We start from the raw sequence: 71853 nt of genomic DNA, 5'->3' as shown, positions 1-71853 counted from the left end.
GTCTACAATACCATTCATTTGTAGATTTGTTGAACAATTTGACGTTGGCATGTTGTTTAGATCATGGCTCTTTGGATACCAGTTGCAAAGTACCGTTTCCTATTAGGCTTTGTTATGAATCAGTGAAAAATCATTTTGTATGTTGTTTTGTTACAGTTTTATGTGATGTAGTTATGTAGTCCTGTGAGTCCAAAGGTACCAGAAACTATGATGTCTCTCTGAATCATGGGCAGGATTAGGAGTCATGATAAACAGAGCAAGGATCTGCAGTGCATGCACTTCACTGCTAGCATTGCACTGCACTTAGTGTTCACATGGCATTATTTTATCTGATTTATTTGTGTCCTCATAACAGCAGTGGTTTGCATGTGCTACACACTCCTGGAATATGTTGGGTTAAGGTTGTTGTGTTGAGTCAGTATGAGTTTGCATGAGTATGTTGGGTTAGTGTTGCTGTGATGTGCCAGTATGAGTTTGCATGAGTATGTTGGGTTAGTGTTGCTGTGATGTGCCAGTATGAGTTTGCATGAGTATGTTGGGTTAGTGTTGCTGTGATGTGCCAGTATGAGTTTGCATGAGTATGTTGGGTTAGTGTTGCTGTGATGTGCCAGTATGAGTTTGCATGAGTATGTTGGGTTAGTGTTGCTGTGATGTGCCAGTATGAGTTTGAATGAGTATGTTGGGTTAGTGTTGCTGTGATGTGCCAGTATGAGTTTGCATGAGTATGTTGGGTTAGTGTTGCTGTGATGTGCCAGTATGAGTTTGCATGAGTATGTTGGGTTAGTGTTGCTGTGATGTGCCAGTATGAGTTTGAATGAGTATGTTGGGTTAGTGTTGCTGTGATGTGCCAGTATGAGTTTGCATACCCATATATAGCAGTGTGAAGATATATATATATATATATATATATATATATATATATATATATATATATATATATATATATATATATATATATATATATATATATATATATTCCTTATCGTCTCATAATCTTGCCTTTGAGCATAATAATCATTAATCATGTGACTATCAGAAATTACTTAAAGATTTAGATCTAAAACACTAAAACATGCTAAAAGGAAAACAACCTTAAAGATTAAATTATTTTTTTATCGGGCATCACAGTTTAGGAATATTGCTGGGACCTTTTATAAGTTCTGTTGAAGAAATGCTTTCCCGATAAGCAACATTCATGATCCCAAACAAAATTTAACTCTTCATTTAAGTTCAAGCATGCTCTGGTAATAGAGAATGCAATAAACGGTTCTGGAAGGTTCTCTTTAAAAAGTTTAAACTGACAGAGTTTGCTCGGCTTTGCTTGTGCTTGCGGCTTTTAGAGACACAGGACGGTATTTTCTGTGTCCCTTGGAAGCTCTAATTTTCTGAAATCCACCACCTCCTCTCACTGCAAAATGAAGCACCCCCTGTGGGATGCCTCTCTACTGGACTGCAGTACTGGATTTTAACTGTACTGGTGGTACTCTACTGTGTACTGGAAGTACTCTACTGGACTGCAGTCTATTGGTGGTGCTCTACTGGAAATGCTCTACTGGACTAGTGGATGTAGAGGGGGTGGGGGTGTAGTGGGATGAGCATAGCTGGCTCATATCTGACTTGTCTTGGTGTTAGGGTTGGGGTTAGGGTTAGGGTTTAGGGTTAGGGTTAGAGATAGGGTTAGGGTTAGAGTTAGGGTTAGGGTTAGGGTTTAGGGTTAGGGTTAGAGATAGGGTTAGGGTTAGGATAGGGTTAGGATAGGGTTAGGGTTAGGGTTAGAGATAGGGTTAGGGTTAGAGATAGGGTTAGGGTTAGGGTTAGGATAGGGTTAGGGTTAACAATGGTCACTTAATTAAAAAGTAAAAACACTTCATGAGTTTATTGACTGTGCCCATAAACTTTCCTTTAATATTATAAGCTTTGACAATGCATGGTTGTTTGAGGTAGCATCAAATTTGTCCTCTAAGACAGCTTTATGTAGTAGATAACAAATAATCAGTGCAATGCTAATCAGATATTTCTAATTGTAACCTTAATCGGGAATCAGGTGACATCATTTCACACTTATGCAGCCAGTAGCTGAGTCTCAGTGCAGTAAATCATTTTAATATGCATTTAATTTGTGTTCCCACTTGGTCTGTCTCACACACTCATTCCTTGAAACTTGTTTGAAACACTTCTTAGTCTGGCCTGAAGCTTTGGCACATACTGAACAGCTGTGAAAATCATTTTATAGGTATTTCACAATATGCAGGCAAAAAAAAAAAAGTGTACTTAGGTATCCGTGTGCCTCAGTGTCTGTGTACACCAGCAGTTTATTTGGATACTGACCAGGAAGGCAGAGAAAGGTGAGAAGCCTCTACCTGGGTGTGGAAGGTCAAAGGTCACTATGACTAGGAGCCAAGGTCTTGCATGACAGCCTCAGGAAATAAGTTGGTGGGGAAGAGAAAAAAATAAACCAGAAGGAAACAGACAAGCAAAAGACTGTAACTCATTAAATTCTGATTGTTTCATAATAATTATTGGAATTATTGGAATATCATTTAGAAATAATCCAGTATGTAACTGTAGGATCTTAGAGATCCCATAGTGTTCTCAGTATGCATCATTATATTAAAATTATATAAACAATGAAAATGTAAAAAATGTAGTGCAGAAGTTACTGTCAAATCTTTGCAAGACAACGGCTGTCCATGTATGTTTTTTTCTGTGTTCTAGGCCTAGTCTTGTCTTTATGTAATACTAAAGGGTACTGAGCAGCCCACCTCCATGTTCCATCCTATATGCTGAAAAGTCCCAAATTAGAAAAAACTTCAAATTATGTGTCAGGCAAAGCCAGAGATAATTACACTGTATCTAAAAAAAGAAGGTTATTTGTTCTATTAAATATTCCAAAGTCTGTGATCTATAAGGGGTACACCCATGCATGTAAAGGCACTAAAATTTATACACCTCACCTCTGCTACTTTTCTTATTTGGAATAGTCCATGGATTGTTGAATGGTTCTAGATTTTTCTTTCAAATGTTTAGGCTTCCATGGTTCATGGTGCATGTTCGTATGATGCTGACCATAACATAAAACCACTAATTCTTTAGTTGGAGAGCCAGCAGTAAATCACAGGTTTAAAGGATATTCCTGCTGTTTGAAAATTACAGAAATAGTTATTTGCTCTGTTTCAGTGCTATAAAACCAAGTACACGTTCCATACTTAAAGAAAACGTTTGAGCATTTTGTAAGCAGTTTGTGACTATCTCTGGGAATAGGCATTAAAATGAGTACAAATGACATGGGTTTGTTGGTCAGATAACTGATGGGTGTGTCTGTGTTCTGGCTGGCCATGTTAGTTATGTGCTAATGCACGAAGCAGCTGTTAAATGAGGGATTTCCTCTCAGGTCTGTGCATCTGGCCCCAGCCCTGCACTCAGAAGCCCCGTGAGGTGTGGAATTGTAATACGAGTAACAGCCTTGGACTTGCAGCCAGCAACACTGGCCACTCAGACTGAAGGTCAGACTCTCGAGACCACGGCCAGAATAGCCTGAATATTTGGTTCTTAGATCTGTTACACTAATGAAAGAAAGCATAAACTAAATGGAGTAAATGGAGGTCCACAGTGGGAATGTAAAAAGCAGGAAAAGGTCTGAAGTGGATGCGTGATAATGGTTTTATCATTTAGGTACAAATGTTTGCAAATGCAGCATTACCATGTTTGCATAAATCTTGATTAAGACAAACAACTTCTGTGGCTGAACAGCCAGCTTCCATTTTGGGTGTCCATCTGTCCAATAAATCACTGTCTCCCATCTTTGTGCATTTTTAAATGTACCATTAAATAATTCTTACACATATGGGTTTTCCCTCCACTCAGCACTAGTTCATCTTGGTGACGGTCTCCTCCTCTCACCTCCATCAGCTCCAACACAACAGCGAATAAGTGGACACAGCAGCGGTGATGAAAGGACATGGGAGGAGGATTGGAAGTCGATGGAGAGGTTCTGTGATCCCTGTCTGGTGCACACTACAGCTGGCTCAGCAATCACCCTGGGGGGGACAGCCTAGTGTCTCAGGCAAGGTGACCTTGATGTCCAGCAGACTTTATTAATGTCCTTGTCTCTAGAGGGAGCATGTTTATAGACCTCAGAGATTCCCAGAAAGTAGAAGAGAGCAAATAATATACTGGAGTCCTAAGGGCCTAATATTAAGCTAAATGTCATTTTTATCTCTATGGAAATGGGGTCCAAATAGAAGTGCACAAAATATGTTATTTTCATGAAATAACCTGGTTTCACTTAGTTGTTTTCATAATGCAAACACCAGTTGCTGGCAAAAATAATTAAATAATAAAAATGATTAATAATTAAATATTTATCCAATCCACAGCTTCCTATGAACATATAAATGAATAACTGGGGAGATGCTTGGCTGAACTGAGCTGTTAAGTTCAGGCTGAGCTGATTTAAAGTCAACTTAGTTTAGGTTTCTTTGTTTAATATTCAGTTCTGTGAAAGTAGGATGCTGTATCTTGATTTTCATTATCCAGTTTATCACAAAACCATGTTAGAATAACATTCAATCTATAAGGCTTCAAGTTCTTATTTTACAAGTTCAACAAATCTAGACAAAAATAGCAAGTACAGCATTGTGTATCTGGTTCTGGTTATATATGTAGATGGGTTACTGAATTTCCAAAATTAAGTTATAATTTTGTTTTTAAAATGGGACAAGACAAGTTTTTGTGTCCTGATGCAATTAAACCCCTGAGTTATTTAGGGAATGGGGGAAAACAAGTCATTTGTTAGTGTGATTGTTCCCAGAGTTGTATCCAACACTTATTTCCACTAATGCTATTTTCAGACATTTCTGGATGTTGCAAGGCCCATATTTCCATTGGTTTTAGAGATTTTCTCTTTCTCTTTTTATGTGAGTTATTACAGTGATCAGCATATATATGGGGAACAGCATCTGTATGGAACAGATGGGTAATGTCTTGCTGGGCATATCTGGTACTTTGTAAATGCCTATGGGGGAACGTTCACTTCACTCCGGAGTGTTGTTAAGTGATTTAGGGAAAAGGGAGACTGAAGCCTGAGGTTGGAGAGCTAATAGCAGATGGCTTCCAATAATCTCTGTGGAAACTGATACAGGTGCCAAGAGCCAAGTAAGATGTAGAATTCATAAAAATACAGCACTGAGGTCATGTCTTATTCCATGCTATGTTCAATTAGAAATCAGGGGACATTTAAGCCCAAAACTGAAGAACCCACTTCTTGAGTAATACCTGTATTAGTAACCCATAGTAGTACCAGTTGACCTTGAGTATAACATGAAATGGTATATTTAGGTCTGTTGAACATGAAATGGTATATTTAGGGTCTGTGGAAAGTGCCACTTGTGAACTACATGCATAACATGTCTGTTTTCATATTATTTGAAGCCAATTTAAGACCTTTATGTCTCAAGAGGATTGGTATCAATGAATTTAAATCAATGTTAAGTTAAAAACAAAGCAACAGCCTTAACCTACAACAGTTGTAACTGTACACCACAGATTAATAGAATAAATACAAGGAGGTGAAAGTAAAATTACTCTTAATTAGTCTTACATTTATAGCTCATTGTAAAATATATTAAAACATAAAATGTAAGTGTACAAAGCTCAACATCTAAAATTGACTTCACAAAAATATCAATTGCAAACATCGTGAGAAATGCGTCTGTGTTGAAGAGAGGATGAACAGTACATTAGGATTACATGGAACACAATTACAAGGAACACAATTACATGCTTGTTGTGACTCCTAACAGGAATGTATAATAAAGGCAAACACTTGCAGAATAATAACCGAAATGTTACTGACTGACTAACAAATAACACAAGAATGTGCCAATGTTAGGGATTCTATGCCTCTACAGCTTGTCTTTTTAGCATAGTTAGCTAGATAGCATATTTGGCAGCGTTGTCTTTCCCACCATGCTCTATGGCCCAGCATGTCTTAGAGAACACATGGCGTTTGGTGATATGGCTTGTGGTTAAAAAGGGGAAGGTCTTGTGTTACACTTGTTTCACCCATTTTCAGAAGCAAACTGAGAGGAGGGGGAGAGTGTACAAAGTGTAGTAACAAGGGGAGTTCACACGACGCCTTTGTAAATGCGAGGCGTGCTACCTTGCATGCTCTAAAAAGCAAAACTCACTAATGAGGGGGTGCGCAGTGCCAAGTAGGTACATTCCAGACAGCAAGAATATAGGCAAACTACACTGAGAGATAATAAAAAAAGGAAAAGTAAACGGACTTGGGCTGTCTGTCACGCTCAGATATGGTAATCTTTGTTTTGAATTGCGTAGTTCAAAATTACATTTACATTTACATTTATGGCATTTAGAAGACACTTTTCCAGAGCAACTTACAAAAGTGCTTTGTCATTTATTCATAGAATATATCCTAGTACATTACAGTAGGTTAGAGTCCAACATACCAATGAACTAGAATACTGTAGAAATACAGGGATGAATGCTGATAACTAAAGTACAAAATACATAAGGTCTATCTTAAACAATGATAAACACAATAAACAATAAGTGCTAGAGTTTGTTAAACAACATAAACAGCGCCCTACAATGAGTACTAATTTAATCAGTCAATATGGGAGCAGGGTCAGTTGTCCTTTAAATATTCTGCAAATAGATGGGTCTTCAGTCTGCGTTTGAAGACTGCAAGGGACTCTGCTGTCCGGACAGCAAGTGGGAGTTCATTCCACCATCTTGGAACCAGGACAGAAAATAGTCTCAATGATTGTTGTCCATGAGACCTGAAGCAAGGTATTTCAAGCCGAGCCGTACTTGAGGTTTGAAGTACTCGAGGTACGGATCGGGCTTTGACCATTGACATCATGTATGAAGGGGCTGGTCCATTTTTGGCTTTGTAGGCAAGCATCAAGGTTTTAAATCTGATGCGTGCAGCTATAGGTAGCCAATGAAGGAAGCGCAGCAGTGGAGTAACGTGTGAACTTCGGAAGATTGAAGATCAGTCGTGCTGCTGCATTCTGGACAAGTTGTAGAGGTTTGATGACTCTTAGAGGAAGACCAACAAGTAGCAAGTTGCAGTAGTCTTTGAGATCACAAGAGACTGCACAAGCACTTGGGTAGCTTCCTGTGAAAGAAAGGGTTGAATCCTTCGTATGTTACAAAGGAGGAATCTGCAAGACTGGGTTAGATTAGAAACATGATTTGAGAACGACAACTGGTTGTCCAAAGTTAGGCCCAGGCTACGGACAGCTTCAGATAGTGATACAAGGGAGTTCTCAAAGGAAACTGTGAGGTCATTGTAAGGGTTGGGAGTACCTGGGATGAACAAAAACTCGGTTTTACTGGGGTTGAGCTTCAAGTGGTGGGCTGTCATCCAATCCATGACGTGATGTCAGTAAAGCATGCTGAGATACGTTTCGAGACCTGCGTGTCAGAGGGTGGAAAAGAAAGAAATAATTGAGTGTCATCAGCATAGCAGTGGTAGGAGAAATCATGAGACGATATTACATCACCAAGAGATTGAGTATACAAAGAGAAGAGAAGGGGGCCTAATACTGAGCCTTGTGGAACACCAGTGGCGAGTCTACGTGGTTTGGATGTGGATCCTCTCCCTGCCACCTGATAGGACCGTCCCTCCAGATAGGACTGAAACCATCTCCAAGCAGAGCCAGTCACACCAAGCCTGGAGAGAACAGAGAGAAGAATCTTGTGGTTCACTGTTTCAAAGGTTGCCGAAAGGTCTAGAAGAATCAAAACAGATGACAGCTTTAGCAGCATGAAGTTTTTCCGTCATTGCTATGAGGGCTGTTAGAATGTACCAGTTTATAGTCAGACTGATTGGGCTCATGCAACTGGTTCTGGGTGAGGAAAAGAGACAATTGATTATAAACTGCTCGTTCCAAACGGAATAAGTCCAATAACTTACCCATTTAGTTTACGTTAGCTAACATTAGCTAGCTATAACTAGGTTAGTAGCGGTTAGCTGACTTGCTAAGCTTCGTGGCTCAAGTCATACTAGGCTAAAACTACTCCACGTAGTTGCATTACGGAGATTTATAGTTAGAATTTCTTATGAAAGTGAATTTGACGTAGTGTTAGATAACAATACTAGCAACAATTGAACATTTGCATTTATCTAGCTATTGTCATTAATAGAGTTCATTTACCTAGCTAGATAACTAGCTATGTCTCCCATAATGATCCAGCATCTTTCCAAACACTTGACCGGTTAATACTTTGTCAGTTTATTTCAGGTTTTTAGTGTACAGACTTAGCACTAGAAATTCACTTAAGTCAGCCATACAGAAGAGAAGGTAATGATATTGCATACATTTTAAGGCTAGACACATATAACCTAAACACATATGATTAACCTAGGTTACCAAATACATATTAGACCACTAAAGCAAATGCATTATCTTAGCTAAGACATTGGTTATTAGCAAAAGGAAGCACTGTTAACTAGCTAACATTAGTTATGCTAGCTAGCTAGGTGATGATTAGCATTTAATCGGATAAATAATCAATTTGGAAAACAGTGGGAGAAAGAGTTAAAAACAGAGAGCGCAAAATGCGGATTGTTGGTAGGTATGCCTGTGCATTCAGGCATCAAAAATATTTTAAATAGTTTATCTTATTTCAGGTTTTAACTTGTGATCATAAGTGTTCTCATGACGGTGTTTGTCATGACTCATGACAAAGACTATTTTAGTTAATATAATGTGTAGTCTTCCATACGGTAGAGCTGACTGTAATCTTTATTTTGACTGAGTGTGATATGTAGTTATTACTTCATGTCTACAAATGATTATTTCAACCCTCTTTATAAGAGCAAAATAACTCATTAACTCTGTTAAATGTGTTTAATTCTTCAAAGATTAAGAAAACAAAGAAACTACTATTGTGTACTTCTTGTGTCTTTTCTCCTTTAATGCCATAACTAAATCACCCGCAGTGTTTCCAGAGCTCCTGAGGGTTTACCCTCAATCTGGGTGAACACTTGTACAACGATTATGTTAGCTGCTTCTGAAATAAGACGTCAGATAGGGTGTTAATCTAACATTTAACTGTTTTTTTTTGTAATGGTATAACAGCATTCTTCATTGTTTTTCAGCCTTAGAGACAGACACATTCCAACATGTAATAGTTCCAGAAATTTTATATTAATGGAATTTAGCTGATGCTTTTATCCAAAGCAATTTACAAGTATGATTGAGTATAACTTGAGCATCTGAGGGCCTTGTTCAGGGGCCCTACAGTGGCAACTTGGTAGTGTTGTCAAGTACCTTACAAGTCCCGTATCTTAACCACTGAGCTACCACTGCCACTAGAACAGGAGTTTGAAATATTCAAGGGATAGCATGTTTGCACTTCTGTCCAGATCATTTTTTAAATAAAACATTTACATTAGTAAATTTCGTATTTAATCTGTGTAATTGAATCTCAGATTAGTTTTTTTCTTGAATTATGAATATTCTGTGGTCAAATGGGGACATCTAGTGGGACTCTCAAACTGATGCTAAATGTTTGAGCTGTGCAGATACTGTGCAGTTCAAATCATACACAGACATGGTCATAGTGATCATGAACAGGGAAAAAACTGTATGTTAAAATTTGAATTTCCTGGACTGAGCACTCACAGGTGTGTGTGTGTGTTCTTAGTTTTTAAAGTCAGGGAGGCTGTGTTATGATCTTGATTAAAGCCTATTTTCTAGGGCATTACAATTCTGGTTGTACTTTCATGGGCATTTACTGAATCTCTGTTATGGTTGAACATTTAGCAGATGACAAGACTAATATGACCAGTTGGCTAAATGCTTATGCTCTTAACGTCTTGACATGCATACTTAAAAAAAAAATCCACAAACTTAAAGGCAATATTTTATGCTTTTGCCTTTATTACCTTGAGTGAGACAACTTCAATGTCCCAAGCAGAAAGAAACTGGTACTGCTATACAATACTAATATGCGACATGAGACTGTTGGTTCGTTGTTTTGCTTGGTGCAAGTTTAGGCGTAATTACTGTAGGCACGAATATTAATGAATTTATGGTAATACACCTGACAGTAATATCACATTAAGACCGCAACTTTGTGAGGGGTCTCAGCACTGTAAAGCAGTCTAAGTATTTTAGCATGTTAATTTAAGTCTTGATGTTCAAGTGTGATTGTTGAATGCTGTTAAATGTTGGTCACAGCCTCAATGCCCTGATCCGGGGGAAGATCTGTGCTGGTGTTTTTTGGGTAAGTGTGTTTTGTTGTATTTTGTTCGTTAATGTTTGCCTTTTGATATATCTGTATCCGTAAGGTAAATTGTTTTAAGATATTACAGATGGTGATGAGCAATAGATGTGATTTATCCTCTTCTTTTGAATTTTTTGTTTGTTTTAAAGGCACATTGGGTTTAAGTTGGCATTGAGTGCCATGTTTGGAGAAGTTATAGTCTGTGTTACTGCTTAGTGTACCATTTAACATGACTTTACTTTAAATGTTTTAATATTAGATAAGCTGAAAAATTCACTTAGCATCAATGCAACTGTACAACACTTTCAAACCGCATATGGAATGCTAAAGCTCTTTATTTACTTGATCAGTGTAAAATGTCCTTTCGTAAAAATTGGTGCGATTGGCGACCACGCTGTTTAGTTTTATGTCGAGTTGTTCATGAATAGAATGCTACAGCTGTCCCCTTTTAAATTCTGTGGTTGTTATTGGGGCATAAATAACTATATTTTCTTTGAGTGACGATCGTTCACACTTATCGATCGCTTGCGGGAGAAGGGGTTATCAAATTTAATGTATAAGCATTTAGCCATCGACACTGGAGTGTTTGACAGCTTTTCCAACAAATAGTGCTCCATCCATCAGCTGAAAAATATGACGGCTCACTTGCTTTGAATGGTCGCCTACTGAGTGAAGGAGGGCAATGCACGAAGCAATAGGCTCCTGTTGTGCTCTAGCAAGATAAGCCGTAGCACTACAGAGCTCATGCATGTTATTGTTTGGTGAAACTGATTAATAGGTGATGGATAATCTGACACCTAGTGGTAATTCAGGGATGCTCTAGTTTCGAGATCAGTGTACTATGCTTCCCACTGAAGATTTATCCATTTCAGCTCGCTTATTTTTTGTGTGCGTCACACATCTTGTATGGAATAATTCTCAAATATGTACTGCACTTAGAAAAATACAGCTCTGGGAAAAAAATAGAGAAGACTCCAATTTTCTGCTAAATTAACATCTGTACATGTATTGCAGCCATTTTTTTTTTCAATTGTCTATTGAATTCAAACACAGGCACAGCTAACACATTAGGTACTTATTAGTCAAGTCAAATGTATTATAGCACTTTATACAACAATTCACAAAGCAGCTTAACACATGTACGAGTCCAAGGGTGACTGTGGCAAAGAAACCCTCCCTAGAGCATGAAGAAGAAGAAGCCTTGAGGCAGCAAGACTCAAGAGGGCCCATCCTCCTTTGACCATAGAGGACCACCATTAAATTGCATTTCTCAGGGTTGATTTAGAATATTGTGAGGCAGCATGTACATCATTGTATAGTGAATTAATCACACACATGCAATGTGCAGGAACAGACTTGAACTAAATCACACAGAACAATTATACAGTATATACAGGGGATTTTTGTCGCACAGTCCGTGGCTCACAATAGTCATCCTCTTCGATGTTGAAGCTCACAGACTTTCTTTCTGGAGGCAAGGCATCCTTCAAAATATTATTGCCCATGTCTTGCGTGTTTTCGTTTCTTCTGTAGCAACAGTATTATAAGAGCCCTGCCTGCAGAATCAAGGCCAAGGATCCTCAAACAGCAAATGGTAAAATGATGTTTGAAATGTTCTTGGCTTGTGTAACATATAATTTAAGAATATAGATATGATTGCCTGCTAAATTCTTCACTGTGCATCTTTATGTTCTTCCATCAGTTTGTTTTGCTGAGATTAAGTGCAAGGTGCCACCTCTGTAGTCCACACTGGTAGAGACTGGTCCATCAATCCTGTCCCAGGAGTTGAAAATCCATATTGTTCCATTTGATTGACACTTAAACACATCTGACCCTGTATATGTTGTCCCCTCGACAGTGCAACTGAGCAAAGAGGGAGCCGCGATGAGATGAAGATATTGTCTCCAGCATTCAATACCAGACCTTCAACTGACACTGGTAGGTCCCTGCAACTTGCCACTTGAGCCCCTTAATGATAACCGATGCATCTGCTTGAATGAGATCCTAAGAGTTTGTCTATCAAGGCAAAACAGAAGTTAGGACATTTTATCAGAGGTATAAAGAAGTATGGTAGGAACTTCCTTATGAAGGTCAGATTTAATTGTCCATTCTATCTCCAGGGGTTCATATCTTCCCAGGTAAAATGGCATCCAAGTATAGCACTGCTTGCAACTGCCCTGTAACCAGTTGTGGGATCAGCTGGAAAGATCTTCAGTACTACCGCAATACAAAAAAATGTCAAGTGGTGCAAGTGTTTAAATGAAGACATTAAACAGTTTAAGGTCAAGGTTAGAAATCTATTTATTTATTTATTTATTTATTTATTTAAAATGTGTTCGCAGAATCTTTCTAAGGAGTTGTATGGAATTTGCTTATTTGTTCTTGCGCACACAATGTTTTACTGAATCTTGTGTCTTAAAAGAGAATTTATGTATTTTTTTCTATATTCTGTAACCCTAACCCTAACCCTAGAATCCAATACACAGGGAGTCTCCAGATGGTCTGACTTGCCCCACAGGAGACCTCTGGAGCTCAGGTAAAGACTAGACTTGGATTACACAAATTTTATAGAATCTTTCTATGCAGTTCTAGAGAATTTATTTATTTCTTCAATTCACTGACAGAACCTTTCCTTTTTTTTTTTCTTAAATTACCTGTTTATGGAACAGTTCGGTAATCTTTCAATATTGACCTTTTACTTTTGAACATCTACAACACATGTAGAATACAACAGATGCAAACAGCAAGAAACCCTTAACTGCCCATTCCTCACTGAAACAGGATCTCATCCATTTCTCTGCAAGTCTAAAAATGAATTAATTATTCTTCTGTTGGATAATGAACATTTTCCCATATAAATGACATTGTGTATGCTTCAAACATGTCATACGTTTGTTTTCATAAGTCCCATAAAATTGTAAATGGTCATTCCTCTCTCTTTGTACTCTTAACAGTTCTGGGTGTGCCTGGAGGACTTTCTTTGCTTAAGATGAAGACAGTAGAGTTTATATAAATTCTTCAATTATTTAATTGAATCATTTAAATAAAATGTATTGTTGCTTTGTGTTTGTACCAAACAATGAGTGATATTTCATTCCATTTGTCCATGAAAACAATCCTGATTATCCAAGTTGTTGTTATAATTCATTTTATCACTTGCATTTTAGCTGTTAAGAAAACATCAGTGCATTTATTTGTGTAGTGCACTTTAATATGCCTAATTTAGTTCCCAATTCAGTTCTCATTTTGTTCTTTTCCAGGTCTCACTGTACCTGAATAAAAACAGTTTTCTTAAGGTCTCATTAGGTAAGTATGGATCTGGTATCATGCATGTAGGAAGGTAAGAATATTAGTGGTTTCAAGGAGTAGTTTGCATGTGTGTACATGTGGTGTTGTCATGAAGGTGAGTTAACTACCTTTTATAGGTTCAGAGGGAATTTTCTGTAGGGGTGAATACAGCTGTGAAAATGTAAAAAAAAAAAAAAAAAAAAAAAAAAAAAAAAAAAGGTTATGGAGGAATAAAATTTAATTGGGTTTAGTGTGGCTTAGTATTTTAGGCATGCCAGTCGCAACAATTCTTGGATATTTTCAGGAGGTTCATTGATGGAATTTGATTATTCAGCCTCTGAACTCTCACCTACTTCAGTAATGTCATCACCGCTCTCTTTGCTGGGACAGCTCTGCTGGTTCTGTTCCTCACTTCTCTCCATCAATCACAGTTTATTTCTCTTGCATGCTTGTTCTGTCGATACCCCTGACCTTTTTCCTCACTGTCCCTGTACTGCTCATATTCTCTGGTACTGTATTTCTGGCTTGTCCCTTAAGCATCCTGTACATTCCCTTCATATGGGTGTTTTTGTTTTTTCCTTTTCTTTTTTCACTAGAGACCGAACATTTACAGAATGTGCCCTGTATGTTGAACAGAATGTTGGTGCCCTGTAACGCAGCCTGCATAACTTTCCAAAAACCCAAACAGGAGAGGCCAGATAGTTATGTTGTCGGCGCAACCTTCAAATCCCCTGGGTGGGGGGGAACATGACCGGTGACATGTCAATGCTATGCAGAAGTGTTATCCTAATTCTGGACTTTTATTACCTAATGTTTATAGAGTCTATAATTGTAGGGAATTTACTTTTTTTATTTTTTCCTTCTGTACATTGGATTCTGTAAAAGTTCTGTCCTTTATAGATAATTTACATAGGGTTGCACAGCATAGAAAACATAAGTCTATTTTTTTTTTAATGAGGGGAGGATCGTGATAGTTTATAGGTCTCCTGCAGGCTGACCAAACTTTACAGAATCTTTCTATGGAGTTGTACAGAATGTTAAAGAAAATGGGTTAATGTTAGCAATATGATCTACTCGCAAGTTTGGGAATGAAATCAAATGCTCCTTTTTCCAAGCTGAGCAGCCATTCCAAAACACAATGTGCATTCCTGCAGAGCTAATTTAACATGTATGACTTTAGATAGTAAGCATACCCCATTTCGATCTTGTGGAGTTCTCCGATCTTGGTATTTTAGCTGCAAACGTTTCATCACCAGTTGAGGTGACCTCTTCAGTGCGAGCGTCATTGTGTGCTTGGCCTGTGAGTTCTTGTCATAGGTTTGTTTGTGGACCGTGTTCGATCCTTGAATGCCATTGGTTGCTCTGGTTAACTGGGTCCTAAAGTCTGGTCTGGGTCACAGGTTGTAGGCTAACCTCTGATTTGGTTGATAGATTTAATGTAGGGCCCTGGTCTGGTCTGTCATCTTCAGGCTGATTGGGCTAGGCAAATGCTGGTTGTTGAGCAGGGCAGTGGGCTGCATCTCACTGATTGGGCTGAGTACTGGTTGATTTGAGCATTGAACTCCCTCCATGTTTTTCTTCTGGTTCTCATGTACCACTTTGAATGCTTGGTCTGATTGATTTTTATGTTCTGACTGTCTCACAGTTTTCTGGTTGGATTTCTTTGTAAGTTCTCTTTTTGCCACTCGTCCTTTTTCCGTATTTGGAAATGTGCATGGTCTAGTTCTGTGTTTTATTTCCTGACTTATCTGTAGAGTACCATGCCTCCAAGAATTCTCTTGCATGTCTTGTGCTTGCTTGTGCTATGACACTTGACTGCATTCAAACTGAATTTATGTCCCTTATTGTCTTCATGAATGGACAGCAGTGAGCAGGGATCTTGTTGTTTGATGGCTAACTGGAGTTCATGTAAGCGAGTGGAGAGCTTTCCGCTGGTTTGTTCAATGTAGTGCCTGTCCCAGCTGTTGCATGGAATTTGGTAAATAATATTGGTGTTCTGTTTGCTTTGGAGTTGTTCTTTCTGTCTGTAAATCACATTTATTAATGTTGTTTGGTTTGTGTGCTACTTTGATGCAATAGGGTTGAAGTAATCTTGCTGTCATCTCTGAGGTATTCTTAATATAGGGTAATGTTATTCGCATTGTTGTTTGTGTGTTCTGTATGTTGTTAGGCTTGTTGTTCAGATGTATGTATGTATGTATGTATGTATGTATGTATATGTGCGTATGTGTGTGTGTGTGTGTGTGTCTCTTCCCTCAGTCTTGGTGAGTGCATACATTGTGTGTTGGTGGTATAATGCTGGTGCTATTTGTCGTATTTCATGTAGTGTTTATTCTGGTATATTATTTGATTTGACTGCATGTTCAAAGTCGTTCATGCATTTTTGGTGTCCAAAGTTTAGACAGAGGAGTCCTCATGACTACATAGGTTTTATTTAAAAAACAAAACAAAAAAACACACAACTATTACTGGCTGTTGTTTAACACAATATTTCTGCCGAATGCTAACTTTGTGACACAATATTGTTGATATTCTAGTGAAATTACAAAATTTTGATGTGCACACACATCACTCACACACACACACACACACACCACTTGATGGTGTTCTTGGATAAAGAAATAACACAATCATTTTTATCCTTTTAACCATAAACCTTGTCAGTACAATTAAAGTTATTGAAAAGTTAATGAACCTTTATAGAAATATTCTGTTAAGGATCTTTCAGCGTACAGAAAAAATGCATATTATGTACAAGGACACAAACCTTCTGTAAAAGTTGTTAGTGAATAGAAAATAAAATGTCAATAACCCTAACCCGAACTCCATAAAAAGATTCTGGAAAACTTCTATAATACAAAACACACTTTTAAACTAATCCGTAAGGTCTCCAGTGGGGCAGGTCATACTATCTGGAGCCTTCCCACGTATTGTGAGGTAATTTCTGGGAAAAAGGTTTAAACATGGAAAAAATACGTACATTTTGTAGAATTCCATAGAAATATTTTTAAAAGTTCTAGGGCTGGGGTTAGGGTTAGGTTTTGTGAATTTACACTGGCAACACTTCACCACAATTGATGTGGATGAGCAAGAAGCCAAGGGTAAGGCACTGACTGGTGCTTTTTAAGCACTGCTATTGTATCCATTGATTACCGTTTTGAGGGTTTAGGGTTAGAGATTGGGTTGGGTTTTGGAAATCTTAAATTACTTCCCCCATAGTTGTCCATCAGACGACATGGTTGTGTAAGAAGGTCATGTAGGAGGGTCATGCACGGGCCAGCGCTTGTTAAGCATTGCCACTGGTCCTGGGGGTTTCTCATTTTAGACTCAACCTGTATGGGTTTTGTCTTAGGGTGTCTCATCAGACTGTCAAGTTGAGGTTTTGGGGGACTCATCGAATGATTTCAGGGTGGCTATTAGGTTTGCAGAAGGAGTAGGTGCACCACCGGTTTTGGCAGGACACCACCCATGCTTGGGGGTGGTTGTCGGTCAGGGCTAGGGTGTGAGGTGAGTTAGGGTCAGAGCTAGAGGTGTGAAATAATTTGCTAAGGTGGGGGGGTCTACCCTGGTAAAGACCAGAGGTCAGGAGTAGGTCTGGGTCGCTACTTATAGTTATGAGACGATTATATGTTTCCACATTCGCTCATTATTTCCAGCTTCTGTTTGGACTTAATAAGGTTTCAAAATAAACGACAGAGGTGTAGGTAGCGCTAGTGGGATGTTCTGCATGAACTCAGTTTTTGGTTTATAGCGTACTAGCTACATGCACGAGCATTAGTTACATAATACAAACACAGACTGTTTATTTGTGGTCTAATTTTAATTGGGAAAGTTCGCTTTTCGTATGTTAGTTGTGAAAGCTTATTTTAGTCTTATATTTTACTTGCTCATTATCCAATACTTTTTGCTGTATGACGCCTGTGATTTTGAATTATATGAATGCAAATATAAAAATGAACTGAGCACTGAGTCAAGGTATCAGTGGTTGAGTGTTGCAACAAAATAAACCTTCAGCAAAAAAGCCTTTGGTCTTGTAATACACTGATTAAATGCTGTTTACTAAGTCGGCAAAGTAAATGGGACCAGGCAGGCCCAGGGTCTGTAAACGAGGTGAGCGCTGCCCCCACAGGTGCCCTCGACGCTGTTGTAGCTGCCAAGATCAACCCCATGTTGGCGGCCAAGGGCAAGCTAAAGCCCTCCCAGATTGCTGCACCTGGACCTGTGGAGAAGGTCATCTTAACGTGTGCTTGATAGTCACATAGCAACAATAAATGGAATATTACAGTATAGATATACTCATATGGTATATCTCCAATATCTCTTGTATCTCTACTATAGTATCTATGCTATAATATCTGCTGTAATATTGCTGTTGTATTTACTATAGAATCTCTAATATCTCCTCCGTAGGGGTTGGTGGGGAAACCCATGTCAGTAGCAAAAGCTAAGGATGATCTAGTGGTGGCAGAGGTGGCGATAAATTATGCTCCCCTCATCTGTCGGAACCTCTTGACACGTGGACAAACTCAGGATGAGGTCAGGATCACTCCTTGACTGCAACACATCTGTTTGTGTGATCTAATACCCCTTTTCATTTAGCAGGAGGGGTTGTAGTGTTGGGTGGCTGATTACATGTCCAAATTTGCTTCCTTACTGAAATTAATATTTTAAAAAAAATTAATCGCCCCTTTTTTTTTTTTTACATCTTGTTTGACTTCTAGATAAACAATTCGTTATGAGAATGTACCCCCAACCACTATGTTGCAGTGTAATTTATGCTACCTATGTAGGCTTTTCTCTTTTACTCATTTGACTAGTGCTTTTCCTCAGATAGCATGATCTCCCACTTACACATTTGGGGTCTCTCTCTGTGCTTAATAACTATTATGATGAGTATAGTTGTTTGAGTGAAGCAAGGTGTTGTCTTGTTAAAATCTATGGATCTTACTGAACTCTATTTCAGTAGCAACATCTTGCTTAAACTTGGTTGGACTCTATCTTGTAACCTTGCTCAATCTCAGTTTGTGCTTGTTATCTTATGAAACCTCTTTCTATGTGTATTGTGTGTGTTTAGATCAGCAGGGTGAGTGATACAGCTGTGTCCACGAGAGGGCGTTACATTACATCAGAGGAGAAAGCCAAAGCATTGCCTAGGTATGTCTGTTATTCAGAACTTAAAAACATTTTTACATCTGGATATTGTGTGCTGTCTGTGGTGGGGTGCATTGCAGTTGTGCTGGCTGTTTTCCCTTGTAGGTGTGGTGCTCTTATTGGGTTAATTTTATTAATTCAATGTCATGTAGCCCTGTGATTGATGATGCTGATGTTTTCTGTCTGTTTTCTTAGTGATCGGCCTCTCTATCTCCATGTTCAAGGGCAAACTAGGGAACTTGTTGACAGTAAGTGCCATGAATCTAACCTTTAATGCTTCACTCTGCCTACTCAAAAGATTCTTGGAGCCTCTAAGTCTCTAAGACCTGGTATTCTGCGTCTGTGTGTTGGTCTCTGTAGAAGCAGTGAACAGGATAAAGGAACTCATCACTAATGGGGTAGTAAAGGCTGCCACAAGCTCCAGCACATCCTACAGTGGTGCCACAGTCACTGTATACCACCACCCTGGCCCTCCTCCCCCAACACTGCCCCCTGCAGGACACAAAGCACACTTCACTGGTGGGGTAAGTGAATGCACATATAATTATACTGGACTTTTATGCACACAGTTATGTGAATATGCTTAGTTGTTTTAAAACAATGCTTAATAATATTAAAAGCACAGTCTGAATGTCCTTAAACAAAAGTTTTCTTAATCATTCGATAAGAGAATTCAACATGATGTACTTGCATTTCCATTTTATGTTGTCTGTTATTGTGGTTTTTGTGTATTGGTTTTGTGTCATTGCAGTTTGTGTTGCTTTGTGACTTATTATTTTATTCTCTTTATTTCTGTAAGAACATTTTAATCTCTGCATCTCTGTTCAGCCTCTGCACTTTAGTAGATGTCATATTGGGTCCTGTTTTTTCACCTAGGGTTTCAAACGTAGATTAAAACTCTGGTCTTTTTAAAATGTATTATTAAGGGGACCAAACACACACACACACACACACACACACACACACACACAAAAAGATCTTTTGTCTAAGTTGTCAGAGATGCTTCTTAGTCTGAATATTGCTTTTTTGTCTGTCTCTTAGATGCACTATTTGCAGGATAAGCTCTTTGTAAGCTTGGAGCATGCTCTCCAGGGTTTCTCAGTGAAGGAGCGTGTGGAGGGTCCAGGTTGCACCTACCTGCAGCACATCCAGGCTGAGACAGGAGCCAAGGTCTTCCTCCGGGGCTGAGGCTCTGGGTGCCTTGAGCCTGCCTCTGGGAGAGAAGCTTATGAGCCCATGTAGATGTCATCAGGTCAGCGCCAACTTTAAGATAGAATGGTTTGGGGTTAACCCTAACGCATCTCAGCCAGTTAAACTCACAGCAGTGTCCTTTCCAGTCACCCCAAACCAGAGGGACATGCTGCAGCCAACAGTGAGTACATGTGTCAGTCTGACCATGCACGCACACCTGCATAATGTCATGATGTGGTGATATTCGTGAGTTCCAGGCTGCTGTGTTCTGATTTTGGTAAGCTGTGCTTGTAGGTGCATGCGGAGTACTCTCGCTACCTGAGCCAGAGGAGTACAGTGATGCCCACACAAGGTAACCACACCTCCCCACTACACTACCGGGGTGCAGAAGAGTTTAATATTTGATTGCATGATTGTATCTCTACATATCTGACAGGTTTTGCTCCAACTGCTGTGAATGGGATGCCTCCCCAGACAACGTACTGCCCATCCACAGGTTTTCAGGCCTCCTAGTGCCCAATACCCCATTGCACCTGCTCCAGCTAACTCGCCACAGGTAATGGAGCACGCTCTCCCTGTGTCAGCCAAAGCAACAGGACAGTCCATTTAAGAAACTCACAGTAATGCCTAAATTCATCAAACTAAATTCCATCAGCATGTGCATTCAAATATAGCACTGAATGGAGAGGGGCTTTAGAACTGATGTATGGGTACATTCTAACCCTATTATAACGAACTCAGTCATACCCAGTCAGGTTACATTCCCTGATATGTGGAGCAGTCATTGTGTTCCAGTGTAAATACGCCCTAGGCCATGCACAGATACATTTGCTCACCAATCAATTGAACAGTCTGTATTACAGTTAGTTCTTCCAGGACTAACCAACTGAAAATATTTTCCAACTTCTACGCTTAACACCAGTGTTTGTCTAATTTCAGTGGTTACTCAATGAAAGGTTATACCACTCAATGATTATACCAGTCTGATCAAAGTAATTATTATTGACTTGTACTTTAAATAGTATTGGCAGCTTATTTTACACTGTCTGTCAGACACTCCCTCCTGCAGGATTCCCATCTGTTGCCCCGCCCCTCAAACCTGCAGCCCCGCTCCCTGCCCCTCAGAAACGGCGGTTCACTGAAGAGACGCCTGACGAGACAGACAGCGGCCTGCTTGGATACTAGGTAAGAATGTTCTCTCTTAAATCTTCTTAATGGTCTTTTTTAAGTCTTCCTTTTTTTTTAGCTATTCTTTAAACTCTTTACACTTACAAACTGCTGTAGGCTTGAACACATTTTGCATGTGTATAAAAAAAAAAAACTAATTCAGTATTCAGCATATGTCTGTAGGGGTGCTGGATTAATATATGGAAAGCGTAGCATGTAAGTCATAACATTTTAAATGCGTAAATGCTGCACATACATTTTGTACTGGGCAGTGACTAAACTACAGAGATCCGTTATTATAAGCTGTTGTGGCAGGACAAGACGACAAGTTTATTTATACAGCAGATATAAATTATATTTCACACACACCAAGCTTTTTTATACAGCAGGTATAGATCATATTTAATACACAAGGCAAGTTTTACATTTACATACAATATATAAATGTAAATATAAATCAACACAAATATAAATCTTATTTAAGATGTTGTACAAATTAAATAGGTCATTTGATTTAAAGAGATGAAATTGAAATAAAAATTAAATATAAGCATGAAGTGCATAAAGGGGGCATGACCATGCTGGTCTGTGTACCTGTAGTGGCCCTTACCCGAGTAGGACAGTCTGTATGTATGTACCCGTGTTGGTCCTTACCTGAATAGGCCTGTGGTTCTGTAGGCTACAGGCCTTACACATTGTTAGTCCTGTTAATTTCCCATCTCAGACCTCTCATAGCACATTTCAGTTCACTTGCTCTATAAGTCGTCCTAATATCGTGCATTAATTATAGACAATTATGCAGCTTTGATGGTTAGTGAATGACTTTAGCTAAAGTAAAGAACATTGTGTTATGGTGATTATAAAATGTTTACAGTTTTGTAGCAATGCATTTAAGAATGATTGATTGATTGCTCGATAAATTGATTGATGGCTTGAATATCGCTCCCACCAACTGACCAATGACCACCGGTCTCCAATGTATTTCATTGTGTGCCTGTTCCCTTTACCTGTGAAAAACATTGCTTTGAATGCATTGCCTTTCTTCTTGCTGTTGTGCGTTTGTTTGTCTTTCCCTCCCTCTCCCACAGAGCTGCCAGTGAAGCGCTTGAAGATGGGGATGGTATCATATACCGGAGATTCCTCTGATGAAGAGGAAGATCAAAATTCCCAGAAAGTTTGTGGGTCAGGTAATATGGACCCTGTATCTTTGTCAAAAGTTATGCAATAGACTTTTATTTGTATACTACCATTTTAAATTTACAAAGTTTTTTGCATGATACAAATAAAATACAAAAAATATTCTAGAATTACAAGGGCGAAGTTATAAATTTTAGTATAAAAGACAAAATAACAGAATCTAAGTTCTATTTAGTTGTGATAAGTGCAGTTGGAGCTGTTTCTTGGTGGTAGCAAGATTGTCAATCAGATGCGCAGTTGTAGCTCAGTGGTTAAGGTACTTGTCTAGTAATTGAAAGATATGGGTAACCACTGGAGGGAGCTGAGGTTTGTGAATGTGATCTATTATTGTAGTAAGGACTGACACATTCTGTGCTCACGGCAGAATAACGGAGCTCCTGGGTAGGACACAATCTCACCTAGATTTAATATACACATACTTGAGCTTCACACTGTTAGCAAAGGATAAAAGTAAATGATTTTAGAGATATTATGGAAGGTTAGAATTTAATGTTTTGAGTAATATAGTTCTTGAAACAGGTTCTCCCTGTACATCTCCATTTCTAAAAGATCCATTGTCAGAATGCGATCCAAATTCACACAGTAAATACTCATTTTACACATTCTGATGTTTATTGAACATGTCATTACAGATTAGTTCACCTCTCTACATTTAAGAGCTGCATATATAGTGAACAGATGTCTGTCAACAGTCCTGTCAGTATATAAGCAGTCCCCTCATTATGCTACTTGGTTTCAGCATCAAAGATGAAGTCAGCAGGGAACATTTGTGGAGGAATGTCCCTCAGCTGTTCATCATAAGACCGCAGGGTCCAGAGTTTCTCCAGCTCGTAGACTTCTCTGGTCTCGGGCAGCATGAAGTGCACTACAATAGCACCTGCAAGGGGTGTTCATTACTGTACCAGGGCCGTAAGTAAGGCTATACCAGTGACGCTTAATGCTCATGTTTGAGGTCATACCTACCAAAGTCGATGCACATCCAGGCCTCAGCATCCCTGCCCTCTATGAGCGCGTTCGGATCACAGTCTCTTTTCATAAACTTGTACTGATACATGAAAAGCACAAAGATTTCAAAAAGTTTGGTTCATTTGCTTCAGTGGCTAGCTGTCAAATGTTTCTTTACCCATGTTATGAACTGTACTGCTTACAATATTTATGATTAAAGATTATTGATTACTGTTACCACTTTGATGGCATATAGAGCCATAGCCGTGAGATGCCTTGTTGATGAACCACTGATGACGATGAAATGCTCCGCGTATTTGAGCTCTTTCGGCACACGGATCACGCACATGTCTACAGCATTCTCTTGCCGAAGAAGAGACACCAGCACGTCAATGTTAAAAACGTCGCCAACTGTCATACAAACCCAATAAAGGGACACTGATCACAGAATTACAAACAGCGGATGGCGAGGTTTGGTGTAAGCTGTTGTCAGTTCTCCTGTGCTAGCGTTAACTTAGTTACTTACTGTGGTGCTGTTTAGGTCTTGTGTATGCAGACGTTGTAAAGTAGGGATCACTGACAGACGTATTGCTGCCGTTAGTGCAAAACCAACTGTTTTGTTCTGGAAAGTGAGGCTTTATGTACAAGGAAAGGTTGTTAGAAAGATGTGCGTTTTTATGTGGAAAACCTAAACTTTGAATATTCGTAACCTTCCAGTGCAACCCTCCATGGAAAGCATTCCTCCTTCTAAAAAAGGCCTGATTTAAGACCTTTAAAAACATATTTTGAGCAGTGTAAATTCTGTGTAAATTCAAAATGGTCACAAGCTCCTCGTTGAAGTAGATATTGCCCTCAAGCAGCCTGGAGTGCCACCATGGTTTAATAAACCTTTAACTTAACCCTGAAGTCTGGGTTGAACTAACTCGACCTGACATACCAGGGTTGTTGAATACTGCATCAAAATTTCAGTGATCTAAGTGAGTCAATTCTGGGTAGAATGAATTTAACTGGATCACGTTCTCGATTTACTACCAAAGCCACCATACCCCTGTGATATCTGTGTGTGTTTAGTCTATTTGCAAACAGACATAAGATTGTAGTCAATTGAGTGATTTAAAGTGACCGCTTTCTTTCTAACCCTGACCCTAACTCTAGCTAGAGTGTTGTAAAATATGAGGAATTCAATGTACTCTCCAGTTTTTATAGCATTAACACAGCCAATTTACTAAGTTTAAGATGTTTACAAATACAAAATAAGAAATAATATTTGTGTTTTAGTTGGCTACAAACTTATTCGGATTATAAGTATTTTTCTTCAGGCACATGCTCTAATACATGCAAGCAGGGTATACAAATATTGAGTTTCCAGTGTAGCCTACAAGTTACATTACAGTTACATTACTTTGAGGGGCTCATAACCCTGCTGACTTTCGAACATGTACTGTGTTGAAAATGTTTTAATGGACAGCTGACAGTAAATGGGTAGAGGGGGGCTGACACACTGTGAATGGTAACTGAAGATCTAATTGTACATTAACTGTAAAATGCACATTAAAATAGATAATAAAGTGATCAGTGGGTATAGGTTTTAAATAAAGTAGGTGATGAGATTGGAAGTGGACCTAAATGTGTGCACAAGTACTATAGATGACAATGCAAATTTAAGATGGAGCATGTTTATATACTTGTAATTCAATAAAGTATTACATTAACATTCCAATAGATATATCTTTGTAAACACCTGTAAAAGCTTTTGTTGAAAGGAGGTAATACTTAAAATACAGTGGGTTTAGAATGATTTCCAGTGCCAGTTTTCAAACTATGGAATTCATTAAGGTTCATTTTGTCAGTAATAGTAACCCTTTTCTGTTGGTTTGACATTGCTGTTTGAGTTCAATCACCGTTCAGTGAATTCCCCTTTTTTTATTTACAAAACACAAGGTCAACAGAAACATAATTTCTCAAATATTATACTGGACAGTGCCTTTACACTTATTTATGCAAATCACATAAGACTTTTCAAACAAGCTTAAAATAATATTTCACAAATTAAATGCACACTGTTCAAATATACCTATCTATTTGCCTACATAGGATCCTTTCATTTCCTAGTCAAATCTATAGAGCTGGTGAGGTTGTTTTTTTTTTTTTATTGTGTCCTTGCTGATGTTGCTTTGGTACCCAGAGAGCATCTTTGCACTGGTATTGATGTCAACTGGAATCAATTTGCACTGGTATTGAGGTCCACCAGAATAAACATACTTCTTCAGAAATATTCATAATTTTCAATTGGCTTTAAATTGGGTGCGGATGCTGGAAACTCCATAATCTGCTCCTCAGGAAACCCAGTTTCCTTGAACCATTTATGGGTATAATGGGTAGTGTGAGATGGGATGAGGGGGCACTGTCCCTTAGAAACATGAGTGAGCTGGGTTGGGGCGCTGTCCTGCATAGGCCACTCACTGTAAAATCGTTTTTGTTCATTTTTAAGCTTTGCTTAATAATTGTGAACAACAACTACTGTGTGCAAACAAAAATGCCTTTTTTTGGTCAAAACAGCAAGGGAAGTTGGATAACTGTCAGATGCTACGTAGGGACCAATTCTGGATTCATTTGGGGTAGATGGACATATCACAATATTTTTTTTCTCTTCATAAAATAAATTATTAACCCAAACAGTTTTTTATAGCAATCACTTTAAGGAGTTTATCTTTTTTTAACATTAGTGTATCTGAACATTGGAAACTGTGTCTGTTTGGTACAGTGTCTTCCTAATATGTTTTTCTAAATAAATAAATCTATTAAAATTCATAATATGACACCATTTGCATTACAAAACCAGAAGGCACATTTAAGTATTTACGTAAGTTTCTGCCAGACAAGGCATCTTTTGTCTCACAATATCTCTTAATATTTGTAATCAAATGGTCTTATGTTGCAAAATCCAGGGACCATGTACTTGCAATAGTCTCAGAATGGATGTACAGTTTGGCTGTGCCCTACTGGGTTGTGCAGGATTGGACTAGTTGTGTTGTTTTGAGTCTGTGGTATTGAGTTTGTAAAGTTGAGTTTATGTTGAGTCTGTGATATTGCGTTTGTTTGTTAAGTATGTAAAGTTGAGTCTGGAATCGAATATGTTGTGTTGAGTCTGTGGTGTTGAGTTTGTTTTGTGTCAAGTGTGATCTCTGTTAATACTGATTCATGCAGATGTATTTATTTGTCAGACTTTGAATGTCACTTTGAGAGAACAGCTCACTCTCAACAGAGCACATGTGCTTAAACAGCTCCATCATCTGCCTCTTCTCATCTGAATCCAGAAGCATCAGCACCACCTGAGTACAGACATACTCATGTTACCTTCATTTATTTATTAAGGCAACAAAAATAAATTCTCATAAAGAACATCTTGCTTAAGTAAAAAGCATGTTCACCTAGTGTTTCAGGTTCTTACCGAGAACCTTTCAGTGGTGTGGAGGTGACTGAGGATCTGGTAGACCGGACTGGGCTCAGCTGACAGAAGGAACAGGTCCAATGCCTGAAAGATGAAACTGAGGGTATGTGCATCCAGATGTGTGCTGATGTACTTGTAGTTGAGCACAGGCTGCAGTGTCTTTATGTGAACAAGCTGCATTTAGCACCTGGCCAAACTCATACACGCTGGACGGATGCTGGTTTATGCACTGACCACTGCTCCTCTGCCCTGCGTCCCAGCTGCTCTCTGCTGTCTCTCATCATCCTCCCACTCCACCTGCACAGTGATGGACCAGGTGTTCAGGGTCCAGGAATGTGCCAGATGGACAGTAGCACAGGGTAGTATTGTGCATCTAAGTAGTCTGACTGGGGAATTCAACCAAGCTGAAAGTGAATGCTACCAGTTATGATTCATGGGACAGAGTAACTCCATAATTGAATAGCAGGGGTATGTAGTTTGGTCTCCTTTGTCTGCAGAGTAGGAAGTGCAATAGGACCATTTACCCATCTCAGTGATAACTACACTCTTGCGAGGCTTTATGGGAAATCCTATGTCGTGCTGTTCCCTCAGCATGGCCATGACCTCTGCCAGCAGGACCGTGACCTCTGCTAGCTCACACTCAGCCCCCTGCACACTTGCATTTAAATGTAGAACCTCCTGCAAATCTAAGATACATGCCACATAATCCTACTCAAACACACACACACACAGGCACTGGAAGCACTGCACATTCAATTCCAAATGAAAACATGAACAAAATATCAATTTTTAAACTGAAAATGAAGAAAAAAGAATAATGGGCTGTTAAAAATAGCAATGTCTTAATTTTCATCTACAATCTCAAATTTACAGTATAAACTGAAAGTTGTTTACAGATTTATCTTATCTGTTGATCACTGAACTAATATTTAGTTGTAATTTCTGATTACTGCTTTACATGTGTGTGGCATGGAGTCAACTAACATCTGACACCCGCGAGCAGATATTCCAGCCCAAGATGACTGGACTACATTCCACAGTTCTTCTACACTTTTGGGTTTTGCATCAAAAACAGCATTTTAGATGCAAGTTCTCAGTCGGTTTGAGGTCTGGGGATTGGGCTGGCCACTTCATAATCTTAATCATAATCTTATTAGTCTGGAATCAGGATGTTGCCCACATGCTGGTGTGTTTGGGGTTGTTGTCCTGCTGAAACACCCATTTCAAGGGCATTTTTTCCTCTGCATAAGGCAATATGACCTCTTCCAGTATTTTGATATATTCAAACTGGTCCATGGTGCCTGATATGGGATGAATGGGTCTGACTCCAAAGTATGAGAAACATCCCCAAACCATTATGCTTGCATCTCCATGTTTTTCAGTCTTCACAGTGTACTGTGGCTTGAATTCAGTGTTTATGGGTCATCTGACAAACTGTCTGTGGCCTTTAGACCCAATAAGAACAATCTTGCTCTCGTCTGTCCATAGAATGTTGCACCACTTCTCTTTAGGCCAGTCAGTGTGTTCTTTGGCAAACTGTAACCTTTTCAACACGTCTTTTTTTCAGCAATGGTACTTTACGAGGGTTTCTTGCAAATATTTTGGCTTCACGTAGGTGTCTTCTGATTGTTGTAGTACTCACAGGTAACTGAAGATCCTCTTTGATTTCCCTGGAGCTGATCATAGGATGCTTCTTTGCCATTCTTGTTATTCCATGATCTACGCTGATGGTAGTATTTCTTTTCCTACCATGTGGGTTTTGTTTGCCATTTTAAAGCATTTGAGATCATTTTAGCTGAGCAGCCAATTATTTTCTGCACTTCTTTATATGTTTTCCCCTCTCCAATCAACTTCTTGATCAAAGTTCTTTCTCCTTCGGTACAATATCTGGAACGACCCATTTTACTCACTGAGCAAGGGCCAAAACCAGCAGGTACAACATTTGCTGCCCTCCTTCTTTAAATAAGGGCCATAATTGACACCTGTTTTTTCATAGAATGAATGACCTCACTAATTGAACTCCACACTGCTATTATTCTCAACATGCCCCTTTCATTAAATGAGTCAATTACACCCAATGAGCAGCATGCATGTTATGACTGTTGATTCTGTTGGTTGCCCTTTACTCAGCTACACCTAGTCATGAATTTTTCCCCCATGTATTATCTTTTCTGCCAAAATCAGTAATTAAATACATTAGTGATGTTAGACTGCTATGATTTTGCACATAACTGTATATATACACATCATATACCAATGCACACTAGCGTCTGTCAAAAACTTGCTTAACACTAACTGGCTTAATCCAAACAATAACCCTAACTCTAATTAAGCATCTAATAAAAAGAAAAATTGAAGTGTACACTTAATTCATATTTTATAGCCATGTTGCAGGAAAAAGGCATCTGAAATTCTCTCTCATGTTTGAATGTAAAAATAAGTGTTTTTCTAACTTAGTTGAACAGAACTACCAAAATAAAATTAGATGCAAAATATGTTATCATAGTGAGTTTCCAATTTACTAAGCTATGATTTCAAATTTACTAAGCTATGATTCTATGATTTCAAAACACTATGACTGTAGGTATTATGTATTCAATCAGGTCTGCTGGGTTAGGATTAGCAATAGGATGGAGTGTTTGAATCTGAATCAGCTGTGACCCTACATGCAAAATGAATGTACAGGGAGTATCTTTAATGCTCTCTTACCTTTAAGCCCTTATGGGCCAAGGCACGTTTGTAGAAGGCTTTCTTATTGGAAAGCTCAAGTTTTATGGCAGAGTCGCAGTCTTGCTTGGCTTCAACAAAGCGCTCTAGTTTAATAAAGCAGAGAGCTCTGTGATAGGAAAAGAACAGTTAGAATGCACTGTGATCCCAGCACAGCTCTTTTGTCTTCTCATATGAAAACATATAGCCTGGGGCTGACCCTGAGACTGCTGTGCAATGAGACAGCATGTAGTGACTCCAGACCACTTCAGACCAATCTACAGCAGTTTATTATAGCTAATAGCTATTAAAAAAGCCATTATAGCTAATAGCTCTTAGGTAAGTTTATTATGACTAATATTTACACTTAAGAGATGTGATGAATGTCACAGTCCTAAAGAGAAGCTTGACGCTTGCTTTGAGCGAATAGGTGATTACTCCACATAGCCATTATACAGTAATTACAGCTTAATTGGAAAGAGATTTTCATGATTTGTTCTTTAAACAAAACACTTTTGGCATGTTTCGTATGAAAATATCACACATCCTTAATTTATTGTGTGAATTATGATTGAAAGTTTTACAACATTCCATGGAAAAATGTTAGCATAAAATCCTCTTTAGCTTCATGGCTGGGGTTAGAGGTCAGCAAGGCGTAATACTGGCTCATCAGGTTGGTTTTACCCTAGGGACAGTTACCCTAACCCTAAGGCTAATCTTAGTGTCAGTTGAGTTTAAAACGTGATATGCATAGTGAGGTCCATCAGGTCAGTCGTGTGTTGCTGCAGCACATTAGCATTATTAGCATTTAATTATTAGTTTTTAAAGTGGTGGCTTTGAATTCTTACATTTTTATTTATTTTTCTATACTTTAAATTTGATTATTAGTAAGGATAATGTGTTTTCCCATATGTATAAACTTGTATAAACTAAATCTCTCTCTCTCTCTCTCTCTCTCTCTCTCTCTCTCTCTCTCTCTCTCGTATATAATTTTGTAACCTGCTTATCATCATGCTCTGATTATATTCAAATTATTGTCCAGCATATGAAAGCAGGAAATGAAAGAAACAGTATTTAGAACTGCTACAATCTCTCCAAGACAGAGATGCAAAGGAACACTGATCTGTTTCCAGACTACACTGACTATTCTGCAAAGCAAAACCAGAATAATAAGCACACTGACAGCTCAAAACCCAATGTAACAGTCTCTACATATGAGATACTAATACCTTTGGGATTAAATTCTTCTTTTGACATTAAACTGTACCTGCTGGTATAAACAGCACATTAATTTGCTTGGATTTGAAGGCATTTGCTGTATTTCATTGTTGCTTCCGGGTAATGGCCGTTCATCAACTCATCTCCTTCTTTCTTCATGGAAGTGAAGCTTTCCTCTGCTGTCCTGGCTGAAACACACACTCCAACTGCTGCAATTTTAATGCCAATAATAATGGAACATGTTCTAAACATATTAAATAGATATTTTCTTGCATACCAAGCACTAGGCAAACTTTTCACAGATATAATATTTATTATCGGTAGGTTGGTTATGGCCATGCACTCCAATAATATAGTGTGTGTGGTGTATGTGATGTGTGGATACTGACCCGCCTCCTGTGCTTGTCCTTATGTGCAAGTCACCGACTGTGCAGAGGGTGGAGCTTGTCTCCTGAACAACAGTGGGATGACTGGCAGCTTCTGCTTCCAGTCAGGACCATCCATCTCTGCTAGAAAATGAGTTATCCTTTACAAATCACACACACACACACAAATATACTGAACAAATATGCAATTGACATACAAATCTTCACTTTCTCTCTTTGTTTTTCTCTCTCTAAGTTTACTTCAAAAGGAATCATGGACTACAGTCTAACTATGCACCTACAAGGTATTGCTAATAAATATGTTTTTATTAAGTGAGTTAATATAAATCCTTTTAGAAAATTATATTTACTTGTATTGTTGTGGAAAATTCTGTAGTTATTTAGCATTATTTAGCTATTTACATTTCAGAGCAGTGGTAGATAGTTCATAAGGTTGTAATTCAAATTTCACAAAATAAAATACTCCATTACCCATACTATATTAATGCATAATACAGTATTACCTGTGCGTGTGTCTGTGTGTGTGTCTGTGTGTATGTTTGTATGTATGTATATACACACACATACACACAGTATACATAATACCATAATAATTGAAAGTGGGTGTGTGTGTGTGTGTGTGCACGTGCGTGTGCGTGTAATTCTTGGGCCGTGAACGTGTGTGTGTCTGTGTGCGTGTAATTCTTGGACTGTGAACGTGTGTCTGTGTGCGTATAATTCTTGGGCCGTGAAAGTGTGTGTGTGTGTGCGTGTAATTCTTGGGCGGTGTGTGTGTGTGTGTGTGTGTGTGTGTGTGTAATTATTGGGCTGTGATGTGTGTGTGTGTGTGTGTGTGTGTAAAATTATTGGGCTGTGGGGGTGTGTGTGTGTGTGTGCGTGTAATTCTTGGGCTGTGGTGTGTGGGTGTGTGTGTGTGTGTGCGTGCGTGTAATTCTTGGGCTGTGGTGTGTGGGTGTGTGGGTGTGTGTGTGTGTGCGTGCGTGTAATTCTTGGGCTGTGTGAGTGTGTAATTCTTGGGCCGTGTGTGTGTGTGTAATTCTTGGGCCGTGTGTGTGTGTAATTCTTGGGCCGTGAACGTGTGTGTGTGTGTGTGTGTGTGTGTGTGTGTGCGCGCGTGCGTGGCGTGTAATTCTTGGGCCGTGAACGTGTGTGTGTGTAATTCTTGGGCCGTGAACGTGTGTGTGTCTGTGCGCGTGTGTGTGTAATTCTTGGGCTGTGAATGTGTGTGTGTGTTTGCGTGCGCGCGTGTAATTCTTGGACCGTGAAAGTGTGTGTGTGTGCGCACGTGTAATTCTTGGCCCGTAAACGTGCATGTGTGCACGCGCGCATGTAATTCTTGGGTCATGAACGTGTGTTTGTGCGCGTGTAATTCTTCGGCTGTGAACGTGTGTGTGCGTGTGTGTGTGTGTGTATGTGTGCGCATGTAATTCTTGGGCTGTGAACGTGTGTGTGCGTGCGTGTAATTCTTGGGCTGTGAACGTGTGTGTGCGTGCCTGTAATTCTTGGGCCGTATGTGTGTGTGTGTGTGTGTGTGTGTGTGCGTGTAATTCTTGGGTCATGACCGTGTGTCTCTGTGTGCAATTCTTGGGCCATGAACGTGTGTGTGCGCGCGTGTAATTCTTGGGCTGTGAACGTGTGTGTGTGTGTGTGTGTAATTGTTGGGCTGTGGTGTGTGTGTGTGTGTGTGTGTGTGTGTGTGTGTGTGTGTGTGTGTGTGTGTGCGTGTAATTGTTGGGCTGTGTGTGTCTGCATGTATGTGGGATACATCTGTAATTCATGGGCTGAGATGTGTGTGGGATTTGTCTGTAATTGTTGGTCTGTGGTGTGTGTGTGTGTGCGTGTGTGGGTGGGATGTATCTGTAATTTGTGGACCATAGTGTGTGTGTGTGTGTGTGATTTGTGAATCATGATATGTGTGTGCTTTGCAGTAGTACTCCAGAGACTCATATGCCATCACCCTGCTCAGTAATACCTTCACATTCAATGGCTGCAGCTCCAGGGCTCTGAGACAAAGAACCACACAACAGAATAAGACAAAACTCAAATGAGAACTGGTACTCCACTGGGGCCTCATAGGGTTAAGAAGCGTTTATGTATAGTTATTATGCATAGTTATAGGCTCATAGCTATTATGGGAAGATTTATTATGGCTCATATTTATGAGCAGGTTTATTATGGCTAATAGTTATTACAGGCATAAGTTTAGGGGTCAGGGGTTAGAATGAGGAATTGGAATGGTTGTAATAGAAGAGGACCGGGGTCAGGGGTTAGAGTGAGGAGTTGGGAAGGATGTGATAGAAGAGGACCGGGGTCAGGGGTTAGAGTATTTGGTCCATGTCGTGCAGCTAAGCACTCACCTGTTGCAGTCTGCTATGCAGTCAGAGCTGCAGGTAACAGGCAGCTCTGTTTGAGTACAACATGCACAGATCCTCTGGACTGCTGAGGCCTAGAAGGGAAAATGGATAAGGAGAGATAAATGGAAACAAAAGGAGGCAGAATGAAACCAGGAGCTGCAAGACTAATAGAACATTGAAGTCTATCTCATTAGGCAATATGGAAATCCATCTCTGTAGGGAATATGGAAGTCTATTTCACTAGGCAATATGGAAGTCCATCTCTGTAGGGAATATGGAAGTCCATCTCTGTAGGGAATATGGAAGTCTATCTCTGTAGGGAATATGGAAGTCCATCTCTGTAGGGAATATGGAAGTCTATTTCACTAGGCAATATGGAAGTCTATTTCACTAGGGAACATGGAAATAAAATTCTCACTTGAATTTTTTTCTCTAAAAACATGCCCTGGCAAGAAAATAAGACCAAATGTTAAATTATAAGTGCAGGAACGTAATCGCACCAAGGGCAGATCTAGGTGTGTGTGTGCGTATGTGTATGCGTATGTGTCTGTGTATGCATGTATTTGTGTGTGTGTGTGTGTGTGTGTGTTTATACATGGCTGTGTGTGCGCTTGTGGATATAGACGTGTATGAGGTAGAGACTCCGAATTAACACGATCTGGAGGTATGTGAATGTGCACATGCATGTGTGTGTGGATGTTTGTCTGTGTTTGTATGTGTGTGAGTGTGTGTATGCATGGTTGTATGCGCATATATATGTGTGTGTGTGTGTGAGGTAGAGACTTGGTGCTAGCATATCCAAATGCATCTGAAGGTAGGTAGGTGTGTGTGTGAGAGAGAAAAAGTTGCCAGTTCAAGTCCCACCACCACCGGGTTGCTGCTGTTGGGCCCCTGATCAAGACACTTAACCCTCAATTGCTTAAGTTGTGTTCAGTCAGAATTGTAAGTCGCTTTGGATAAAAGCGTCAGCTAAATGCGATAAATGTAAATGTGTGCGTGTGTCTGCGTGCAAACATGTGTAGGTATGTTTTTGTGTATAACAGTCTGAGAGTAATACTAGCATATCCCAGGGCAGATCTGGATGTGTGTGTGTGTGTGTACCTACTTCTGTGAACTTTTTAATTGCCTGCATGTACTTCTCCAGAGCAGCTACAAACTGTCCAATCTTGAAAAGCTGGTTCCCTTCACTCTTTAGCTGGGCCACTATGCTCCAGCTACACAGTTTCGCTCCGCTGTGGCCCAAGCTGGGACAGTCATATTGCTGCCATCCTGCTGAGCTGTGGTGTCATTGGTCTGACTCTTCCTGTCGCCATGCTGAGCTGTGATGTCACCGGTAAGGCCCCTCCTCTTCACAGTGTCTGTCACTCCCTCTGCCTGCACCTTTTGTCTGCCCCAACCCATGTCCCCTCTTACTGCCTCCTGAACAACAGTCTGATCATCTGATAGAGACAGAGAGGGGAGGGAGTGAGAGATGGAGATGGAAAGGGGGAAAGAGATAGAGGAAGAGGGAGAGGGAGAGAGGGAAAGAGCGAGAGACAAATACATTTATGATAAAGGGGTGGAGAGTGTCTGGAATAATTATATAACAGCAGGGGATTAAAGAGAGGCATTTTGCAAATGGAGTTCCAGGAACAATTTCAAATAAAGGGGTGAAAATCACATGGTGTAACTTAAACACTGCAGTGATGCAGGCCCCTACCACACTTGCTTAATATGAGAAAAGAAAAGGATTAGAACAAGGTTAGTGTTAGAATAAGGTTAGAACAGGGTTAGAGCAAGATTAGAATAAGGTTAGAACAGGGTTATGGAAATGTAAATGTAAAATGTTAAGTTTAGAAAAGGGTTAGAACAAGGTTAGAACAGGGCTAGAACAGGGTTAGCCAGGGTTAGGATTGAGCAAGGGTTAGAACAGGTTTAGGCGTAGAACAAGGTTAGAACAAGGTTAGAACAGAGTTAGAACAGGGTTAGGGTTAGAGCTGGTTTAGAACAAGGTTAGGGTTAGAACAAGATTAGAATAGGGCTAGAACAAGGTTAGGCTTAGAACAGGGTTAGAGTTAGAAAAGTTTGATAGATTAGGTTCAAATTTTGTTTCTAGGAAATAGATTCCCACTAAGTATGGAAAGTGACATCCATGACCATTACTTATGCATGTGCCTGTGCCAGCGAGTTTCTCCAATGCTAATGACCTTTTCCAGATCCAATGATACCTCTATGATTGAAATATCCCCTTTCTACCTGTCTGAAATATTTGAAAATATTTTCACTAACAAAAGCATAAATTCAGTTAAAGTTTTAAAACATGCTTTGGTCTGTGTGAGCAGTAGCTTCTTAAGGATCATCTTTATCATATGTTATCTCTTACTATCTGGAATGTCTCTCTCATCTTTATCATATTCTTCCTCTTCCACTTCTTGTATGAGTAGCTTTGTGCTCTTGCTTGGTTTGTCCTGCATGTCGACCTTTATGTTCTTATTGACATCCCTCAGGAGACTCTGTAAAACAATCATATTAACCCTAAACCTCTGTAACACAGATTAAAATACCCTTTCAGAACAGTGAATATATGACTTTTATTTAAGTAAAGCACAGTTTCAGGCACACATTCAGTTCATTGGTAAGATACAGACTAGATAGCATTAAACACAGTAAGATATGATCTAGAGAGTATGAACCACAGTAAACTATGATCTACAGAGTATTAAACGGACAGTAAGCTATAATGTAGACAGTGTTGTGGGAGGAGTCCCACCTGTGCAGTCACATTGTGTGGCTCCAAGTGCATCACAACAGTGAGGTCATCATGGGCCATGAGCAGGTTCCCCAGGTGTTTATGCACAGTGGCAACATGCAGCAGAGCTTCAAGTTCAAGTTCACACAACAAACCAATTAACGCACCATCACACACAGCTACGGGACGTTCGCACTGTCACACACAGCTACAGGACAGTCGCACTGTCACAATACAGCTACAGCAGCACTAAAAGTTCGTATACACTACAGCAGCACAAAGTTAGTATACAAAAAATATTATTTTGTATAACCTATGATGTAGACCACTGATTGTTATTTGTTAAAATGTACTGCTGCACTCAGTACTTTTATGTAAGTGAATATTTTGTTGCATGTTCTTTGTTTTGTTTTCTGTTTGTCAAATGATGTCCTTAGTATATCTCACAAGTTGGTTTTTGTTATTTTGTTATTTTGTCAGAGCCTGGTGTTACTGTTTAAGCTCACAAATATATGACCCATGGAAAGGACACATCATTGAAGAGCAGTGCTGAAAGGTGGTGCAGAGCCATGACCTCTGACCCTGTACTTTATTGATGGTGTTGTAACACATAGGCACCTTTTGGTATTTTCAGGCTCCAGGTGCAGCACCCTCTCACAGTCGCTCATTGCATCATGCCATTGCTGCAGTTTGATCTCCGTCTGGGCCCGGTTATTATAGGCTGCAGCCGTTGGCAGGAAGGACACACTTCTGATGACACACCACACCAGGAGTACCACACAAAAACCATTATGGAAAACAAAGCAGGAATTTCTGTTAAGGAAATGAGGTAAAACTATGTTGAATAGTCCTTTATAGATGATTGATAATCATGATGTGTAACATTGCCATAAATGACTGAGTCTGGAAACAATTGCAGTTAAGTTTACACAAAAGTGTAGAAGTTTACCTCAGATCACAGGTGTCTGACCTTTGAATTGTTCCAACTAACCATAACCTCAAGCCTAATCCTAACCCTCACTGTAGCTCTAATCCTGACCAAAATATAGTTAAAATCTAGTTACAGAATGTCTATAACAGCTTGTTGAGAATGATAAACTGGAATATATTTTATACCTGTTACATGTTCACTTTAACATCTACAGATATGAACTTGTTCAGATTTACTTGAGCAATTGAGGGTTAAGGGTCTTGCTCATGGGCCTAACAGTGGCAATTTGGCAGTGGTTGGCCTTGAACCAGCAACCTTCCGATTACAAGTCAAGTACCTTAACCACTGAGCTCCAAATAATGTAAAAAAAAACAAAACAACTGAATTCATTGGATTATAAACAAATCTTATTTATGCAGTTAATTAAATATATCTGGATTAATACTGAATGTATTCAGATGCTTCAGTATTGCTACATCATTGGAATATTACTGAAAGTCTGTTAAGTGTTCATTTAATCTAAAGAAGCCTCTCATAATGAACTCGAAATGACTTAAGCTCACCTAGTGTAGAAGGCCACAGCCTCCTCATAATCACTTGCTCTGAAAGCATCATTGCCCTTGTCCTTCTCACGGTGTGCTAAAACAGCTTTCTCCTGCCGTGTGAGTGCTGAAGTATGTAAACAAAACATTTCATCATTCACATTTAACAAGAGGATGATGTAAAAACATTTAAGGGAACAAAAGGGTGAAATAATATCTAATTTTTGTGTGGTAACAACTATCCTCCTGTACAAATTACAATTAAACAAATAATATTAAAGAATATGTATAAATCCACCTGTTGTCAATTATCCTTTTGATGTTTGGCAGACTGTGATTGACAATGGCAGGAAAAGAATTCTTTGTGACACTCCTCAATTTTAGCACAATCTTTTTCAACATCAAATCTGGGAAAATAAATATATAAATACATAAATACTTGATAACATTTTGCATTGAGCCTTTACATGCGTGTACTGAGTTAAAATGCACATGCTTATGGCTGCAAGTTATGATATGGACAGACTGGTTTACTGTATTAGCCCTACATTACCTTACAGCATGAAATAGACCTATAAACATTTTTACATACACCTAGATAGTAGTAGCAGTAGTTCTAGTGATTTACATTGTTCAAAAGTACATTAAACAATGGAAATAACAATGAATACAAGTGCAGTTCGTCAGCAGTATGTAGTTTGATTTGTTTATAATAGCCCTTGTATAGCTGCACTTTGTCTGTGTCACTAATTTGGCAGTATTTCAGTCCATAATAAACAAAAAACATCTGACAAATCTTGTTATTCAGTTTCTGGACATGACCGCAAACTACAAATTTGTATGTGTGAAGATGCATTGAGTTTTTCTTTTGTACAGACACCGGGTTTTTCCACAGTGTATACAAAGATATCCAGCCACTAACTTTGGCCATTTAGTTTGCTCCTTGACATACTGATTTGACATTGACTATGGGTCAGGAAACTTACCCGATGGCTAAGGCAAGTTTATTAGGGTACAACAGTAGTCCCCAACCTCATGCTTAAAATAACCATATGGGATATCTGGGTGATCAACCTGATGATTGCATTTGACTGGTTTACAGCCACAAATGTGCGACAACCAGTTTTCTGCTGGCCAATCATTAAAATAAATGGAGAAGCCATGCGGATAATCCATATTCATACATCTGACGCCACTATATTACTGTCTCTTTCTGCAGCCAGTTAAGCTCCTCTCACAAACAAAGATGATTTAGATTTCAATTCTGTGCTTCAAGTAAGTAAAATTCTTTTCTAATATCAGGGAAATGCATTACGGTTTTTGTGCATAATAATGAACCATATACTTGTGGTTGGCAGAGTGTTGAAATGCAAGAGTGTTCTTTTAATTATTTGGCAATTATTTAATACTCAGTATAATGTACTGCTAGCTGGCTGACCTTACACATTAGACCTTAAGTGACAAATGGTGTCCAAATTAACAATATTTACCTGTATGCGATCAGTGATCTGTTTCCATTCATCCTTAGAGAAACTAGCAGCTGTTGCTGAAGAATTCTGCTTCCTTAGGGTGTGACTTTTAGGATCCAGTTTCTCTATGTGCTTCTCACAGAATTTAATCAGGTTGGGATATATAACTTCTTTGCCTGACCTGAGAGCAAATAAGGAAAAAAACAATCCTCAATACTCAAAATAAGACCCTGATATGCAGGAGTCAATTTAATTAAGATATGGCAGAACAGAAAGATAACCGAGTACCTAAGAACCTTTAGTATCTTCTTCAAATACGTCAGGTCGACACATTTTTCAATGTAGCCATTAGTCGAGATGTTCGACAGAAACTTCTTGTTTGCCATTAAGGAGAGAGGACACAGCCTCGGCGATCATTCTACCTATCCTAGCAGCATTAGAAACGCAATATCTGAATATATACAGGCAGGAAGCTAAAGTATTATACCCAAAGATTTTCGTAAGATGTTCCTGTTTAGTCACATTTTAAAAGATGGCTAGCTACATACAAGCACTTAAAAATTTTTACACAAGTAGATCTTACATTACACGATGTGTGATGCCAGAAATTATTTCATGCAAAACCTGTGGAAATTAGCCTTTTTGTAATCTACAGAGTACTGCTCAACTATAAGACCATCACTATAAGCATACCTATAAGTAGCTAGGAGTCAAACATCTTAACATTTTGGATTATGCTTAAAAACATTGACTTCAAATTTCTTTGCTGTAAATGCTGCTTAATTGACCTCATTACATGGGGTACATTAAAATAGAAAATCATCACAATCTACTCAAATTAAAAGGGAGGAACCAATGAAATAGCTGATATGGGTTGAATGACTAGGCTTTAGACTATACAAGGCCCTTAACCCTTATGCAATTTTATGAGCTCGTCTATTGGCTCAGTCATATCTTTTGGAACACCAAATGTTGTTCCTTTAGTAACACTGCTGTGTTAGTGTTCACTTATATGATATAAGTATATTAATAATTTATATATGTGTAGGGACACTAAAAAAGGAAAACTGCTTACTGTTTATTGTGTGTTTGGTTTTATTATGTTTATACTGAGTGTAAAGGACTCAACTTCCCAGCATCCGTTTATTTTGCGCGCCAATCTTCTGGGTAGAACTGTAGTGAACTGACCAATCAGATGACTTGGGCTTAAGTGACGTTTCCCCAACCTATCCATGATAACTAGCGGATAGACTGGGGATGAGAAGGGGCTCGTCTTTCATGCTCTGGAGAGATTTTTTGGATCTTTCCCTCAAAATACTGTTTGGAGACTTAATATAATCAGCCAAAACTGTACTGCTCTCTGTTTGTGCTGTTTGTTAGTATTTAAAGTGTAGTATTCTCACCACTAAAGGTGTTATTTTATATTTTTGTCCTTTCCACTGAGCGAGTTAGCCTCTTTGAGTCGAAACTACACATTACACTACTAAACTAACATCTGTAATTCCTTCGTGGTGAAGAGGAACTAAGCATGTGGCTAATGAAATGTGGAGTGTGAGTATGAAGAGGAGAACTCTAGCTCTGGTAAGGAAGGCTGCTGTTCCACAGAGGAGGACATCAGCTCCAGAGAGGATTGTAGTACTAGGACATGGGCAAGCCAGCATATGAAAGACAAAACCAGCAAATTCAAAAGATTAAACAAAACTATAAAAAGAGATTGATTATTAGTCAGTTTTGTTTGAATAATACAACTTCAAGCCATTTTTAATTGAATTTTCCTGTAAGAAACTAAAAGAAATTCAGTGAGAAGCACAAATAATTACCTGAAAATAAACTTTTAAGCAAACAAGACACTCTGGGTGATGAGTAAAAGCCACCTGTTAGTGGGCATGCAGGTGCAGAGTCTAGCAGGAAGGAATCCTCTCTCCTCTGACCACAAGCCCTGGCATTCTGCTTGCTGATGAAATTCATGCTGGTAAAGAGAATATTTGTGTATATTTTAGGTTTATTCTACACTGCTTTATGGCAAGTATACACTGACTTTCCAACAGACCCTTGACCAGTTGCCAGATGTCCTCAACACTCAGCTGAATGCCATGGACCTTCATTAGTAATTAAAATGCCTTGCCCCTGGAAAAGACAAATACTTAATTCTGATGGTCTGAAGGTGTTCAACAAACTGATCAGAAAGCCTGATAAATTTAGCTGTATTTCTAAAGGTTACATCTCTTACAAAGGAAATTAGACCGCAGTTACTATCTAACAGGGGGAGACTCCTAAATCTTTACAGAATTATATATGGAAACGGCAGCTCACGGCTGGCACCTGGAGCTGAGCATGTGCATGAAGTAGAATATCTTATGTTTTGGGGTCAAAGAAGGGCCAGATGATTAATCTGCTTGCGCAAAAAGGTGGAAGAGCCTCGGCATGACCAAACTTTGGGCAACCGTAGTTCATTGCCCAAGTTGTTCCAAGATGGGACATTCCAATCTCTTGACTTCTGTGAACTTTTCTGAAGTCCCCGAGGTTGGTGTCCTGAGAAGCACACAGGTGTATAGCTGTCTGAGCATCCCCTGATGAAGGTATGGAGTTGATTAGTTTTAATTTAATTACTGTTGGCCAAACATTCTACCAATAACAAAAGAAGATGACTAAGTTGACTGAGTAGTGAAGAGAAAATTAAACGAGTATAGACAGACTAACAAACTGGGCATAAGACATATAGAATAAGATGCTTTTCTAAGTATGCTATTCTTCTCGCGAGAGGTTCCAGATGAATTTACTTCTTGTAGAGTTTAAACTGACTGTCTGCTGGTTTTTAACTACTGATCTCAGGGGCGGTATGAGAAGGAATGGCTCAACAGCTCTGTTCATGCATGTTCATGGATTCTTTGTCTCAGTCTTAGTGTAACGTTGAGTGGTAAGGAGTTGGACACATGCAGAGAAGAGCGAGATTTATTCAGGGGTAATCCAGAATCAGAGTCGTAGTCCAGGGTCAAAGAGCCAACACGGAGTATACGGGCATACATGATTAACAAGACAAGGGATAGGATACACAAAAGCCAGGAGACACAAAGAAAAAGTACACGAAGGCAAACAGGAAGCAGGCTATAATAAAGGCCAAGGAACACAGAGGCTAAGAACACAAAGGCATGGAGTACACACTTACAGACTTGCAAAAACATCAAAACAACCAAACAAACGCAAAGAAGCCTAACAATGAAGAGACAAAACACAGGGAGCAAGAAAGGGTTTAAATACAAGAATCAAAAGGTAGAAACGAGGGACAGGTGCAAGCAATGAAACGAGGGGTGGAGAAAATGAAACAGGAACGGAACTAAAAAACACAAACGACAGGGAAAACACTGAACACGGAACCTGGGCGGGACTGATCGTGACGCTTTGTCAGGCATTTACCTCGAATTAGCTTACAACACAAATTAATTAATTATAGTAAATAAAGAAAGAGGGAGATAAAACACCTGGAACTCAGGACCATATTGAGATATTGATATTTGGGGATAGGGGATAATTGTCTTTTAAGCCATAATAGGTGGGAACATCTCTATCAGATTAATTTCACCTGACCACTTAGTTCGCATATTTCTAAATGAGAGGAAAATGTTCTTACAAACAATACAAAGGACACAGTTATATAATGGAAAACAGTTACATTTTTCATTAAGAGAAGGACAACTTGGAGAGAGAAAGCATGGTTATTACACAAATGTCATAATTGTCCTAATATTAATAGTTCAAACAGTCTTCCTCTGTCTGCTATAAACACTGTACACATGTTAAATATCCTGTTGAAGAAGGCTCCTGATACAATGAAATGACTTCCAGGCGCACTGAAAATTGTTTTACAATTTGATTCAAGTTGTTTGATTAGAATGGTAGAGAATTCAAGTTCTACATTATGACACAATGTTGTTGATCTACTGTAGGAGTCACTTCTAGAATCCTGTAGAACAGACACCCGACTAGGAAGCGCATTACATTATTTAACAGAACTGCTGATAAAGTTATTGACAGTATGATATGTGCTTTTCAAAATAATGATTTGTGATTTTTTTTCTCCAATCATTCTTGCAAATCTAGTAGCTCAGTATGTCAGGCAGAAAACTTGTGAAGGTGGCAAAAGGCATGTAAGTCATTGATTCGATTTTCTAAGGAAAAATGTTAATTACCATAAAGTGATTGTACACTATAAATGTAAAGAATATTGAATTGCATTATTTTATGTGCTTTTAAGTCTGGTCATTGGTCATTTTCTCTTCACATACTGTCTGAGGCTAACTGATGCTTCACATTTTGAGTCTGCTTCAGTTGCCTTGGTATACAAAGCTTGTAAAGACAGGAAAGATAATCAAAGTTATTAAATATAATTTAATATGTGAGGAAAATGTCAACATTCATGAAGAGTGATTCGTACAGTGAAAATCCATAATACATAATTAGAGTGTTAAGTGCTATTCTTAATGGCCTTTCATCCTTTTCTCTTCACATACTGCTTGAGACCACCGCAAGAACTCAAGTTGGACAGCAGAAAGCTTGTGAAGGCAAAAAAGGTAACGTTATTAAATACAGTTTGATACAGAGTGGCATTATGTTCCAAATTGCATAGTGAGTGATGTCGTGAGTTTTCACATTTTTTACTCAAAGTGCATAAGTAGCTAAATTGGTATGTATCATTTTTCTTCAAATATTGTTTCAGCCCATCTCAAGTTCAAAGTTCAAAGTTCAAAAAGGTTTTATTGTCATTTCGGTTATATACGAGTACACAACAAAAACGAGACAATGTTCCTCCAGGACCATGGTGCAACACAAAACAACAGTGCAACAGACAACATGCTACACAAGTGCAAACAGTCCAATATAGTGCAAAAATGTCATTAAATAAACAATAATAAATACAGAACAGGACAAATACAAAATGAGTAGACAGTGCAATTATTTAGTGCAGGACACAGTCCTGGGAATATGTAAAGTGAGTTGTGCATAGTAGTCAGTGACATGCTACACTGAACATAGCAGTCACCGGTCGTAGCCAGAAGAGTTCAGAGTACAATTTTAGATTAGTACAGTACTCTAGCAGCAAGTAGGATAATGTGCAAGACTGCAACAGGAGTGCATAGTTTATTTGTGTGAGGTTTGACTTCAGCACTAGTCCAATGCAAAACAATGTGTGAGTGTGTTTATAGATTTGTATTTATGTATGTGTGTGTGTGTGTGTGTGTGTATAAGCATTTATAAAAGTGCCGATTTTGGATTCTGAATTGGAACATGATTAGTACATGATTAGAGGACACAGGCAGCTTTTTAATATGAAGAAAGTTAATCAAAGAGAGTCAATAACAACATGATATGTACATAAATGTTCTTTACTAAATGTTAGTTGATAAAAAAAATTGTCAATGATTTAGTGTATGGGAAGTGCTATTCTGAATAGTCATTTGGCATTTTCTCTTCATATACTGTATGAGTCCACCTCTTGGACCTCAGTGCAGTGTTAAGAAAGCCGAGGCTGTGAAGACCAAAGAAAGGTACTGAAAGTTATTAATTGCAATATAATATGTATGAAAAATATGTTTATGAATAATGGCAATGAATGCTATGAATTTTCACAAATTTAAAGGATCTTAGTCTCTCTTCATATAAGGTGTGGTTCTACCTCTAATACAGAAAACAGCAACCAGACAGCTCTTTGAAGGTTTTAGGACTTCATCAACACCACTGAATAAAGTAAGATGTTTGAGGAACATATGGCCATTGTTGAATAATATGAAATATGCAGTTTCAGCGTTTTAACATAAATGTCCATTCAGCATAGCACACAATATACTTTGTCATTTTCTCTTCACATACTCTTTGAGCCCAACTCCAGAAACGTAGTGGGCAAGGAGAAACCTTGGGACGCCAAAGCAAAGGTAATCAGAATATCATGATTCTTGAGTAGTGATTCATACTATGAAAGTTCAGAATGCCCACTACAATGTTAAGTGCAATTCTGTATGGCCATTCTTTATGTTTTGTTCACATGCTGCTTGAGTCCACATCAAGAACCTGAAGATGGAAAGCCGAACGCTTGTGAAATCAAAAAAGGTAAAGTTGTTGAATACAATTTGTTCTTTGAGGGCAATATGTTCATTACTGAAAAGTTGATAGATTTCATGACTTATCTCCAAGGAATCTGCTAACTTTACCTCATTGAGATCAGTATATATCAAATAGGAAGCTTGTAAAAATGAAAACTGTATCAGAGACCTTGAATACAAATTAGGTAAGGAAGACATTAATTACCCATTGGTCATTTGGCACTTTGTCTTGACATACTATTTCAAGTTCAAGTTCAAAATCTTTTATTGTCACTTCAGCTATATACGAGTACACAACAAAAACGAGACAATGTTCCTCCAGGACCATGGTGCAACACAAAACAACAGTGCAACAGACAACATGCTACACAAGTGCAAACAGTCCAATATAGTGCAAAAATGTCATTAAATAAACAATAATAAATACAGAACAGGACAAATCCAAAATGAGTAGACAGTGCAATTATTTAGTGCAGTACACAGTACTGGGAATATGTAAAGTGAGTTGTGCATAGGAGTCAGTGACATGCTACACTGAACATAGCAGTCACCGATAGGAGCCAGAACAGTTCAGAGTACAATGCTGTATTAGTACAGTACGCTAGTAGCACGTAGGATAATGTGCAAGACTGCAACAGCAGTGCCTAGTTTATTTGTGTAAGGTTTGACTTCAGCACTAGTCCGATGCAAAACAATGTGTGAGTGTGTGTATAGATATGTATATGTGTGTGTGTGTGTGTGTGTGTGTGTGTGTGTGACTGTGTATAAGCATTAATAAAAGTGCTGATTTTGGATTCTGAATTTGAACATGATTAGTACAAGATTTGAGGACACAGGCAGCTTTTTAAGATGAAGAAAGTTAATCAAAGAGAGTCAATAACAACATGATATGTACATAAATGTTCTTTACTAAATGTTAGTTGATAAAAAAAAATTGTCAATGATTTAGTGTATGGGAAGTGCTATTCTGAATGGTCATTTGGCATTTTCTCTTCTTATACTGTATGAGTCCACCTCTTGGACCTCAGTGCAGTGTTAAGAAAGCCTAGGCTGTGAAGACCAAAGAAAGGTACTGAAAGTTATTAATTGCAATATAATATGTATGAAAAATATGTTTATGAATAATGGCAATGAATGCTATGAATTTTCACAAATTTAAAGGATCTTAGTCTCTCTTTATATATGGTTTGGGTCTACCTCTAATACAGAAAACAGCAACCAGACAGCTCTTTGAAGTTTTTAGGACTTCATCAACACCACTGAATAAAGTAAGATGTTTGAGGAACATATGGCCATTGTTGAATAATATGAAATATGCAGTTTCAGCGTTTTAACATAAATGTCCATTCGGCATAGCACACAATATACTTTGTCATTTTCTCTTCACATACTCTTTGAGCCCAACTCCAGAAACTTAGTGGGCAAGGAGAAACCTTGGGACGCCAAAGCAAAGGTAATCAGAATATCATGATTCTTGAGTAGTGATTCATACTATGAAAGTTCAGAATGCCCACTACAAAGTTAAGTGCAATTCTGTATGGCCATTCTTTATGTTTTGTTCACATGCTTCTTGAGTCCACATCAAGAACCTCAAGATGGAAAGCCGAACGCCCTGTGAAATCAAAAAAGGTAAAGTTGTTGAATACAATTAGTTCTTTGAGGGCAATATGTTCATTACTGAAAAGTTGATAGATTTCATGACTTATCTCCAAGGAATCTGCTAACTTTACCTCATTGAGATCAGTATATATCAAATAGGAAGCTTGTAAAAATGAAAACTGTATCAGAGACCTTGAATACAAATTAGGTAAGAAAGACATTAATTACCCATTGGTCATTTGGCACTTTGTCTTGACATACTATTTCAAGTTCAAGTTCAAAATCTTTTATTGTCATTTCAGCTATATACGAGTACACAACAAAAACGAGACAATGTTCCTCCAGGACCATGGTGCAACACAAAACAACAGTGCAACAGACAACATGCTACACAAGTGCAAACAGTCCAATATAGTGCAAAAATGTCATTAAATAAACAATAATAAATACAGAACAGAACAAATCCAAAATGAGTAGACAGTGCAATTATTTAGTGCAGTACACAGTACTGGGAATATGTAAAGTGAGTTGTGCATAGGAGTCAGTGACATGCTACACTGAACATAGCAGTCACCGATAGGAGCCAGAACAGTTCAGAGTACAATGCTGGATTAGTACAGTACGCTAGTAGCACGTAGGATAATGTGCAAGACTGCAACAGCAGTGCATAGTTTATTTGTGTAAGGTTTGACTTCAGCACTAGTCCGATGCAAAACAATGTGTGAGTGTGTGTATAGATATGTATGTATGTGTGTGTGTGTGTGTGTGTGTGTGTGTGTATAAGCATTTATAAAAGTGCCGATTTTGCATTCTGAATTGGAACATGATTAGTACATGATTAGAGGACACAGGCAGCTTTTTAATATGAAGAAAGTTAATCAAAGAGAGTCAATAACAACATGATATGTACATAAATGTTCTTTACTAAATGTTAGTTAATAAAAAAAAATTGTCAATGATTTAGTGTATGGGAAGTGCTATTCTGAATGGTCATTTGGCATTTTCTCTTCATATACTGTATGAGTCCACCTCTTGGACCTCAGTGCAGTGTTAAGAAAGCCGAGGCTGTGAAGACCAAAGAAAGGTACTGAAAGTTATTAATTGCAATATAATATGTATGAAAAATATGTTTATGAATAATGGCAATGAATGCTATGAATTTTCACAAATTTAAAGGATCTTAGTCTCTCTTCATATAAGGTTTGGTTCTACCTCTAATACAGAAAACAGCAACCAGACAGCTCTTTGAAGGTTTTAGGACTTCATCAACACCACTGAATAAAGTAAGATGTTTGAGGAACATATGGCCATTGTTGAATAATAGGAAATATGCAGTTTCAGCTTTTTAACATAAATGTCCATTCAGCTTAGCACACAATATACTTTGTCATTTTCTCTTCACATACTCTTTGAGCCCAACTCCAGAAACGTAGTGGGCAAGGAGAAACCTTGGGACGCCAAAGCAAAGGTAATCAGAATATCATGATTCTTGAGTAGTGATTCATACTATGAAAGTTCAGAATGCCCACTACAAAGTTAAGTGCAATTCTGTATGGCCATTCTTTATGTTTTGTTCACATGCTGCTTGAGTCCACATCAAGAACCTCAAGATGGAAAGCCGAACGCTTGTGAAATCAAAAAAGGTAAAGGTGTTGAATACAATTTCTTATTTGAGGGCAATATGTTCATTACTGAAAAGTTGATAGATTTCATTACTTATCTCCAAGGAATCTTCTAACTTTACCTCAGTGAGATCAGTATATATCAAATAGGAAGCTTGTAAAAATGAAAACTGTATCAGAGACCTTGAATACAAAATAGGTAAGGAAGACATTAATTACCCAATGGTCATTTGGCACTTTGTCTTGACATACTATTTCAAGTTCAAGTTCAAAATCTTTTATTGTCATTTCAGCTATATACAAGTGCACAACAAAAACGAGACAATGTTCCTCCAGGACCATGGTGCAACACAAAACAACAGTGCAACAGACAACATGCTACACAAGTGCAAACAGTCCAATAGAGTGCAAAAATGTCATTAAATAAAAAATAATAAATACAGAACAGGACAAATACAAAATGAGTAGACAGTGCAAGTATTTAGTGCAGTACACAGTCCTGGGAATATGTAAAGTGAGTTGTGCATAGGAGTCAGTGACATGCTACACTGAACATAGCAGTCACCGATAGGAGCCAGAACAGTTCAGAGTACAGTGCTGGTTTAGTACAGTACTCTAGCAGCAAGTAGGATAATGTGCAAGACTGCAACAGGAGTGCATAGTTTATTTGTGTGAGGTTTGACTTCAGCACTAGTCCAATGCAAAGAATGTGTGAGTGTGTTTATAGATTTGTATTTATGTATGTGTGTGTGTGTGTGTGTGTGTGTGTGTGTGTGTGTGTGTGTGTATAAGCATTTATAAAAGTGCCGATTTTGGATTCTGAATTGGAACATGATTAGTACATGATTAGAGGACACAGGCAGCTTTTTAATATGAAGAAAGTTAATCAAAGAGAGTCAATAACAACATGATATGTACATAAATGTTCTTTACTAAATGTTAGTTGATAAAAAAAAATTGTCAATGATTTAGTGTATGGGAAGTGCTATTCTGAATGGTCATTTGGCATTTTCTCTTCATATACTGTATGAGTCCACCTCTTGGACCTCAGTGCAGTGTTAAGAAAGCCGAGGCTGTGAAGACCAAAGAAAGGTACTGAAAGTTATTAATTGCAATATAATATGTATGAAAAATATGTTTATGAATAATGGCAATGAATGCTATGAATTTTCACAAATTTAAAGGATCTTAGTCTCTCTTCATATAAGGTTTGGTTCTACCTCTAATACAGAAAACAGCAACCAGACAGCTCTTTGAAGGTTTTAGGACTTCATCAACACCACTGAATAAAGTAAGATGTTTGAGGAACATATGGCCATTGTTGAATAATAGGAAATATGCAGTTTCAGCTTTTTAACATAAATGTCCATTCAGCATAGCACACAATATACTTTGTCATTTTCTCTTCACATACTCTTTGAACCCAACTCCAGAAACGTAGTGGGCAAGGAGAAACCTTGGGACGCCATAGCAAAGGTAATCAGAATATCATGATTCTTGAGTAGTGATTCATACTATGAAAGTTCAGAATGTCCACTACAAAGTTAATTGCAATTCTGTATGGCTATTCTTTATGTTTTGTTCACATGCTGCTTGAGTCCACATCAAGAACCTCAAGATGGAAAGCCGAACGCTTGTGAAATCAAAAAAGGTAAATTTGTTGAATACAATTTGTTATTTGAGGACAATATGTTCCTTGCTGAAAAGTTGATAGATTTCATGACTTATCTCCAAGGAATCTGCTAACTTTACCTCAGTGAGATCAGTATATATCAAATAGGAAGCTTGTAAAAATGAAAACTGTATCAGAGACCTTGAATACAAAATAGGTAAGGAAGACATTAATTACCCATTGGTCATTTGGCACTTTGTCTTGACATACTATTTCAAGTTCAAGTTCAAAATCTTTTATTGTAATTTCAGCTATATACGAGTACACAACAAAAACGAGACAATGTTCCTCCAGGACCATGGTGCAACACAAAACAACAGTGTAACAGACAACATGCTACACAAGTGCAAACAGTCCAATATAGTGCAAAAATGTCATTAAATATACAATAATAAATACAGAACAGGACAAATATAAAATGAGTAGACAGTGCAATTATTTAGTGCAGTACACAGTACTGGGAATATGTAAAGTGAGTTGTGCATAGGAGTCAGTGACATGCTACAATGAACATAGCATTCACCGATAGGAGCCAGAACAGTTCAGAGTACAGTGCTGGTTTAGTACAGTACTCTAGCAGCAAGTAGGATAATGTGCAAGACTGCAACAGGAGTGCATAGTTTATTTGTGTGAGGTTTGACTTCAGCACTAGTCCAATGCAAAACAATGTGTGAGTGTGTTTATAGATTTGTATTTATGTATGTGTGTGTGTGTGTGTGTGTGTGTGTGTGTGTGTGTGTGTATAAGCATTTATAAAAGTGCCGATTTTGGATTCTGAATTGGAACATGATTAGTACATGATTAGAGGACACAGGCAGCTTTTTAATATGAAGAAAGTTAATCAAAGAGAGTCAATAACAACATGATATGTACATAAATGTTCTTTACTAAATGTTAGTTGATAAAAAAAAATTGTCAATGATTTAGTGTATGGGAAGTGCTATTCTGAATGGTCATTTGGCATTTTCTCTTCATATACTGTATGAGTCCACCTCTTGGACCTCAGTGCAGTGTTAAGAAAGCCGAGGCTGTGAAGACCAAAGAAAGGTACTGAAAGTTATTAATTGCAATATAATATGTATGAAAAATATGTTTATGAATAATGGCAATGAATGCTATGAATTTTCACAAATTTAAAGGATCTTAGTCTCTCTTCATATAAGGTTTGGTTCTACCTCTAATACAGAAAACAGCAACCAGACAGCTCTTTGAAGGTTTTAGGACTTCATCAACACCACTGAATAAAGTAAGATGTTTGAGGAACATATGGCCATTGTTGAATAATAGGAAATATGCAGTTTCAGCTTTTTAACATAAATGTCCATTCAGCATAGCACACAATATACTTTGTCATTTTCTCTTCACATACTCTTTGAGCCCAACTCCAGAAACGTAGTGGGCAAGGAGAAACCTTGGGACGCCAAAGCAAAGGTAATCAGAATATCATGATTCTTGAGTAGTGATTCATACTATGAAAGTTCAGAATGTCCACTACAAAGTTAATTGCAATTCTGTATGGCTATTCTTTATGTTTTGTTCACATGCTGCTTGAGTCCACATCAAGAACCTCAAGATGGAAAGCCGAACGCTTGTGAAATCAAAAAAGGTAAATTTGTTGAATACAATTTGTTATTTGAGGACAATATGTTCCTTGCTGAAAAGTTGATAGATTTCATGACTTATCTCCAAGGAATCTGCTAACTTTACCTCAGTGAGATCAGTATATATCAAATAGGAAGCTTGTAAAAATGAAAACTGTATCAGAGACCTTGAATACAAAATAGGTAAGGAAGACATTAATTACCCATTGGTCATTTGGCACTTTGTCTTGACATACTATTTCAAGTTCAAGTTCAAAATCTTTTATTGTAATTTCAGCTATATACGAGTACACAACAAAAACGAGACAATGTTCCTCCAGGACCATGGTGCAACACAAAACAACAGTGTAACAGACAACATGATACACAAGTGCAAACAGTCCAATATAGTGCAAAAATGTCATTAAATATACAATAATAAATACAGAACAGGACAAATATAAAATGAGTAGACAGTGCAATTATTTAGTGCAGTACACAGTACTGGGAATATGTAAAGTGAGTTGTGCATAGGAGTCAGTGACATGCTACAATGAACATAGCATTCACCGATAGGAGCCAGAACAGTTCAGAGTACAGTGCTGGTTTAGTACAGTACTCTAGCAGCAAGTAGGATAATGTGCAAGACTGCAACAGGAGTGCATAGTTTATTTGTGTGAGGTTTGACTTCAGCACTAGTCCAATGCAAAACAATGTGTGAGTGTGTTTATAGATTTGTATTTATGTATGTGTGTGTGTGTGTGTGTGTGTGTGTGTGTGTGTGTGTGTGTATAAGCATTTATAAAAGTGCCGATTTTGGATTCTGAATTGGAACATGATTAGTACATGATTAGAGGACACAGGCAGCTTTTTAATATGAAGAAAGTTAATCAAAGAGAGTCAATAACAACATGATATGTACATAAATGTTCTTTACTAAATGTTAGTTGATAAAAAAAAATTGTCAATGATTTAGTGTATGGGAAGTGCTATTCTGAATGGTCATTTGGCATTTTCTCTTCATATACTGTATGAGTCCACCTCTTGGACCTCAGTGCAGTGTTAAGAAAGCCGAGGCTGTGAAGACCAAAGAAAGGTACTGAAAGTTATTAATTGCAATATAATATGTATGAAAAATATGTTTATGAATAATGGCAATGAATGCTATGAATTTTCACAAATTTAAAGGATCTTAGTCTCTCTTCATATAAGGTTTGGTTCTACCTCTAATACAGAAAACAGCAACCAGACAGCTCTTTGAAGGTTTTAGGACTTCATCAACACCACTGAATAAAGTAAGATGTTTGAGGAACATATGGCCATTGTTGAATAATAGGAAATATGCAGTTTCAGCTTTTTAACATAAATGTCCATTCAGCATAGCACACAATATACTTTGTCATTTTCTCTTCACATACTCTTTGAGCCCAACTCCAGAAACGTAGTGGGCAAGGAGAAACCTTGGGACGCCAAAGCAAAGGTAATCAGAATATCATGATTCTTGAGTAGTGATTCATACTATGAAAGTTCAGAATGCCCACTACAAAGTTAAGTGCAATTCTGTATGGCCATTCTTTATGTTTTGTTCACATGCTGCTTGAGTCCACATCAAGAACCTCAAGATGGAAAGCCGAACGCTTGTGAAATCAAAAAAGGTAAAGGTGTTGAATACAATTTGTTATTTGAGGGCAATATGTTCATTACTGAAAAGTTGATAGATTTCATGACTTATCTCCAAGGAATCTTCTAACTTTACCTCAGTGAGATCAGTATATATCAAATAGGAAGCTTGTAAAAATGAAAACTGTATCAGAGACCTTGAATACAAAATAGGTAAGGAAGACATTAATTACCCATTGGTCATTTGGCACTTTGTCTTGACATACTATTTCAAGTTCAAGTTCAAAATCTTTTATTGTCATTTCAGCTATATACAAGTACACAGCAAAAATGAGACAATGTTCCTCCAGGACCATGGTGCAACACAAAACAACAGTGCAACAGACAACATGCTACACAAGTGCAAACATTCCAATATAGTGCAAAAATGTCATTAAATATACAATAATAAATACAGAACAGGACAAATATAAAATGAGTAGACAGTGCAATTATTTAGTGCAGTACACAGTACTGGGAATATGTAAAGTGAGTTGTGCATAGCAGTCAGTGACATGCTACACTGAACATAGCAGTCACCGATAGGAGCCAGAACAGTTCAGAGTACAGTGCTGGTTTAGTACAGTACTCTAGCAGCAAGTAGGATAATGTGCAAGACTGCAACAGGAGTGCATAGTTTATTTGTGTGAGGTTTGACTTCAGCACTAGTCCAATGCAAAACAATGTGTGAGTGTGTGTATAGATATGTATGTATGTGTGTGTGTGTGTGTGTGTGTGTGTGTGTATGTGTGTGTGTGTGTGTGTGTGACTGTGTATAAGCATTTATAAAAGTGCCGATTTTGGATTCTGAATTGGAAAATGATTAGTAAATGATTAGAGGACACAGGGAGCTTTTTAATATGAAGAAAGTTAATCAAAGAGATTCAATAACAACATGATATGTACATAAATGTTCTTTACTAAATGTTAGTTGATAAAAAAAAAATTGTCAATGATTTAGTGTATGGCAAGTGCTATTCTGAATGGTCATTTGGCATTTTCTCTTCATACACTGTACGAGTCCACCTCTTGGACCTCAGTGCAGTGTTAAGAAAGCCGAGGCTGTGAAGTCCAAAGAAAGGTACTGAATGTTATTAATTGCAATATAATATGTATGAAAAATATATTTTTGAATAATTCTTTATGAATAGTGGTGATTAGTCCAGGGTCAAAGAGCCAACACTGAGTATTCAGGGATACATGATAAACAAGCCAAGGGCTAGGATACACGAAAGCTAGGAAACACAAAGCAAAAGTGCACGAAGGCAAACGGGAAGCAGGCTATAACAAAGACTAGAGAATACAGAGGCTAAGATAACACAAAGGCAAAGAATACAAACTTACGGGCTTGCAAAAACATCGAAACAACCAAACACATAAAGACAATGAAGCCTAACAATCAACAGAAAAAACATAGGACTCAAGACAGGGTTTAAATACAAGAACCAAAGGTAGAAATGAGGGACAGGTGCAAGCAGTCAAACGAGGGGTGGAGAAAACGAAACTAAGGAACAGAACTAAAAAACACAAACGACAGGGAAAACACTGAACACGGAACCTGGGCGGGACTGATCGTGACGCTTTGTCAGGCATTTACCTCGAATTAGCTTGCAACACAAATTAATTAATTATAGTAAATAAAGAAAGAGGGAGATAAAACACCTGGAACTCAGGACCATATTGAGATATTGATATTTGGGGATAGGGGATAATTGTCTTTTAAGCCATAATAGGTGGGAACATCTCTATCAGATTAATTTCACCTGACCACTTAGTCCGCATATTTCTAAATGAGAGGAAAATGTTCTTACAAACAATACAAAGGACACAGTTATATAATGGAAAACAGTTACATTTTTCATTAAGAGAAGGACGACTTAGAGAGAGAAAGCATGGTTATTACACAAATGTCATAATTGTCCTAATATTAATAGTTCAAACAGTCTTCCTCTGTCTGCTATAAACACTGTACACATGTTAAATATCCTGTTGAAGAAGGCTCCTGATACAATGAAATGACTTCCAGGCGCACTAAAAATTGTTTTACAATTTGATTCAAGTTGTTTGATTAGAATGGTAGAGAATTCAAGTTCTACATTATGACACAATGTTGTTGATCTACTGTAGGAGTCACTTCTAGAATCCTGTAGAACAGACACCCGACTAGGAAGCGCATTACATTATTTAACAGAACTGCTGATAAAGTTATTGACAGTATGATATGTGCTTTTCAAAATAATGATTTGTGATATTTTTTCTCCAATCATTCTTGCAAATCTAGTAGCTCAGTATGTCAAGCAGAAAACTTGTGAAGGTGGCAAAAGGCATGTAAGTCATTGATTCGATTTTCTAAGGAAAAATGTTAATTACCATAAAGTGATTGTACACTATAAATGTAAAGAATATTGAATTGCATTATTTTATGTGCTTTTAAGTCTGGTCATTGGTCATTTTCTCTTCACACACTGTCTGAGGCTAACTCTGATGCTTCACATTTTGAGTCTGCTTCAGTTGCCTTGGTATACAAAGCTTGTAAAGACAGGAAAGATAATCAAAGTTATTAAATATAATTTAATATGTGAGGAAAATGTCAACATTCATGAAGAGTGATTCGTACAGTGAAAATCCATAATACATAATTAGAGTGTTAAGTGCTATTCTTAATGGCCTTTCATCCTTTTCTCTTCACATACTGCTTGAGACCACCGCAAGAACTCAAGTTGGACAGCAGAAAGCTTGTGAAGGCAAAAAAGGTAACGTTATTAAATACAGTTTGATACAGAGTGGCATTATGTTCCAAATTGCATAGTGAGTGATGTCGTGAGTTTTCACATTTTTTACTCAAAGTGCATAAGTAGCTAAATTGGTATGTATCATTTTTCTTCAAATATTGTTTCAGCCCATCTCAAGTTCAAAGTTCAAAGTTCAAAAAGGTTTTATTGTCATTTCGGCTATATACGAGTACACAAAAAAAACGAAACAATGTTCCTCCAGGACCATGGTGCAACACAAAACAACAGTGCAACAGACAACATGCTACACAAGTGCAAACAGTCCAATATAGTGCAAAAATGTCATTAAATAAACAATAATAAATACAGAACAGGACAAATCCAAAATGAGTAGACAGTGCAATTATTTAGTGCAGTACACAGTACTGGGAATATGTAAAGTGAGTTGTGCATAGGAGTCAGTGACATGCTACACTGAACATAGCAGTCACCGATAGGAGCCAGAACAGTTCAGAGTAAAGTGCTGGTTTAGTACAGTACTCTAGCAGCAAGTAGGATAATGTGCAAGACTGCAACAGGAGTGCATAGTTTATTTGTGTGAGGTTTGACTTAAGCACTAGTCCAATGCAAAACAATGTGTGAGTGTGTGTATAGATATGTATGTGTGTGTGTGTGTGTGTGTGTGTGTGACTGTGTATAAGCATGTATAAAATTGCCGATTTTGGAATCTGAATTGGAATTGGAACATGATTAGTACATGATTAGAGGACACAGGCAGCTTTTTAAGATGAAGAAGGTTAATCAAAGAGAGTCAACAACTACATGATGTGTACATAAATGTTCTTTACTAAATGTTAGTTGATCAAAAAAATTGTCAATGATTTAAAGTATGGCAACTGCTATTCTGAATGCTCCTTTGGCATTTTCTCTTCATATACTGTATGAGTCCACCTCTTGGACCTCAGTGCAGTGTTAAGAAAGCCGAGGCTGTGAACAACAAAGAAAGGTACTGAAAGTTAGTAATTGCAATATAATATGTATGAAAAATATGTTTATGAATAATGGCAATGATTGCTATGAATTTTCACAAATTTAAAGCATCTTAGTCTCTCTTCATATATGGTTTGGGTCTAACTCTAATACAGAAAACGGCAACCAGACAGATCTTTGAAGTTTCTGGGACTTCATCAGCACCACTGCATAAAGTAAGATGTTTGAGGAACATATGGCCATTGTTGAATAATATGAAATATGCAGTTTCAGCGTTTTAACATAAATGTCCATTCAGCATAGCACACAATATACTTTGTCATTTTCTCTTCACATACTCTTTGAGCCCAACTCCAGAAACGTAGTGGGCAAGGAGAAACCTTGGGACGCCAAAGCAAAGGTAATCAGAATATCATGATTCTTGAGTAGTGATTCATACTATGAAAGTTCAGAATGCCCACTACAAAGTTAAGTGCAATTCTGTATGGCCATTCTTTATGTTTTGTTCACATGCTGCTTGAGTCCACTTCAAGAACCTCAAGATGGAAAGCCGAACGCCCTGTGAAATCAAAAAAGGTAAAGTTGTTGAATACAATTTGTTCTTTGAGGGCAATATGTTCATTACTGAAATGTTGATAGATTTCATGACTTATCTCCAAGGAATCTGCTAACTTTACCTCATTGAGATCAGTGTATATCAAATAGGAAGCTTGTAAAAATGAAAACTGTATCAGAGACCTTGAATACAAATTAGGTAAGGAAGACATTAATTACCCATTGGTCATTTGGCACTTTGTCTTGACATACTATTTCAAGTTCAAGTTCAAAATCTTTTATTGTCATTTCAGCTATATACAACAACACAACAAAAACGAGACAATGTTCCTCCAGGACCATAGTGCGACACAAAACAACAGTGTAACAGACAACATGCTACACAAGTGCAAACCGTCCAATATAGTGCAAAAATGTCATTAAATAAACAATAATAAATACAGAACAGGACTAATACAAAATGAGTAGACAGTGCAATTATTTAGTGCAGTACACAGTACTGGGAATATGTAAAGTGAGTTGTGCATAGGAGTCAGTGACATGCTACACTGAACATAGCAGTCACCGATAGGAGCCAGAACAGTTCAGAGTACAGTGCTGGTTTAGTACAGTACTCTAGCAGCAAGTAGGATAATGTGCAAGACTGCAACAGGAGTGCATAGTTTATTTGTGTGAGGTTTGACTTAAGCACTAGTCCAATGCAAAACAATGTGTGAGTGTGTGTATAGATATGTATGTGTGTGTGTGTGTGTGTGACTGTGTATAAGCATGTATAAAATTGCCGATTTTGGAATCTGAATTGGAATTTGAACATGATTAGTACATGATTAGAGGACACAGGCAGCTTTTTAAGATGAAGAAAGTTAATCAAAGAGAGTCAATAACAACATGATATGTACATAAATGTTCTTTACTAAATGTTAGTTGATAAAAAAAATTTGTCAATGATTTAGTGTATGGGAAGTGCTATTCTGAATGGTCATTTGGCATTTTCTCTTCATATACTGTATGAGTCCACCTCTTGGACCTCAGTGCAGTGTTAAGAAAGCCGAGGCTGTGAAGACCAAAGAAAGGTACTGAAAGTTATCAATTGCAATATAATATGTATGAAAAATATGTTTATGAATAATGGCAATGAATGCTATGAATTTTCACAAATTTAAAGGATCTTAGTCTCTCTTCATATATGGTTTGGGTTTACCTCTAATACAGAAAACAGCAACCAGACAGCTCTTTGAAGTTTTTAGGACTTCATCAACACCACTGAATAAAGTAAGATGTTTGAGGAACATATGGCCATTGTTGAATAATATGAAATATGCAGTTTCAGCGTTTTAACATAAATGTCCTTTCGGCATAGCACACAATATACTTTGTCATTTTCTCTTCACATACTCTTTGAGCCCAACTCCAGAAACGTAGTGGGCAAGGAGAAACCTTGGGACGCCAAAGCAAAGGTAATCAGAATATCATGATTCTTGAGTAGTGATTCATACTATGAAAGTTCAGAATGCCCACTACAAAGTTAAGTGCAATTCTGTATGGCAATTCTTTATGTTTTGTTCACATGCTTCTTGAGTCCACATCAAGAACCTCAAGATGGAAAGCCGAACGCCCTGTGAAATCAAAAAAGGTAAAGTTGTTGAATACAATTTGTTCTTTGAGGGCAATATGTTCATTACTGAAAAGTTGATAGATTTCATGACTTATCTCCAAGGAATCTGCTAACTTTACCTCATTGAGATCAGTATATATCAAATAGGAAGCTTGTAAAAATGAAAACTGTATCAGAGACCTTGAATACAAATTAGGTAAGAAAGACATTAATTACCCATTGGTCATTTGGCACTTTGTCTTGACATACTATTTCAAGTTCAAGTTCAAAATCTTTTATTGTCATTTCAGCTATATACGAGTACACAACAAAAACGAGACAATGTTCCTCCAGGACCATGGTGCAACACAAAACAACAGTGCAACAGACAACATGCTACACAAGTACAAACAGTCCAATATAGTGCAAAAATGTCATTAAATAAACAATAATAAATACAGAACAGGACAAATCCAAAATGAGTAGACAGTGCAATTATTTAGTGCAGTACACAGTACTGGGAATATGTAAAGTGAGTTGTGCATAGGAGTCAGTGACATGCTACACTGAACATAGCAGTCACCGATAGGAGCCAGAACAGTTCAGAGTACAATGCTGGATTAGTACAGTACGCTAGTAGCACGTAGGATAATGTGCAAGACTGCAACAGCAGTGCATAGTTTATTTGTGTAAGGTTTGACTTCAGCACTAGTCCGATGCAAAACAATGTGTGAGTGTGTGTATAGATATGTATGTATGTGTGTGTGTGTGTGTGTGTGTGTTTGTGTGTTTGTGTGTGTGTGTGACTGTGTATAAGCATTAATAAAAGTGCTGATTTTGGATTGTGAATTGGAACATGATTAGTACATGATTTGAGGACACAGGCAGCTTTTTAAGATGAAGAAAGTTAATCAAAGAGAGTCAATAACAACATGATATGTACATAAATGTTCTTTACTAAATGTTAGTTGATAAAAAAAAATTGTCAATGATTTAGTGTATGGGAAGTGCTATTCTGAATGGTCATTTGGCATTTTCTCTTCATATACTGTATGAGTCCACCTCTTGGACCTCAGTGCAGTGTTAAGAAAGCCGAGGCTGTGAACAACAAAGAAAGGTACTGAAAGTTATTAATTGCAATATAATATGTATGAAAAATATGTTTATGAATAATGGCAATGAATGCTATGAATTTTCACAAATTTAAAGGATCTTAGTCTCTCTTCATATAAGGTTTGGTTCTACCTCTAATACAGAAAACAGCAACCAGACAGCTCTTTGAAGGTTTTAGGACTTCATCAACACCACTGAATAAAGTAAGATGTTTGAGGAACATATGGCCATTGTTGAATAATAGGAAATATGCAGTTTCAGCTTTTTAACATAAATGTCCATTCAGCATAGCACACAATATACTTTGTCATTTTCTCTTCACATACTCTTTGAGCCCAACTCCAGAAACGTAGTGGGCAAGGAGAAACCTTGGGACGCCAAAGCAAAGGTAATCAGAATATCATGATTCTTGAGTAGTGATTCATACTATGAAAGTTCAGAATGCCCACTACAAAGTTAAGTGCAATTCTGTATGGCCATTCTTTATGTTTTGTTCACATGCTGCTTGAGTCCACATCAAGAACCTCAAGATGGAAAGCCGAACGCTTGTGAAATCAAAAAAGGTAAAGGTGCTGAATACAATTTGTTATTTGAGGGCAATATGTTCATTACTGAAAAGTTGATAGATTTCATGACTTATCTCCAAGGAATCTTCTAACTTTACCTCAGTGAGAAAAATGAAAACTGTATCAGAGACCTTGAATACAAAATAGGTAAGGAAGACATTAATTACCCATTGGTCATTTGGCACTTTGTCTTGACATACTATTTCAAGTTCAAGTTCAAAATCTTTTATTGTCATTTCAGCTATATACAAGTACACAACAAAAATGAGACAATGTTCCTCCAGGACCATGGTGCAACACAAAACAACAGTGCAACAGACAACATGCTACACAAGTGCAAACATTCCAATATAGTGCAAAAATGTCATTAAATATACAATAATAAATACAGAACAGGACAAATATAAAATGAGTAGACAGTGCAATTATTTAGTGCAGTACACAGTACTGGGAATATGTAAAGTGAGTTGTGCATAGCAGTCAGTGACATGCTACACTGAACATAGCAGTCACCGATAGGAGCCAGAACAGTTCAGAGTACAGTGCTGGTTTAGTACAGTACTCTAGCAGCAAGTAGGATAACGTGCAAGACTGCAACAGGAGTGCATAGTTTATTTGTGTGAGGTTTGACTTCAGCACTAGTCCAATGCAAAAGAATGTGTGAGTGTGTTTATAGATTTGTATTTATGTATGTGTGTGTGTGTGTGTGTGTGTGTGTATAAGCATTTATAAAAGTTCCGATTTTGGAATCTGAATTGGAACATGATTAGTACATGATTAGAGGACACAGGCAGCTTTTTAAGATAAAGAAAGTTAATCAAAGAGAGTCAATAACAACATGATATGTACATAAATGTTCTTTACTAAATGTTAGTTGATAAAAAAAAATTGCCAATGATTTAGTGTATGGGAAGTGATATTCTGAATGGTAATTTGGCATTTTCTCTTCATATACTGTATGAGTCCACCTCTTGGACCTCAGTGCAGTGTTAAGAATGCGGATGCTGTGAAGACCCAAGAAAGGTACTGAAAGTTATTAATTGCAATATAATATGTATGAAAAATATGTTTATGAATAATGGCAATGAATGCTATGAATTTTCACAAATTTAAAGGATCTCAGTCTCTCTTCATATATGGTTTGGGTCTACCTCTAATACAGAAAAGAGCAACCAGACAGCTCTTTGAAGTTTTTAGGACTTCATCAGCACCACTGAATAAAGTAAGATGTTTGAGGAACATATGGCCATTGTTGAATAATATGAAATATGCAGTTTCAGCGTTTTAACATAAATGTCCATTCAGCATAGCACACAATATACTTTGTCATTTTCTCTTCACATACTCTTTGAGCCCAACTCCAGAAACGTAGTGGGCAAGGAGAAACCTTGGGACGCCAAAGCAAAGGTAATCAGAATATCATGATTCTTGAGTAGTTATTCATACTATGAAAGTTCAGAATGTCCACTACAAAGTTAAGTGCAATTCTGTATGGCCATTCTTTATGTTTTGTTCACATGCTGCTTGAGTCCACATCAAGAACCTCAAGATGGAAAGCCGAACGCTTGTGAAATCAAAAAAGGTAAATTTGTTGAATACAATTTGTTATTTGAGGACAATATGTTCCTTGCTGAAAAGTTGACAGATTTCATGACTTATCTCCAAGGAATCTGCTAACTTTACCTCAGTGAGATCAGTATATATCAAATAGGAAGCTTGTAAAAATGAAAACTGTATCAGAGACCTTGAATACAAAATAGGTAAGGAAGACATTAATTACCCATTGGTCATTTGGCACTTTGTCTTGACATACTATTTCAAGTTCAAGTTCAAAATCTTTTATTGTCATTTCAGCTATATACAAGTACACAACAAAAACGAGACAATGTTCCTCCAGGACCATGGTGCAACACAAAACAACAGTGCAACAGACAACATGCTACACAAGTGCAAACAGTCCAATATAGTGCAAAAATGTCATTAAATATACAATAATAAATACAGAACAGGACAAATATAAAATGAGTAGATAGTGCAATTATTTAGTGCAGTACACATTACTGGGAATATGTAAAGTGAGTTGTGCATAGGAGTCAGTGACATGCTACAATGAACATAGCATTCACCGATAGGAGCCAGAACAGTTCAGAGTACAGTGCTGGTTTAGTACAGTACTCTAGCAGCAAGTAGGATAATGTGCAAGACTGCAACAGGAGTGCATAGTTTATTTGTGTGAGGTTTGACTTCAGCACTAGTCCAATGAAAAACAATGTGTGAGTGTGTTTATAGATCCGTATTTATGTATGTGTGTGTGTGTGTGTGTGTGTGTGTGTGTGTGTGTGTGTGTGTGTGTGTATAAGCATTTATAAAAGTGCCGATTTTGGATTCTGAATTGGAACATGATTAGAACATGATTAGAGGACACAGGCAGCTTTTTAATATGAAGAAAGTTAATCAAAGAGAGTCAATAACAACATGATATGTACATAAATGTTCTTTACTAAATGTTAGTTGATAAAAAAAAATTGTCAATGATTTAGTGTATGGGAAGTGCTATTCTGAATGGTCATTTGGCATTTTCTCTTCATATACTGTATGAGTCCACCTCTTGGACCTCAGTGCAGTGTTAAGAAAGCCGAGGCTGTGAAGACCAAAGAAAGGTACTGAAAGTTATTAATTGCAATATAATATGTATGAAAAATATGTTTATGAATAATGGCAATGAATGCTATGAATTTTCACAAATTTAAAGGATTTTAGTCTCTCTTCATATAAGGTTTGGTTCTACCTCTAATACAGAAAACAGCAACCAGACAGCTCTTTGAAGGTTTTAGGACTTCATCAACACCACTGAATAAAGTAAGATGTATGAGGAACATATGGCCATTGTTGAATAATAGGAAATATGCAGTTTCAGCTTTTTAACATAAATGTCCATTCAGCATAGCACACAATATACTTTGTCATTTTCTCTTCACATACTCTTTGAGCCCAACTCCAGAAACGTAGTGGGCAAGGAGAAACCTTGGGACGCCAAAGCAAAGGTAATCAGTATATCATGATTCTTGAGTAGTGATTCATACTATGAAAGTTCAGAATGCCCACTACAAAGTTAAGTGCAATTCTGTATGGCCATTCTTTATGTTTTGTTCACATGCTGCTTGAGTCCACATCAAGAACCTCAAGATGGAAAGCCGAACGCTTGTGAAATCAAGAAAGGTGAAGGTGTTGAATACAATTTGTTATTTGAGGGCAATATGTTCATTACTGAAAAGTTGATAGATTTCATGACTTATCTCCAAGGAATCTTCTAACTTTACCTCAGTGAGATCAGTATATATCAAATAGGAAGCTTGTAAAAATGAAAACTGTATCAGAGACCTTGAATACAAAATAGGTAAGGAAGACATTAATTACCCATTGGTCATTTGGCACTTTGTCTTGACATACTATTTCAAGTTCAAGTTCAAAATCTTTTATTGTCATTTCAGCTATATACAAGTACACAGCAAAAATGAGACAATGTTCCTCCAGGACCATGGTGCAACACAAAACAACAGTGCAACAGACAACATGCTACACAAGTGCAAACATTCCAATATAGTGCAAAAATGTCATTAAATATACAATAATAAATACAGAACAGGACAAATATAAAATGAATAGACAGTGCAATTATTTAGTGCAGTACACAGTACTGGGAATATGTAAAGTGAGTTGTGCATAGCAGTCAGTGACATGCTACACTGAACATAGCAGTCACCGATAGGAGCCAGAACAGTTCAGAGTACAGTGCTGGTTTAGTACAGTACTCTAGCAGCAAGTAGGATAATGTGCAAGACTGCAACAGGAGTGCATAGTTTATTTGTGTGAGGTTTGACTTCAGCACTAGTCCAATGCAAAAGAATGTGTGAGTGTGTTTATAGATTTGTATTTATGTATGTGTGTGTGTGTGTGTGTGTGTATAAGCATTTATAAAAGTGCCGATTTTGGATTCTGAATTGGAACATGATTAGTACATGATTAGAGGACACAGGCAGCTTTTTAAGATAAAGAAAGTTAATCAAAGAGAGTCAATAACAACATGATATGTACATAAATGTTCTTTACTAAATGTTAGTTGATAAAAAAAAAATTTGTCAATGATTTAGTGTATGGCAAGTGCTATTCTGAATGGTCATTTGGCATTTTCTCTTCATATACTGTACGAGTCCACCTCTTGGACCTCAGTGCAGTGTTAAGAAAGCCGAGGCTGTGAAGACCAAAGAAAGGTACTGAAAGTTATTAATTGCAATATAATATGTATGAAAAATATGTTTATGAATAATGGCAATGAATGCTATGAATTTTCACAAATTTAAAGTAGCTTAGTCTCTCTTAATATATGGTTTGGGTCTACCTCTAATACAGAAAACAGCAACCAGACAGCTCTTTGAAGTTTTTAGGACTTTATCAGCACCACTGAATAAAGTAAGATGTTTGAGGAACATATGGCCATTGTTGAATAATATGAAATATGCAGTTTCAGCGTTTTAACATAAATGTCCATTCCGCATAGCACACAATATACTTTGTCATTTTCTCTTCACATACTCTTTGAGCCCAACTCCAGAAACGTAGTGGGCAAGGAGAAACCTTGGGACGCCAAAGCAAAGGTAATCAGAATATCATGATTCTTGAGTCGTGATTCATACTATGAAAGTTCAGAATGCCCACTACAAAGTTAAGTGCAATTCTGTATGGCCATTCTTTATGTTTTGTTCACATGCTGCTTGAGTCCACATCAAGAACCTCAAGATGGAAAGCCGAACGCTTGTGAAATCAAAAAAGGTAAAGTTGTTGAATACAATTTGTTATTTGAGGGCAATATGTTCATTACTGAAAAGTTGATATATTTCATGACTTATCTCCAAGGAATCTTCTATCTTTACCTCAGTGAGATCAGTATATATCAAATAGGAAGCTTGCAAAAATGAAAACTGTATCAGAGACCTCGAATACAAAATAGGTTAGGAATACATTAATTACCCATTGGTCATTTGGCACTTTGTCTTGACATACTATTTCAAGTTCAAGTTCAAAATCTTTTATTGTCATTTCAGCTATATACAAGTACACAGCAAAAATGAGACAATTTTCCTCCAGGACCATGGTGCAACACAAAACAACAGTGCAACAGACAACATGCTACACAAGTGCAAACATTCCAATATAGTGCAAAAATGTCATTAAATATACAATAATAAATACAGAACAGGACAAATATAAAATGAATAGACAGTGCAATTATTTAGTGCAGTACACAGTACTGGGAATATGTAAAGTGAGTTGTGCATAGCAGTCAGTGACATGCTACACTGAACATAGCAGTCACCGATAGGAGCCAGAACAGTTCAGAGTACAGTGCTGGTTTAGTACAGTACTCTAGCAGCAAGTAGGATAATGTGCAAGACTGCAACAGGAGTGCATAGTTTATTTGTGTGAGGTTTGACTTCAGCACTAGTCCAATGCAAAAGAATGTGTGAGTGTGTTTATAGATTTGTATTTATGTATGTGTGTGTGTGTGTGTGTGTGTATAAGCATTTATAAAAGTGCCGATTTTGGATTCTGAATTGGAACATGATTGGTACATGATTAGAGGACACAGGCAGCTTTTTAAGATAAAGAAAGTTAATCAAAGAGAGTCAATAACAACATGATATGTACATAAATGTTCTTTACTAAATGTTAGTTGACAAAAAAAAAATTTGTCAATGATTTAGTGTATGGCAAGTGCTATTCTGAATGGTCATTTGGCATTTTCTCTTCATATACTGTACGAGTCCACCTCTTGGACCTCAGTGCAGTGTTAAGAAAGCCGAGGCTGTGAAGACCAAAGAAAGGTACTGAAAGTTATTAATTGCAATATAATATGTATGAAAAATATGTTTATGAATAATGGCAATGAATGCTATGAATTTTCACAAATTTAAAGTAGCTTAGTCTCTCTTAATATATGGTTTGGGTCTACCTCTAATACAGAAAACAGCAACCAGACAGCTCTTTGAAGTTTTTAGGACTTTATCAGCACCACTGAATAAAGTAAGATGTTTGAGGAACATATGGCCATTGTTGAATAATATGAAATATGCAGTTTCAGCGTTTTAACATAAATGTCCATTCCGCATAGCACACAATATACTTTGTCATTTTCTCTTCACATACTCTTTGAGCCCAACTCCAGAAACGTAGTGGGCAAGGAGAAACCTTGGGACGCCAAAGCAAAGGTAATCAGAATATCATGATTCTTGAGTCGTGATTCATACTATGAAAGTTCAGAATGCCCACTACAAAGTTAAGTGCAATTCTGTATGGCCATTCTTTATGTTTTGTTCACATGCTGCTTGAGTCCACATCAAGAACCTCAAGATGGAAAGCCGAACGCTTGTGAAATCAAAAAAGGTAAAGTTGTTGAATACAATTTGTTATTTGAGGGCAATATGTTCATTACTGAAAAGTTGATATATTTCATGACTTATCTCCAAGGAATCTTCTATCTTTACCTCAGTGAGATCAGTATATATCAAATAGGAACCTTGCAAAAATGAAAACTGTATCAGAGACCTCGAATACAAAATAGGTTAGGAATACATTAATTACCCATTGGTCATTTGGCACTTTGTCTTGACATACTATTTCAAGTTCAAGTTCAAAATCTTTTATTGTCATTTCAGCTATATACAAGTACACAACAAAAATGAGACAATGTTCCTCCAGGACCATGGTGCAACACAAAACAACAGTGCAACAGACAACATGCTACACAAGTGCAAACAGTCCAATATAGTGCAAAAATGTCATTAAATATACAATAATAAATACAGAACAGGACAAATATAAAATGAGTAGATAGTGCAATTATTTAGTGCAGTACACATTACTGGGAATATGTAAAGTGAGTTGTGCATAGGAGTCAGTGACATGCTACAATGAACATAGCATTCACCGATAGGAGCCAGAACAGTTCAGAGTACAGTGCTGGTTTAGTACAGTACTCTAGCAGCAAGTAGGATAATGTGCAAGACTGCAACAGGAGTGCATAGTTTATTTGTGTGAGGTTTGACTTCAGCACTAGTCCAATGCAAAACAATGTGTGAGTGTGTGTATAGATATGTATGTGTGTGTGTGTGTGTGTGTGTGTGTGTGTGTGTGTGTGAGAGTGACTGTGTATAAGCATTTATAAAAGTGCCAATTTTGGATTCTGAATTGGAACAAGATTAGTACATGAATAGAGGACACAGGCAGCTTTTTAAGATGAAGAAAGTTAATCAAAGAGAGTCAATAACAACATGATATGTACATAAATGTTCTTTACTAAATGTTAGTTGATAAAAAAAAAATTGTCAATGATTTAGTGTATGGCAAGTGCTATTCTGAATGGTCATTTGGCATTTTCTCTTCATATACTGTACGAGTCCACCTCTTGGACCTCAGTGCAGTGTTAAGAAAGCCGAGGCTGTGAAGACCAAAGAAAGGTACTGAAAGTTATTAATTGCAATATAATATGTATGAAAAATATGTTTATGAATAATGGCAATGAATGCTATGAATTTTCACAAATTTAAAGTAGCTTAGTCTCTCTTAATATATGGTTTGGGTCTACCTCTAATACAGAAAACAGCAACCAGACAGCTCTTTGAAGTTTTTAGGACTTCATCAGCACCACTGAATAAAGTAAGATGTTTGAGGAACATATGGCCATTGTTGAATAATATGAAATATGCAGTTTCAGCGTTTTAACATAAATGTCCATTCCGCATAGCACACAATATACTTTGTCATTTTCTCTTCACATACTCTTTGAGCCCAACTCCAGAAACGTAGTGGGCAAGGAGAAACCTTGGGACGCCAAAGCAAAGGTAATCAGAATATCATGATTCTTGAGTAGTGATTCATACTATGAAAGTTCAGAATGCCCACTACAAAGTTAAGTGCAATTCTGTATGGCCATTCTTTATGTTTTGTTCACATGCTGCTTGAGTCCACATCAAGAACCTCAAGATGGAAAGCCGAACGCTTGTGAAATCAAAAAAGGTAAAGTTGTTGAATACAATTTGTTATTTGAGGGCAATATGTTCATTACTGAAAAGTTGATATATTTCATGACTTATCTCCATGGAATCTTCTATCTTTACCTCAGTGAGATCAGTATATATCAAATAGGAAGCTTGCAAAAATGAAAACTGTATCAGAGACCTCGAATACAAAATAGGTTAGGAATACATTAATTACCCATTGGTCATTTGGCACTTTGTCTGGACATACTATTTCAAGTTCAAGTTCAAAATCTTTTATTGTCATTTCAGCTATATACAAGTACACAACAAAAATGAGACAATGTTCCTCCAGGACCATGGTGCAACACAAAACAACAGTGCAACAGACAACATGCTACACAAGTGCAAACAGTCCAATATAGTGCAAAAATGTCATTAAATAAACAATAATAAATACAGAACAGGACAAATCCAAAATGAGTAGACAGTGCAATTATTTAGTGCAGTACACAGTACTGGGAATATGTAAAGTGAGTTGTGCATAGGAGTCAGTGACATGCTACACTGAACATAGCAGTCTCCGATAGGAGCCAGAACAGTTCAGAGTACAGTGCTGGTTTAGTACAGTACTCTAGCAGCAAGTAGGGTAATGTGCAAGACTGCAACAGGAGTGCATAGTTTATTTGTGTAAGGTTTGACTTCAGCACTAGTCCAATGCAAAACAATGTGTGAGTGTGTGTATAGATATGTATGTATGTGTGTGTGTGTGTGTGTGTGTGTGTGTGTGTGTATGTGTGTGTGTGTGTGTGTGTGTGTGTGTATAAGCATTTATAAAAGTGCCGATTTTGGATTCTGAATTGGAACATGATTAGTACATGATTAGAGGACACAGGCAGCTTTTTAAGATAAAGAAAGTTAATCAAAGAGAGTCAATAACAACATGATATGTACATAAATGTTCTTTACTAAATGTTAGTTGATAAAAAAAAAATTTGTCAATGATTTAGTGTATGGCAAGTGCTATTCTGAATGGTCATTTGGCATTTTCTCTTCATATACTGTACGAGTCCACCTCTTGGACCTCAGTGCAGTGTTAAGAAAGCCGAGGCTGTGAAGACCAAAGAAAGGTACTGAAAGTTATTAATTGCAATATAATATGTATGAAAAATATGTTTATGAATAATGGCAATGAATGCTATGAATTTTCACAAATTTAAAGGATTTTAGTCTCTCTTCATATAAGGTTTGGTTCTACCTCTAATACAGAAAACAGCAACCAGACAGCTCTTTGAAGGTTTTAGGACTTCATCAACACCACTGAATAAAGTAAGATGTATGAGGAACATATGGCCATTGTTGAATAATAGGAAATATGCAGTTTCAGCTTTTTAACATAAATGTCCATTCAGCATAGCACACAATATACTTTGTCATTTTCTCTTCACATACTCTTTGAGCCCAACTCCAGAAACGTAGTGGGCAAGGAGAAACCTTGGGACGCCAAAGCAAAGGTAATCAGTATATCATGATTCTTGAGTAGTGATTCATACTATGAAAGTTCAGAATGCCCACTACAAAGTTAAGTGCAATTCTGTATGGCCATTCTTTATGTTTTGTTCACATGCTGCTTGAGTCCACATCAAGAACCTCAAGATGGAAAGCCGAACGCTTGTGAAATCAAGAAAGGTGAAGGTGTTGAATACAATTTGTTATTTGAGGGCAATATGTTCATTACTGAAAAGTTGATAGATTTCATGACTTATCTCCAAGGAATCTTCTAACTTTACCTCAGTGAGATCAGTATATATCAAATAGGAAGCTTGTAAAAATGAAAACTGTATCAGAGACCTTGAATACAAAATAGGTAAGGAAGACATTAATTACCCATTGGTCATTTGGCACTTTGTCTTGACATACTATTTCAAGTTCAAGTTCAAAATCTTTTATTGTCATTTCAGCTATATACAAGTACACAGCAAAAATGAGACAATGTTCCTCCAGGACCATGGTGCAACACAAAACAACAGTGCAACAGACAACATGCTACACAAGTGCAAACATTCCAATATAGTGCAAAAATGTCATTAAATATACAATAATAAATACAGAACAGGACAAATATAAAATGAATAGACAGTGCAATTATTTAGTGCAGTACACAGTACTGGGAATATGTAAAGTGAGTTGTGCATAGCAGTCAGTGACATGCTACACTGAACATAGCAGTCACCGATAGGAGCCAGAACAGTTCAGAGTACAGTGCTGGTTTAGTACAGTACTCTAGCAGCAAGTAGGATAATGTGCAAGACTGCAACAGGAGTGCATAGTTTATTTGTGTGAGGTTTGACTTCAGCACTAGTCCAATGCAAAAGAATGTGTGAGTGTGTTTATAGATTTGTATTTATGTATGTGTGTGTGTGTGTGTGTGTGTATAAGCATTTATAAAAGTGCCGATTTTGGATTCTGAATTGGAACATGATTAGTACATGATTAGAGGACACAGGCAGCTTTTTAAGATAAAGAAAGTTAATCAAAGAGAGTCAATAACAACATGATATGTACATAAATGTTCTTTACTAAATGTTAGTTGATAAAAAAAAAATTTGTCAATGATTTAGTGTATGGCAAGTGCTATTCTGAATGGTCATTTGGCATTTTCTCTTCATATACTGTACGAGTCCACCTCTTGGACCTCAGTGCAGTGTTAAGAAAGCCGAGGCTGTGAAGACCAAAGAAAGGTACTGAAAGTTATTAATTGCAATATAATATGTATGAAAAATATGTTTATGAATAATGGCAATGAATGCTATGAATTTTCACAAATTTAAAGTAGCTTAGTCTCTCTTAATATATGGTTTGGGTCTACCTCTAATACAGAAAACAGCAACCAGACAGCTCTTTGAAGTTTTTAGGACTTTATCAGCACCACTGAATAAAGTAAGATGTTTGAGGAACATATGGCCATTGTTGAATAATATGAAATATGCAGTTTCAGCGTTTTAACATAAATGTCCATTCCGCATAGCACACAATATACTTTGTCATTTTCTCTT

The 71853-nt window shown here is 37.6% G+C and overlaps 2 protein-coding genes and 1 pseudogene across 2 annotated transcripts; 1 reads left to right on the top strand and 2 right to left on the bottom strand.

Annotated features, from left to right (window-relative positions):
- The first annotated feature begins 16786 nt into the window (after positions 1-16786).
- On the top strand, positions 16787-22288 carry LOC113587194 (KH homology domain-containing protein 4-like; annotated as a pseudogene).
- A 694-nt stretch (positions 22289-22982) lies between these two features.
- Positions 22983-26833, bottom strand: LOC113587195 (mitochondrial assembly of ribosomal large subunit protein 1). The gene is made up of 5 exons (XM_027025751.3): positions 26654-26833; positions 26459-26534; positions 23441-23613; positions 23221-23302; positions 22983-23134 (listed from the first exon to the last, which is right to left on the bottom strand). The coding sequence occupies exons 1-5, from the start codon at positions 26831-26833 to the stop codon at positions 22983-22985; spliced, it is 663 nt and encodes a 220-aa protein (XP_026881552.3).
- Positions 26834-26875: 42 nt separating this feature from the next.
- LOC113587196 (sperm-associated antigen 1) lies at positions 26876-39373 on the bottom strand. Its single transcript, XM_081715310.1, is given in 16 exon segments — positions 26876-27057; positions 27178-27361; positions 32885-32966; positions 33321-33350; positions 33352-33409; positions 34419-34520; positions 34616-34756; positions 35680-35809; positions 36067-36173; positions 36656-36795; positions 37540-37660; positions 37830-37891; positions 37893-37925; positions 38077-38090; positions 39009-39168; positions 39276-39373. Coding segments are annotated over 16 exon segments (1644 nt in total).
- Positions 39374-71853: the final 32480 nt, after the last annotated feature.

This window comes from Electrophorus electricus, chromosome 6 (assembly GCF_041902795.1).
Source record: "Electrophorus electricus isolate QZ-2024a chromosome 6, ASM4190279v1, whole genome shotgun sequence".
NCBI classification, from domain to species: Eukaryota; Metazoa; Chordata; class Actinopteri; order Gymnotiformes; family Gymnotidae; genus Electrophorus; species Electrophorus electricus.
Note: the sequence above shows the minus strand (reverse complement) of the source record. Positions and strands in the feature narration are given on the sequence as shown.

Excerpts from the sequence above, each read along its gene's own strand:
- LOC113587195 (XM_027025751.3), bottom strand. The coding sequence starts at position 26,833 with ATGCAGCTTGTTCACATAAAGACACTGCAGCCTGTGCTCAACTACAAG. Across the intron at positions 23,614-26,458 it reads GCACATGTGCTCTGTTGAGA|TTGGCGACGTTTTTAACATT; the intron begins GTGAGCTGTTCT and ends TTTGTATGACAG. Across the intron at positions 23,303-23,440 it reads CTCTATATGCCATCAAAGTG|TACAAGTTTATGAAAAGAGA; the intron begins GTAACAGTAATC and ends TTCATGTATCAG.